The sequence below is a fragment of the Crassostrea angulata genome, chromosome 6, assembly GCF_025612915.1.
Source record: "Crassostrea angulata isolate pt1a10 chromosome 6, ASM2561291v2, whole genome shotgun sequence".
Lineage (NCBI taxonomy): Eukaryota > Metazoa > Mollusca > Bivalvia > Ostreida > Ostreidae > Magallana > Magallana angulata.
In genome coordinates, this window is record NC_069116.1 from 53,123,408 (window position 1) to 53,175,196 (window position 51,789).

At 33.3% G+C, this 51,789-nt stretch overlaps 2 protein-coding genes and 4 non-coding genes across 6 annotated transcripts; 2 read left to right on the forward strand and 4 right to left on the reverse strand.

The window, feature by feature from the left end:
• Positions 1 to 14,546: 14,546 nt before the first annotated feature.
• Positions 14,547 to 26,132, reverse strand: LOC128190140 (protein unc-93 homolog A-like). The gene is made up of 4 exons (XM_052862056.1): positions 25,582 to 26,132; positions 20,350 to 21,443; positions 16,777 to 17,047; positions 14,547 to 16,278 (listed from the first exon to the last, which is right to left on the reverse strand). The coding sequence occupies exons 2-4, from the start codon at positions 21,427 to 21,429 to the stop codon at positions 16,049 to 16,051; spliced, it is 1,581 nt and encodes a 526-aa protein (XP_052718016.1). The 5' UTR covers positions 21,430 to 21,443; positions 25,582 to 26,132; the 3' UTR covers positions 14,547 to 16,048.
• A 7,159-nt stretch (positions 26,133 to 33,291) lies between these two features.
• Positions 33,292 to 33,363, reverse strand: Trnad-guc (transfer RNA aspartic acid (anticodon GUC)). Its single transcript has one exon. It is a non-coding gene; the product is annotated as a tRNA-Asp (tRNA).
• A 105-nt stretch (positions 33,364 to 33,468) lies between these two features.
• Positions 33,469 to 33,540, forward strand: Trnaq-cug (transfer RNA glutamine (anticodon CUG)). The gene has a single exon. It is a non-coding gene; the product is annotated as a tRNA-Gln (tRNA).
• A 4,257-nt stretch (positions 33,541 to 37,797) lies between these two features.
• On the forward strand, positions 37,798 to 41,561 carry LOC128189877 (serine dehydratase-like). The gene is made up of 8 exons (XM_052861661.1): positions 37,798 to 37,885; positions 38,194 to 38,386; positions 38,546 to 38,698; positions 39,572 to 39,647; positions 39,757 to 39,796; positions 40,039 to 40,266; positions 40,796 to 40,920; positions 41,185 to 41,561. The coding sequence occupies exons 2-8, from the start codon at positions 38,207 to 38,209 to the stop codon at positions 41,370 to 41,372; spliced, it is 990 nt and encodes a 329-aa protein (XP_052717621.1). The 5' UTR covers positions 37,798 to 37,885; positions 38,194 to 38,206; the 3' UTR covers positions 41,373 to 41,561.
• A 2,706-nt stretch (positions 41,562 to 44,267) lies between these two features.
• Positions 44,268 to 44,339, reverse strand: Trnah-gug (transfer RNA histidin (anticodon GUG)). The gene has a single exon. It is a non-coding gene; the product is annotated as a tRNA-His (tRNA).
• Positions 44,340 to 50,122: 5,783 nt separating this feature from the next.
• On the reverse strand, positions 50,123 to 50,194 carry Trnah-gug (transfer RNA histidin (anticodon GUG)). The gene has a single exon. It is a non-coding gene; the product is annotated as a tRNA-His (tRNA).
• Positions 50,195 to 51,789: the final 1,595 nt, after the last annotated feature.

A 51,789-nucleotide genomic window follows, 5' to 3' on the forward strand; every position in this document is an offset into this window, starting at 1 on the left:
AACCGACATAGAGCTTAAAAAAGAATCTGAGACTTTGAATTACACCATATCTAAAGGTCATCAGAAGCAAAAGGTGGTTAAAAGAGATGTTCAATCTCGTCGATTTCCTCCTTTTTACTCGGCGAGGTTATTTCCTCTATCTGCTGTAAGCTTTACATGGGTATTTTAGTGGTAAAGAAAACACTGTTTGTTTAGGATATCTCGTTATCAAGCTTCTCCTTCACTAAAAACAAACATAAATACATATATTTTATATGATTCGTATGGAGTCGTTCACTTTTTAAGGTTGCGATATAATAAATGAAAGTTGCTACAGATTTCTCAAATTTGAGATATGAATTCTTTCAAAGATGCTTTTTAACAACGACTTTGTCTTATTAGGTGCATTGGGGCTTAATCTAAGATATACACTGTATATTGTAGGAACAAGCCAAAAATCTCGGAATTTTTTTGACTAGTAAAATATATTAAGAATTTCTACATGTAGTTTTGGCATATGATTATGTTCTTGACCTGTTCTATATAATGGTTTAAAATTGAATATAGATATCTGGATTACTTTCATAGGATTTCTGATGGAATGTCAGGAAAATGTTTTGTTTCTATGTAATCCTCAAAAGTAAATTTTGAGCTAAATCAATTGTGACGTCATTTTTGATTTGTTATATATAGGAATTCTACGATTGGACAAAACACCAAGATCCATTCTTTGTTTTTTATCATTTCATTGAAAATGACAGTTAAAAAAAAGATTTTTGTGTTTATCAAAAATTCAAGCCCCGATACACCTTATCAAACAAAGCCCTTGATAAGAAGCATCATTTAAGAATTATCTTAAATTTCATAAACCTGTAGTCATCTTTGATTTACTCAATCTTGACCTGAACAACTCTAATTTTAAAGCGTTTTCCGAAGAAGAATTAAAGCTATAGCTACAAATAAAAAATATGCTTTTCACGTGAACACTGCAAATGTTCGGAGAAAAATTATTAATACAAAAGTAGATGCCAATTTCTGTCTACTTTATTACATGGAATCACACTCTGTGAATAGAGTAATACATTTCCGGTTTGTGTTTCACTGCGGAAGAATGTGCCTCTTTTCTGATTGGTGGTTTTAGATAAAAAAAAAAAAACAAAAACGTCCACATAACCCATAACCAAGATCCTTAAATCCTGTCAAACTATAATCAATGGAATTCACAAGTTTCATGTTTTAATTCATAAACTTTTTCTTTGTAAAATGCGGATTTATTTATTCAAAACAAGTGGTAAAATTAATTAACAATGATATTTCCTGAAGGCAGAGTTTCCTGCTGAAAAGCTGATGAGTGACTAAATGTTTAAAAATCCACAGGGAGATTTGCCCTCACTGAATTAAACTCCAAACGCTGCAAAAAGTGTAAATGCGAGCAATAAAAAGGTTTTTTAATTATTCAGTAACTTTGCCGCAATTTTGAAAGCACTTTGGTTTTTTATTAACTTTGCTGTTAAACAATGTCCAATTGCCCACAAATATCGTTACACGAATTTTTTATTTGAACTATATCATGCGGTTGATCATCTTAACTCAGCTGTAAGAATTGTTTATTCTTTTTATATGTTTATGCGTTAAATAATTGGCGCGTTACATTTTTTTTGGCACAACGTTGCACTTGTTGTTATGACTATGACGTAGTTAACGTTAGTACTTGGTTATTTGTATATTGAAACGTAACTGCTGTTTACTAGTGTCTAGAGAGATCTTTTGGTAAGAAATTATGATTATTTACTGATGTTTATTGTTTGTTGAGATTATTAATCTATAGTACATAAGCAAGTTTATTGAACAACAGTTGCATCTGTGAGCCTTTATTTTTTATTTAAATACATGTACTTAAAAAGCTGTATTGTTTGTTATATTTGTTGCGTACATTTAAGAAATAAACAACGTTATTTAGTGAACATGGCGTTATGAATAGCAATTGCTCTGTTAGCATATTCAATGATGCGCGCTAGCGCATCATGGAAAATATGCCAGCAGAGCAGTTGCTATTCATAACGCCATGTTAACTAAATAATCGTTGTTTATTGCTTATATTTGCATTTACCACACGCAAGTATCCTGTATTAGCATATACTTTGACATTTAGCTATTGCATCAAATTAAACATTCAGACTGTACTGTAATGTATCTTTTTAATTCACATCGATTTGTTAACAGAATCAATGATATGTTATAACAGTAATTCCTTTAAAATTTTATGACATGTTTGAATTAAATACATCAATTTTATGGAGTTGGGGAAAAACACATAATGTATCGTATTGTGGTTTAAATCTATAACGTCATGGAAAAGTATATGACGTCACACCTTTATATTTACATTCCAAATATTTTTGCATGTAAAGTGTGAGAAAAGGTACTGCAGTTATAAGACCGTAACACACACACGGTACTCAAAGGTTAAAATGACGAGTTTTATTATGACGTCACAAACGTTGAACGCTGTAAAATGCAACGTCACAAGCGAGAATCAAAGTTCACGCTTGTGGCTGTTACAGTGGTTCTTCCATTAATTTGAACTTACCCATAGGATAAAACAGAAATTTTTACCTATAAATCACATTTGCAGACAAGGCAAGAAGTTCAAAAAATGTAAATATAAGCATTAAATCATTATTTCTACTCAACTCAATTCTACTCTACTCTACTCAATTTGTATGCACACACCGCTGCAGTTATGAGACTATATCTTTCAAAAAATAATGATTCAATGCTTAAATGATGTTATAGTATACAGACAGTATACAGACAGAGCAATTGCGATTATAGAACTGTAGACTTACAGTGGGAAAGAACAAAGAATATGCAAATAAAAAATGTATGTGTGAGTGATTTGTAAAATTGTATATGTATTTAATTCTTTCAGAGAATCGTCATGATACATCATATGAATAAAACCAAGTGAAACGACGCATACTCTTGAATTCGATCACAGACATCATATTTATTACATCAGCTGTTATCATTAAATTCAATTAGAAGATCTTGATAATGAAGACAATCTTATGTTTCATGATTTTGTATATATACTTAAAACGATATATGAGACTAAAATGGCTTTTTAATGATATAAAATGTACAGTAGTAACAATACATGTATGGAGAAGACCACGCAGTGCCACATTTAGATAATGAATCCTTGTCTGTATTACATTGAATTTTAAAAATGCAATTTAAAATACTTTGATAGGCACAAAATTGCAACGACTATAAATGTCAAATCGCCGCTTAATTATTGATAAAATATGATTTAGTGTTGCATTTGTTATTTACAGTTGACATTTCTAAACGCTTCAGGGTAATCTTTTTACCTTTATCTTAAAATAGGAAAATGCAATTTTTTTTAATAATCTCTCCTGTTTACCGAAATATTTTCAGCGTTTTTCCCCTTCCTTACCCCGTTGTTGTTATTGACGGAGAAAGCACAGGGCTCAAGAGACAAGCTACCTATCCCTGATTATATAAATATGTACCTCGTAAACACCTAGAAATTAGGGTTTTGATACGTTATTGAGTTGATTTTAGGTGTTTTGAAATTAATAATTCACTAGTTAACCTGTTTAAGTTTGTGAGACTGTTTAGTAAGGTACATGTATGCATGTTATAAATTAGCTGAAAATTCTGCAATCACGTTGGGTCAAAGCCAGTATCAAAACGATACTGCAACGCCATCCTTTTGTCATTCCTTTATTACTTGCAATCTAAACGTTTGGCAGTTCCAGGTTAATACTAGTAAGCTCAACATCAGTTAAAGATTTTAAAGGTGACGTTTTTATGTCAATATGTGCCCCATTCTCCTCTTTAGAATAAAAATATGAGTTGTGGGTACTAATAACAACCGTAAAACTTTTTTGGATGATTTTAAGGTTAAAATAAATTTTGACATTTCATTAAAATATAATATTAATTTATTTTCAGTAATATGACGAATGGAAAATTTCATATTTTACATACGAAATAATCTGTAAGTTCTGACTACTTGACAAATTCAATTGTATTGGAATTACATGTATCATTTTTAGACGGGGTCACGTGACCCCGTCTATTGGTTTTCTGTCAGCCGATGTCTCAAACCGGAAGGCACGCGTAGAACACATGAATTGAGTCTACGCGTAAGAAAATAGTGCAGAAAGTTTTCATGCAATTCAGAAAATATGTATCATAAAAACACGCATTAAATCTTTTAAAGTCCTCTGTGTATAAACAAAATTCTATTTAGAAAATAAACTTATAGTTTTATTGATCAAAATTTTCTTGCTCGGGTTCAAATGTGGAATGAGTTACGTAACTGAATGCAGAGCGCCGTTGACGATTCAGTTGGTATACGAGTTCATTAATCAATAGAAGAGGTTGATGGTGGAATCGAAATTAAAGTTCCCAAACGCAATGTGCCATTTTTGAAAAGTTGTGAATTTTATTTTGACAATCTTTCACCTTAATACTACCAAACTTCATGCGCAAGCCGAAGTTAAAATCGGGACAGGTTATACACAGATGTTTTACAAATTAAATAGGTGTTTCATTGGCTTCCAGTCTACTTGCGGTATGACTGATGTTCGTTTCGAAAGGAATTTGGTACAAAGAAAATAAAAACAAGTCTGAATTTGCCTTCTCGTTCGTTGGCTCTTTCGTTGATTAAACTGAATTTAAATTTTAACAATGCATTGTAGGCAAAATCTATAATAGATTATACATTTTGGAAGACTTATACATCATATAATATATACAATCTTATCGATTGAAGAACCAAGTTAAATGTTAATGTTCATGTTTTCCAGCTTAGTTGGAATCAGGTTTGGGGTAAATTACATTGTAAAATAATGCATTACATTACCATTACTTCATGAATTAGGGCATTAGATTATCATTACAATTACTTAAAGAGACAGTACGGCGCATCTTATCAAAAAAAACCGACTTGCAAAAATTTTCCGATCGGGTTAGGTATTATTGTACTACTCATGAATGTATAAACTTTCAGAAAGTTACAAAGTTCTACATGCAATAAATCTAATTATTTTATTAAAATTAATAATTACGTATAACCTATCACATAAATACATCGCAACGTGTTCGGGGTTCAGCCTTCTATACTATTACGCATGCGTATTTACTGTAAACAAAACACATGCAGGGCTCGCGAAGAATCTCCTGGACAGGATTGTTGATAAAAATATGTCTTTTCTACTTCTCATAGGTAATAACTGTTCAAAGTTTTTAAAATAACCACAATTATTATTTTGTAAGCATGTATTTTTCGTGTTTATCAAAGGAGTTGCTACAACCTAAATTTATTTTCATAAATGAGGCCCCTTGTGGGGTTATTTGACATAAATATGTCTATTCATTTTAAAATGAACCTGAATTGGTAAACCATTTATAAATTATCGAGTAAGAAAGGATGTGTTTCATTTAGATAATCGCTTTAACCTCGTTTTCCATGATGACCGTAGTGGGACAAAGATCTTGTGGTTTTCAGCACGTGTCAATTACTGTCAATCAAAGTCCACAAGGTACAAATAAACAATATAAGTTTATTCCGGTTTGTACGGCCCTTGAATTTCCGGAAGTTCATAATTACGTTAATAAAGTATGTGAAAGGGATTTTCAAGTATTTCAACTATTACAATAAACGTTATTTCTTATTTCCTGACTATACAATAGGTAAATCTGAAGTTATTCACACATGTGTTTTCAGCTGTACTGTCTCTTTAATTTTTTCTTGAAGTAATGCATTACATTACCACTACATGAGTAAAGTAATGCATTACCATTACTTTTTGAAAAGTCAATAAGTTTTAAAAAAGTAATTTAAAAACTAAATAAAGAGTTTTTGTACATATTTCATAAATAAAACATGCTTAAAATATTTACAGGTTCATGTTCATGTTCTCTATCAGGTTTAAATTTGACTTATACAATATTGCTGTTGCACTTGTAGTGCTCAAAGTAAGGTTGGTCCTGTAACATTTACACGCTAATGGCGGAGTTGACAATCTCTGTTATTTATGTCTCTGATTTTCGTAGTATGCTTTTTAATGAAAGGAACGGTTGTATCGTAATTCGTGTAGGTGATGCACGAGTTTACACAAAAAAGTAGTAAGTGGCGAATGGATTTATTTTTACCTATTAAATTTGCATGAATCGCAAATGAAGAAAATTGTGTTAGATAAGTCGGTCTTAAAAATCAAAATGGCGACCGTGACAAATCTTTTTATTGTAAAAGTTCTTGGAATCTTATTGTAAAAAATATGTTCTATCGTCTGGTGCCTGTGTTTGTTATCGGTTCACTTTGTTTGTTAATTCAGCAGTTTTAGAGATTTCGGGGTTTTCATAAAACTTTTATTACGAATACCGTCCGACTTGTGGATTTTCCCTTGGATCACAAAATTGAACAAATCTAATGATTAAAATTATCTACTTTGATATAGTTGTTTGATTTTCCCGGTTAGTAGTAATTTTTAAAATTTTTCCTTAGGGTCTTATTTTATATAAAATACCGTTGTGTCAATTTTCTACAATTATGAAGGCCGGGATTGAGTGATATTTAGACAAAGTATTAGACAATTGCAAAAAAGCCGAATTAACATAGATTGTAACAGCTCATTCAAACTCATAAATTTTGGAAGCATATTCGAGGAAATCCAGGACAATTACAAATTCAAACTTTCAAGACCCCGTCTTTCAGTACTCTCAGTACTTTGATTAGATGGAGTACTGCGACTTTAGGTATCCACTAGTACAAGTGTGATCGTTGACCATGATTTTTTTCTATGAAAATAATGTTTAAAGATGACTTTCCATTTGTGAAGAAATGTTTATTTGTAACAAAATGAACCTATAGAATATTTGAAGGATGGTGGTCATTTGAAAGAACTTAGATTGGTAACAATTGGTTAAAAAATTCAATGAAGCTGACAGAAAACTTGAAGACATATACCAAAACCGCGTACTTGTAGTTTTACCGTGTATGATGTGTTCATCGAGATCATCACTAACAGCAGTTGGGTTTAAATAATTTTCCCCAGTTATTTTGGCTACACTCTCGAAGGCCATTACGCAAGTTGCACTTTTTATCGCACAGCAGTCCTTTACTGTCCACAGTTTTGATGTGCAAGAGATGCATTCATCCACAAGGGACATATAAGGTTTATTTTAGTTGAATTACTTCCATTGCATTTGTTCCCAATCAGGTTACAATTACTTGTTTTACAAACAGTAACCGGCTTTATAATGCCATAATTCTATTACATGATGCATGCCTTTATCACGAGCATTTTATGTAATGTATGGATATCAAATTCGTAATTCAAAGAGCAAAGTAAAAATTGACATATCTTACGACCGATAGCACAGAATTCAAATCTTAAAGCATACTATTACACTTCTCTTTCATCATATCATATTATAGAACTGCATAGGATTGAAGTCAACAACAATATTTCATGGCGCTGAAAAATATGAAATGCCTCTACTTAGTATGACACAAGTTTTTTTACAAGTAGAGGCATCTTTATTTAGAAAAATATGAGATTGCCTGACTCCACATTTTGTTACTCGCTTTTGACCTGCGATCTTGTGTTCAGAGAAAGAACGGAAAATTTGCTGGTATAGATCAAAGCTCTGGCTATATTTTTCCAAAATATTTCAATCATATCAATTTTTCCCTGGATTTTTTTCTGTGCAATTCTGATATTTACTTTAATAAAGATAAATCAGATATTTTCAAATGACATCTTCAAAATACCATTAATAGGATCATTTTTTTAAAAAAAATCCCCGGTGGTTTAAAATATATAAAACTTATATCGTTTAAATGTAAATCCTCAGTTAAGCTTTGAAAAACTATGATTATTTCATACTTTTGCAATCTCAGCTCATAATTAGATATAAACAGAAAACAACTATAAGGTATCAGTATCCGATACTTTTAAGGTCTATTTGTTGTGATAATATCGAAGAATGATGAGGCATATATGATCTATAAACGTTAACTTTACCTTAATTTCTGTACCTTTACTACCATAGACAGTCCAATATTGTAGAATATAAGTTTAATGCTATTGTGCTCACTAATATCGGACTGCCAAGGTATATTTAAGCCTGCAAGTAGTAAAGAAATAGCATTGTTTAATACAAGTACCTGCATGAACCATGGCATACAGACTGTAAGAGGTAAGTATTTCGACCTACATGTAGTTCAAGGATAACATTTAGGCTATAAATACATAGGATGGTTTGTCTAACAACTCGGGTAAAACTTTTAACAATTAACATAAGACATGTTCGTTTCAAGCGACCGCTTTTGTTTCGGTAAATATTTATTCTTTAACCAAGGATAGGTCGATACGACTTGGAGCCCCATACTCTTTTACAAATTGCTTCTCATCTAAATATCCATAAAAAGCAAAACATCATCGTTCGGCCTTACGAGTATCAAGTTTTATTTTAATTGCACAAAAAACCTTTTCAATTGAAAAATGATAATCCGTTAATGCAGAATTAAATAAGACTGAAATAGTACACCCTAAGTGAAAATTAATTCAAAAATGCATTGTAAAGATAATTCAATTGATTGGTGAAATGTTAACAAATATGAGTTATATTATTTTGTCTGATGTTAAAAAAGAAATCAAGATTCCAATCCTTGCTTTTGATCTTTTTTCATGGAAAATATGCCAACAGAGCAGTTGCTATTCATAACGCCATGTTCACTAAATCATCGTTGTTTATTACTTATTGTTACCACTTGCAATACCCTGTATTAGCATAGATCTTGACATTTAGCTTTTTGCATAAAAAATAAACATTCAGACTGTAATGTATCTTTTTAATTCACATAGATTTGTTAACAGAATCAATGATATGTCATAACAGTAATTCCTTTAAAATGTTATTATAAGACATGTTTTAACATTTTAAAAAAAGCCTTCATATTTTATGGAGTTGGAGAGAAACATATGATGTATCGTATAGTGGTTTAAATCTATAACGTCATGGAAAAGTATATAATGTCACATGATTTGATTTGAACATATTTTTATTGTAAAAAAATACAATTGGGATTGGGCATAAGTTCCATAACTTAGACAGCCCTCCCCCAATACAAAGATATAATACAATATATGTGTACACAACATAAATAAAGGTCAGTGGATAAAATGGACGTATACATATATGCAATTGACATGTATATAATTAACAACGGTGTACTAGTAGTTATAAGATCAGTTAAGATCAGTTAAATCTTTCAGTATTTTTGATAAAATTATAAACTAATGTAAATAAATCCTTGTTTTCATTGTCACTTATTGAACTGTCACCCCAAAGTAAAACATGAGTATTGACAATGTTAAGATATACAATTTGAAAAAGTCATTAAATAGAACATTTCTAGCATCTTTATATTTATTACATGTGAAAAAATAATGGTACGTATCTTCTATCTTACCACACGAGCAGAGTGGACTGTTGATAATATTACATCGAAATAAATCATTATTCAGTGCACATCTTTATGACGTCATAGTATACAGACAGGCAGAGCAATTGCGATTATAGAAAAATAATTGCAGTTCCTCCGTATGGCCTTATAGTGGGAAAGAACAATGGATATGCAAATATATTATTTTGTCTGATGTTAAAAAAGAAATTAAGATTCCAATCCTTGCTTTTGATCTTTTTAGCGATGTATTCAAAAACATCATAATCTATCATTTGTGGAAAAATCGATTACTACTACTACTACTAGATAGATAGAAATATACAGCCTATTGTGGATTACTTTTTTTTATGTTAAGCCTCCTTTTCAAAGCGAGATAAAATGTAGTGAATCTTTTTGCCATCCTTTGCACATGTTATATCAAATCATATTTACATGCATATAATAGTGATATGTTGTGCATACACTGTTCCTAAATAGTAGTCAGAGTCATATGTGTTTGTGTACTACACTAAACCCCCCCCCCCCCCCTTCCATCCCGGGACTCTAGACCCTCGGGACTTTACTCATTTTTTCATTAATTTATCTTTTTTATCAACTAATGCATACATTCATTACACAAATTACTTAAAACAAACATTTTAAAACGATCATTGAAACAAACCACCATACCCCTTATATATTATACAACAAAGTTGCTAACTTCTTCTTTTTATGTTGATATTACTTTGTCAATATACGTCAAAGTTCTTCCTTCTTTATAACAGGACAATTTAACATGATATAATAATTTTTTAAGTACAAAAATGTACACGGTAGTTTTACCGTACCTTTAATATGCTAGTGTCAAATCTGAAAGATGGTCGATTTTAACGGAAGAATACATTAAAATATAGAAAAAATAGTTGTTTTTTTTTTTTATACATATGATTAACATGGATTGTTTTTCTCCTACTGCATATTTCCAACAAGTATATCAACTGTCCATGCAGTGTCAATATGCATTGCAAAATTAAAAATCTGGCAAATACACGGATAGCAAAACAAAGCATGTATGTATCTAAAATGTTACAGAGTTGTGAAAGCCTGGTGTGCTTTTCTTTCTCGAAAATTATCGAATTCAAATTCGATGCAAAAGTTCGCTGCAGACGCTGAACATGTTTGAACATGGCAACAAAAACAGAAACAGTACGCTCAATGGAAAAACCCAATACTTCTCAGTGAGCAGTCAGCCAAGTGTATAATACTTAAAATTTAATTTTAGTCAAAAATTTCTCGTGCAAAATTGAATGCAAGTATATCTATAAAGGTTTCCTAAACTTAAAATGATAAGTTCTTTGTTTAAACAGATGTATATTAGGTTTTCATTTTAAGCTACAGCTTTCATGGACCATCGACAGCAAATATTATAAACAGGACGAAGAGGGATAATTCTCCTTTGTTTTCAAGGCTTAAGTTCGTCAGTACCAGTGATAGTTGTAATTAGAAGACAAATATCTTCATTTTTAGTTTACTTCATATTTTAGTCATCCAAGTTCAATCCTAGATTTTAAAAAAATCATAATCAAATGGAGATCAGTGATATTCTTAGGATTGTTGTGTATGAAAGGGCATGTACTTTACGTTAATTTATTTGATTCATTCATTTTAAATCAAAGATTAAACGCACACTTTGTTGTCTTAATTGCCTTATATTGAGAAATGTATGATTGCATTTGTTTGTTTTATAAATTTAGTGATATTACTTTGTCAATATACATCAAAGTTCTTCCTTTACGGTTTCTCCACCCTTGATGTTTTGTTTACCTTTCCATGTACAACACTTTTCCTATGTACGGTTTTATCAGTTTTTCATTGAATTCAGCGATTTCAAATCATAATACTCTCTATGAATTGTTAAACGTTAGTGTTATTTCACTTTACATAGCTTAAAATGTGTAAAACATAAGTTATATCAAGAAATATTAGCAAAACCATGCATCACACAACACTAAAATATAACCGATAAGATAAAATATTCCGGAATGCTCCCAATGACATCATGCGACAATCGAAATTTGTCAAGTTCAAACAAACAAATTTTAATGGAAGAATATGTGAAAAAAAATGTTTTTTTTTTTAAACATATAACTAGCACGAATAGCTTTCCTCCTTCTGTATATTTTCAACAGGTATATCAACTGTCTATGCAGAGTGAATATGTATTGCAAAATTAAAAATTGGTCAATTACACAGACGAAATTAGAAAAGCCAGATATCATTCAATTTATGAAGGATTGAAAATATTTACTTGCAGTTAAATTTATAGTTAAACGATTCTTATGAATACATGTCAGTAAAAATGTAACTTTATCTTAAAGAGAAATTAAAAAAGGAAATGAATTAAATTTTTCGGAATTAAACTGATTTGATTTTTCAAAGTGCAGAGCAAGATACTTCTGATATGCTTAATATGTAATTCTTGAGCTGAAGAAACTAATTTGCATACTCCTTACCTCCCTTTGCCAAATGTCTACGTCCAAATCGTTCATGTTTTTCGTTTTTCTGAACTCAAGGCATATGACTGACAAAACGTTTCCTCACATTTAGACACAGATGTATGACCATAACAAACCATACATTCTGGATAACACTAGTGTGTGGTAAAGACGACGTCTTTAATGAGATTACGTACATTTTTAAAGACCTCAAAGCTTTCTTATGGAAAGCCAGCAAAATTATATAAAAGATTTTATACATGGGTACAACGTTCATCGAAATGAAAACGATTATCAAACTGAGAGTTTTTAAATATTGTCTGGATGGTCATCAATTTACCCATCCGATTACTTACGACTTTTAAATATGGTTTCTGGTGTTCTAAACATTTATATAGTAAAGGAAATAGTCATTTTTATACATCAGTTTTAAAATTGGTTTTCCTTAAATCTAAAACTTAATACATAGCTCTTCTTCAAATGGACATCTGTCTTAAATGTCCGCGACTATCCAGTCCTCTTCATATTTTTCCTAATCTATATAAATATACTATTTCAGTATCGGGTTTTAAAAATGTAAACATTTCTTGAACTGGCTTGTTTCTGCCAAAAACTGACCGTACAAGAACAGAACAATGCCTTTTTTAGTCACTTCAAATCAACTTTTTTCACAGAAAATGGTTGCAGAGAGGACACCAATGAACTCCTTTCATACTTTTTGTCTGATATTTAAATCTTCAAGACAAGTTTCGAACTGCAAAGTACTAGTGCAGTTTTAAGGCATTATTCTACACTTATGTGCGCAATTTGCATGCAAAAAACATGTATAACCTCATACCCATTGCTTTTTCATCTTTTGACAACAATTTTGGTAAGTTTTTTTTCATCTATCAGTGAATTTAAGAAATGTTTACAGTTTAGTCCACATTTGTACAAGAAGGCCATACATCCCTTGAAGGGGTAAAAGCTTGCAAAGACAATGTGTCCACTTTGTACAATAAAAAATAGATACACAGTATTTTAAAGAAAATTAATATACCGTATAATGATTATGACACTCTATTGGTATGAAGAAAAACATTTTATTTTAATTGTGCAAACTCATATTCAAGGTCCTTGAAGATTTGTTTAGTTGTTCGTATCGAGTGTGGTCTTGCATTCGATGTTTTGTTAACGCAAACTACTCAGTATATGTAGTTTTTGTAACAAATGTAAATGTATTTAAACAATTATTTATTTATAAAGTATACGTTTTGATTATTGATGTACAAAATATGCCCTGATTTAAGCTTATATCTCTATTTTTAAAAAGTCACACCTTTGGTTCACTTTTTTGAATTTTTATATGTACATGTATGTCCTCTTACGAAATTTCCAAAAAGTCATTGTAGAATGATTGATACAATAAAAACACAATAACAATATTTAAACTACATATCTATATTTACAATAATAATTTGGTCATTTTTCGATTACATATTAATCAAGATTAAATACATTATTTGGTCATTTTTTTTCCCATTCATTTGTTATGTTACTAGTAACTCTTTATGAATCGAACAAACACTACAATGAAAAGAGACGAACGCTTCAGGACTCACCGTTGAATTAAGATTAATTGTACTGGCTTCTCGGTGTATAAGTAAGTATATTTTATGGATATGTCGTCTATAAAATTCAATATTCATGTAATGCCATTATAATTACTTTTGAAAAAAACCCACATTTTTGATTGTCGGGCAGCAGTTGAAAAAAATGACTGTGAACGATAGTGTTTGCTATAAGTGATAAACAGATTTGTTTGGAACAAAGCCATTTGGCAATTGCAATTTTGAAAAACGCATTTTATTTTTTAAAATATAAGATTTAAAAAGTTGTCAAACGTTAAATGCTTGACGTTCCAGTTCACGGTTCATATTAGTAAGATATAACAATAGAAAACTAATTTATAAGGCGAAGTTTGCCTCTAAATTGACATATAAGCATTTTTGTGATTCCGTAATAAGTAATTATTTAATATAAGGTTCTCAACATCGCCCTTGATCTAAGTGTAGAAAAACAACTTGTTGGGTTACATCACCTGAGTCAGACGACCTATTACTACTTGCTTTCGTTCTTTGTGATAATTGCAGATGTTTTCAACGAAATAAATAATCCAAACAGCGTCATAAACGAAGGCTTTCAATAAACAGAATAGGCAAGCAGAAAACAACACATTATGAAACACCCTTCCCAACACAATTACAAAGTCAACTTTTGTAAGTCTTTTCTCCCCTAAAAAATGCAAAAAAGCCAAGCTTTCATTTATTTCAAATCTCTGATTGTAGACTTCATAACTGACAAATCTACTAAAATTACTTGCAATGACTTCAAGTTTTGTCGAATTCGTGATGAATACATGATAAGAGACATGATAGTAAACTCTTTTCAGTTCTCTCCATGAAAAGAGAGGCATAATCGTCGAAAATTAGCATCATATTAGAATTTCCAGATTGAATTACTACATTTTATTGCTTATAAAGAATATGAGCACATATTTGCCTCAGCTTATGCAGAATAACAAAACAATTCTTAAAACAACGCTTGTTGTCAATACTATCGTTTATTCGGAATAAAAATAAATAAATCATGCAGTAACTTGTACTCAGACTTTGAATTAATAATACAAAATAGTTGAAGAAATGAACAGTTTGACAACGATTGCAAACTTCTTAGGAACAATGGCGTTAAAACTGTACAACACGAATATATGTACAAGCATCCCTGAAAACACAGTCTGAACCTATGGCCAAAAACGTTTTTAATTAGATTCAATACATTAAATGATCATAATGGGCCATCTACAGGTAACAAAATGGTACAAAAGTTTGGTCCCCTATTTAATTTTAAGATATCAGATTGAAATCCTTTCAGATCCGCTCACTCTTGTCTAAATTAAGAAGATAAACATGTAAAAAAAAAATTATAAGAGCAATAATTGGTAGCACAGTCTGGCAATCATAGTTTGAAAGGCGTATTACACCGAAGACTTCATTGAAGACGGACATAGGAATTCCGACCTGCGAGATCCTGCTCACAGTCATGTTTTTCGGAAGAATCATGACAACACGTCTGCCGGTGTTTGATATATCGAACATTACAGTATAATGCTTTTGTGTTATTTTTTAGATACCCCAAAAAAACAGGAATTGTGATTAGAATCTACTGACAAAGAAGAAAGAATCATACTTTTAAGAAAGAGCTAGTAATTAATTATTTCTATTAATTAATAGCTATTCAAATAGAGCCACATAATTAACCAAATGCGAGATACACTTAACATACAAGTCATCGGCCTTCTCCATCAACAGACAGAGCTCCGGTATCCACTGAAGTTCATAACTATATGATAGCAATGAATTTAAAGAAATATATTCATTGAGCTATTAAATATCCCTATTTTGTTCCCATAGCTATGCTATTTAAAAGAGATTTATTTTCACAAAGCTTATATATCTCCTTTGCTCATTATTCACATGGCTATGATAGTAGAGAAATTTTATTTACAAAGCTCTAAAATCTCCTTTTTCTGCTCATAGTGACATAATGTAAGAGAAATCTATTCAAAGAGCTCTTAAATCTACTCACTCCGCCATGACATCAGAGCACTATATTCACACAACTTTCACTTCCTTTAAATCTAACTTATAGAATCATACTATTGCAGAACGTCATTTTCCGAGTTTTCGTATCCAAAAAAGCATCTCGGTGTTTATAGAGCTATGAATTTATCAGTACCTCCGACATGTAAGAAACCTACTTACAGAGCTCTGATACCCGACATCACAAAATTCAACTCATATTATACGGCCAAATAGAACTCTGGAATAACATACTACAAACATATCGCTCATAAAGCCCCGATGTTGGGAATCACTTTTCACTGACTCTTGATATATATATATATATATATATATATATATATATATATATATATATATATATATATATATATATATATATATATATATATATATATAAAACAGAGATCACATTTTAAACTGCAACATCATACACTCTAGATTACGGAATCTCTGACATCAACTTACAGAGCAACGATATCCCTGATATGTTGACTCTGCAGTTGAACCTTCATCTCTATCACACAGTACAGAAACAGAGCTAGTATCAGCACTCCGGCCAACACAATGACCTTAGTTTGAACGCACAAGAAATAGCTGTATCCAAAAGCTATTGCACATCCGGTGGCGTACAGCATCCGGTAGCAGGAAAAGGCAGCTTCCTGTTTGTCAATGAACAGAACCCCAAAGAGAGCTGCAACACAAAAGAAATATCCTCATTAGAACTGATCCGAAGGGAGATATAAAAAGTTATTGAAATATTATTGTAATGAACTAACGTACTTAGATGAGAATTGTAAAGGTATTGCTGTATCCTTTTCCTCGAGAAGTACGCACTCATACACATTCAAGGTCCGTTTTATTAATTAATAACAATGTTTTGGAAGACCTTGAAATTTTTAACACATTATTGATAAATAAGCACACTTTGAGTTTATCTGTTTCATTTAAAACAAAAAAGATACCACCATTTTAATTCAGAAAACTCTTTATTTTTTTTTTACATCTGACTTTGTTTTCTTGCACCTGCATTTACAATGAATTGTTTCTGTGTTTGCATAATATGCAAATGCAGAAACAAATACTGTACATGAGATCGGAAATAACACAATTTTGTAGCTATCTTTAAGAGATCATGTCATGATGCTTCTTAACATGTAGGACAAATAGGAGACGCGTTCTATAAACCTACTGTATGTCTGTGTTTGCCAAATGGCGTCACAGAGACCCAGACAGCCCGCCACGACGAAGAAGTTGGGGACGTCGTCCAGTGTGGGTTTCCACAGCCACAGAACAATCAGGAGACCGACGTTGAATGTGGCCCCGGCCACGATGAATGCGAAACGTTTGATATGGCGGCTGGCAACGATCCCGATCAGAATGCAGCTAATGGAACTCACGGCCCCAAAACACATCATGATTGGGCCTATCTGAGACACACCCAGGGTACAAGCTATGTAAGCCTACAAAATCAAGTAAGAATCATCATTCATTTATTTACTAGACGTTAAATCATGAAGTAGGTTATAATAAACAAAGGACATTGAACCCATGACTTGTTAGAAATGTACTTATGACTTGATGCATCTCTATGTTATAATCTACATTGTATCTCCTTGAACTCTTCATAGATTCAAACTTGCAAACAGTTTTTGAAGATAACAGCATTTGAAACCCTGATATTAAAGGCAATCCGGTGTAGTTTATTTTTTTCTCTCTCTCTCTTAAATACTTGTACATGTATCTCTCTGAAATATCTTTTACAATCATAATGGATAGCTTTTACTGCAGTGGTTAAAATACGCCTTCTCTGTGGTTAGAGATAATGCTTTTATTCACAGGAGTATGGGAGGAAACCAAAACTCTTCTTGAATACATCGCAAATATTTTCCATTTTTCACGTCGGTAAAGAAGATTTCAAACTAGTTAGCTTAATACAGGTGTCAAGAACACTTCAGCAACAAAGTCAGAATGTGTCAGGAGAATTTGGCTGTATAATTAGAAAACAGCTAGTTCCTTTATTCTGAGCTCAGTGCAAATAACACGAGGAGGAGCTGTTTTGAGAATGAACATCGATTTGCACTTGATAACTTCCGTTCGGGCCGGAAAAATCAATGCTGTCCTGATTGATTTCATTATTGCACAATCTAGGCTCTTTGACTTCATTTTCTAATCCTTCATGACCTGATATCTTTTCAGAAACTAAATTATGCTTTACATTCGTGCAGCTACGGTGTTTAGATATGCGAGAAGCACCAATTAAGACTCCTTTATGTCAAGATCTAGGGCAAAAAGAACTTGTTGAATCGATAACATGATTTTTATTGGAAACATAATCGGCATGGTTTAGCTATGGAGATTATAACTGGACCGTTTTGATTAACGCTTTATCGTCACAGGAAAAAATGCCCTTTTCAACAAGCACACCACAACAATTATATAATGCCGTATCTATAGTTCAGCGATGTTTTTCCGATTTACATGGAACCCAAAGGCGGTGTCGGATTTTATGTTCTGACGTTTTCAACCATTTTGTGTTAAGCCATAACTGGGGGAGTAGGTGTCGAATTAATCAAAGAGAGCGGTTTTTGCAATCTACTTCTAAATATACAACAGTTTTGTATGGCGTCATCATGCTTTAACAAGTAGCATGCGGTGTGCATTGACGTCCCTAAAACATAATAATTAGACCAGCAAAAAGTTCATTTGTACCTTCAGAGTATGAAGTGTCTACAGAGTGGTGTTTATGGAGTCTGCTTATTTGAAGCCAGCCGTAGATTATTGCATGCAAAAATACCATTCCCTGTCTGATAATTAGCCTCCCACAACTGATGTACACTGTACCATTTAACATGGCCCAGACACGCATGCAGACATTCCTTCCATGTAGAACATTTTAATCAAAATATTACCGGGGACTTCATAGGAAATTAATGAATAATGTACGAAGATCGGGCCATAAGTGGAAGCTGTTTTCTCTCAGGGATACCAAAGCACATTTGTTTTTATATCGCTCTGGTAGATGTTAATATGAGTAATATTTTAACATCGTTTGTAAAAATAACAAACAATACTTTAAAATTTGGGTGAAAGTAATGTATCATATTCTAATCTTACAATGATATGCTTATGCCGACCAAATATTGTAATGATGTCCTTTAAAAACTATGTAAAACACAGAATAATAAATTAATATCGATATACAATAGACATATAAATGTATATAGTTAATTTGAAATTTGCATGCCTAACCTGTCCTATAGTATGCAAAAACTCGAAACTGATCATGTTGATTTCATTTACTGCATTGCCGTAAATAACCTTTATTTCGCTGCTGTCCATCATACGCTAGTACTAAAAGGATACTTTAAAGTCACAAAGAATCTGACAGTAACGAACAGCGATAGGAAGTCGATGCCAAGTACTTCCTGTATCAGTCTTTCTTTTTTTCATCAAGATATTCCATTAAGGGTGCGTTTAGAGGTCATTTCTTTCTAAGTCATTCGCATTTATATCTCTATCAGCAATATCCATTGTACCTTTATTAATACTTTATGGTGAGTAGCACACTGCGATATCACTATAGATCACATCGTTCATTCATTTTTAATGTTAATTTGTAATCTTATATATTGTCTCACAAAACGGTTATTTTTATTTTTACATTGCTGTGTAATATTACTTATGAGGTTTGTTACTGACAGACTATTGGATTGATTAATCTCATAGACGGTGGGGCGAAGATAATCCAGGTATATTTCCATAGTCAGTCAGTAACGAACCTAATAAGTTTTTTTGTTTTCCCCGAGGACAATCAAGTGAGACATTTATTTCACAAGAAGCGATGCTCTTCAAAAATCCACGTAAAAGTGGCCTTACATCTCGTTCAATATTAAATACAGGCGTTCTCTTCAAAACTCTCCTATTCTCATCTTGCGAATTGTCTTTGAAAATCTTTGTTGCACCCTTGTTCACTTACAATGTTTTGTTGATATTTCATTTTAAACGTTTTCTCCGTTTCCTTTGCAGAAGTTTAAGTAAATTGTGATGCTGCCATTTTATTCCGCTCCAGACAAAATATTGCGAAGTTATTTCAAAGGGTAACTTCTCTAATTTAAAAGTTATTTAAAAGAGCAAGTACTCCAAATATTTAATAACTTTCGGAACTAGGTCTCTATACTAAATAATATGAAATATGGGAATGAGTAGAAGAACTGTCGGCCATATTGCTGAATATTAATTGATTTACTATCTGGCAGTCGCGTGCCATATTTAATCCGACGAAGGTGTGACAATTCAGTCCAAGGGGAAAACAATGTTTATAAACAGTTTTAATGTTTGGAAGCCAACGGTTCAAGAATCGAAACATCAAGTACACGTGTATAACGTTTGAACACTTATATAATTGATCTTAAGAAGATAAGAAAATACAAAATCAGCGACGGACACCTCACGACGTACTGTTGAATCAACATTGGTCGTAAAATTTTGCTATATGTTCGCATTTAATGGCGTTACTTACGGTTAATATTACCAGAAACTTAAATTGGCATATTGGGCTTTTATATATTACACATAAAATATTACTTTGAACGGGACGGTTGTTTACCAAATAACGTCACCACCATCGCAAACCAGTAACTTTTTACAACCCAAAAACGTCCCCCATCACCCTAACTATATAAAATGATTCCAGAGAATTTGATCAATATTGTCATTGTGATTAATGTGCTGGTATACTTATTAAATTGCTCTTATACTAAACCTGAGTAAAATCGCTGAACATGAACCCCTGTTCAAGCCCCACGAACACCACAATAAGGATCAGAAGCTGACATTTGGAATCCTTGAACATCTTTAACGTGGATAAAAATATTTCTGAAGACGTCAGTTCGTCGTCATTGTAGTGGTGGTTTTTCCGCCTTCGCTTGTGCTGGTCGAACAGAGAGATGAGTGTGACTATCCCCATCACCCCGCAGCCCATGTAGATACTGAGCAGCATCACTTTTGTGCTGTTGTCTATCGTTGTTATCAGATCCTGAGACAGGTCCTCGTTTGAGCTTTTATTTTTCAGACAATATCGCGACCCACAAGAGATGTTCGAATGGTTCAATTGATACTCTCCAGTTCCAGTGGTGTTCTTATTTATCACGAGTGTTGTGATAAGGTTTCCCCAGATGTTACTGGTTCGATACAGTCCACAGAAAATACCCATGAACTTATTTATGACATGGTCTTGGTCCGAGATGTGAGAATGTTCCGCATATGCTAAAGCTATGGTTGTTATTGATGTCGCTTGGGCGCTAAACAGAGGGCCTGCCAGCAGGCCTAACAGAGCGCCCAGTGGGATGAGCATGTAATGTTCGGGATGAAAGTTTCCGGCGAAATACCCCGTGAAAAATACAAAGGTTATCACCATCGTCCATTTTGTAGTGAAGCGTTGGATAATCCATGGGGCAAAGAAACAGGAAATGATAGTTCCTACGTAGATACTAGAGAGAGAAAACACGCCGACACCGCTTTCAATATGAAGGGAGCTTTGGAGTCCTTGCAATGAAACAAATGCCGTAAAAATAAACATAAAGGCGATCCCGAGGACTATAACGTTCTTCAGTGCTTTTCCATGACTCATTTCGCGCACTGTTCGGAGAGTTTCGGGATCATGAGGAAGGCTATGATAATTGGAGAGGGTGTAGGAATGTATAGTACTTCTTCGTCGACTTTTGTCGAAGTCGGGTAGGGAGACCAGGAGGTTGGCATTGATGTGCTGCTGGGACGGCGCCTTCAGGGACGCCATTAACAGCTTCTCCCGGCATACCTCCGTGTTGGACATCCCCGTCGCCATCTTGTCCACGAATCCTTTGAAAAATAAAACAATTAAAACATTGTTTATTCTTATTGGTATTGTAATTATTCATTATTGATAAGCTCTTTGAAAATCCAATACTTACTAATTCACAGTATTTATTTTCTAAAATGTCAAACTAACTATAACGGTAAACTCGGGTCAAAGACGAAAATCACGAATTGGAGCGATTTCTAGGCTTAGTAACTTTTCTGTTTATGTAAGGATTTTTTAGGATCGGCTACAGAAAATTCATGAGGAATTCTGTTGACTGAGATATTCATAGATGCACTGTCTGTCGCTGTACTTCACTCTTTTGTTCAATGTTTTTGTGGATGAATTGTGAATCGACATGTAACTGGCATCTCATTGACGTAACAGCCCGCCTCAAAACCACTAATATTTCCATCATAAAGCATTCTGCCTTCTTTCCCCATTTATGCTGACTTTGCCAAATGTATTTCTTTTATCCAGTAAATTTTGCAACATAAATCATAAACCGATTATCAGACCGGGTTGATTTACCTCTGATATGAAATATGATGTTTTGCTATACAGATTTATTGACTTTGCGAAACATTACATTTTTTGGTCTCTGTAACCATGAGACACCAAGCATCTGATGATATATATCAAACGGTTTCGTTTTCTTTGATGTGGCAGACTTTGCTTTTTACTTCATATTTTTGTACATTATTGTGAAAAAAGCGTATTAATCTTTTTGTCAAGATTCTATTCATTAGAGCAAAATTATACCAAATAACAGTTACTTAAGGTACCTCACTTCACCTAGACTTCTGCTTTTTAAGACACTATGCCACAAGATAGCGATGTTTTGTTAAACTGTTTGTAACAATCGATTTGGTTGTATATCGCCATAGCTCAGCGGTTAAAGTATTGGCTTGTGAACGGCAGATCATGAGTTCCATTTACCCTGGGGCTTTCGTTCATGTTTAATGAATTAAATTTTTGAAAAAATAATTTTTGATCCAAAATTGCACATTTTTTCGCCAATTTGATATATATAGAATATCACACTGTTGTTTTGATCTCGGCCCTAGTATCAGCCCGAACGGTTGGTATCGGCCCAAGCCGCTTCCAGTTGCTGTCTCGCCTAGTCCAAAACACGTGTATCAGGGCTGATACACTACTAGGTATATGATATATATGCTTATCCATCATGCTATCTACGTATTGCAAAGTGTAGTGAGCTACCTTAAAATAATTTGGAATTTGTTTTAACGATATTTCGATAGTCCAAAGATATTAGTATACATTGTGAATTCTTGACGTCATGATAAACCGAAGTTCCGAAAGAGGCTGTTTAAAAAACTTTATAATTAATCATATGCTTTAGAAATTGTTAGTATCAATGCAACTCTTGGAATAAGTTTTGAATTTTTCATTTTTTTTAAATTTTGACCTTAATCTTCTTTTGTACACACTCTGTAAAAATATGAATATTTTGTGTATTTTGATATCATGAAATGAACTCCAATTCCCTTGGAAAAGAAAAACAGACGGAAGATTTGTTTTTGTATCTTAGGCATAAGGTGCAATGAGATATTGATAAGTACATCAAAATTCTATAGTAGTTTCTTCAATCATTTGCTTTATATAGTGAAAACTGTCATATCTTTTATATCTTAAGTAAATGTAACTATTTTTTTAAATTAAATGCTCAGACAATAAGTTCTTATGAAAGACACAAGTACAACACAAACAAAACAGAGTCCTTGCGTAACTGTATCGTAGTTTAAAAAAAAATAAAAGGGCTTTATAATATTGTCATAATTTTTACACACTTAAAACACGATACCACCTCAAATAGTGAAAAATGAGGTTGATTGGTTCACAAACTGTCCATAAACAATTAGGGAGAACACAATCAAAAATAGTTTCCACGACATGTAACTGTGTTTATCTACCTTTATAGCTCAGTAGAGAAAATTCTAACCTGCAGACACAGGGACAGAGGCTAATAAAAACCGTTTTGATCTTCGTACCCAAAATTTAAATAAAATCTTTTTTCATAGATACGAAGAGCTGGGCTTAGTCCGTGTGCCTGCAATCCCCGAGTTAGGAGTTACCTTATGATAATGATTCATATATGAACGTGCAAAAACATCACACTGAAGATTAAACTCTCTCTCTCTCTCTCTCTCTCTCTCTCTCTCTCTCTCTCATATAGCGACAAAATATTTATTGTTTTGCCACGAAATATGATCTGCACTTTTATTGTTAGTGGCTTCTTCACATAGTTCGTGACAAATCAGACATGTATCATGGATTTTAATTTTCTGAAATCCCGGTATGATATTTAAGATTTAGAGATGACTTTGATAGCAACCAGCTTTCATTACTATATCGGTTGCTTCTAATCAAATTGACTCTTCTGTTAGTGCAGAGAGGTGTTTAAAGCGTGCTGGCGGTTTTGCATTTGATGCGGCGGCAGATATTTTGTTGTAAAATTTTCTATTACTGTGAAGCCTGAAAGTGCTTAATAAACACAATCTTGTACTTTTATACGAGTGTGTACGTTAGTTTTAATATATCAAAAGAGCCATGCTCATTACTTCATTTTATGACTGTCTTAATAAGATTTTTTGCTGTTCTTATTTATTAATTATTACGTAGATACACTGTACATGTACATTGTATACTTACACACTCAAAAACAAATTGGGTGCATCTTGACAGCATTTAAATCCGGTATATGAATGATTCACCTGTATTTACCCTTCCCTCTAGTCTAAATAAAATCTTCTAGAGGCAATCGGTTTTTGAAGCCGTGTTTTTACCAACATCGTCGTCTTCTACGGATACAGTATTAATTCATTTAGTACGTCTCTAAGTGATAAACGCCAAACAAGAAAAATATCACAGTTATGATGGGAGTTAAATGGACAATTTTGTAGAATTAAAATATCGGAATTCTGGGATTGGATTAGAAAAACGTCTGCTGAATATCAGCCTGTCAGATTTGTACAAATTGGAAAACTATTGGCCGTGCTTCCGGCGAATTCAGAAGTTTAATCATAAAACATGGCGTTATTGACATGCCTCGAAACTCAATATCAGAACCTCGTCCGACACGACGATCCGGGGATATCGCCTCTCGCTCCGTTCCAAGAGTTTGTCCAGACTTTCTTTGGCTTAACGTCTTTTGTATGTATCGCCGACGATTTGATTACGAATTTCCATTTAGGTTGCCAGTGTTCTTTAATGATTGAAGAAGCAGAAATCCCAAAAGCCCGTGCATCATTTCTATACTGTTAATAAAAAGCTTATTTGTCCTCAGATTGTGTGATATATATACGCTATTGCATCTGATATCAAATAAACGGCTGTGAGATTTGAAGACGATCGAAGGGAAAAGAAGATTTTCAAGAGAAAGTCATAATGTCTATGTAAATATAAATGAGTGTATTCGAAGTGTGCACGTGTAGACGCGCATGTTCAAAGAATGTAGGTGTTTTGTACAGCACATAGATGTGTTAGCAAGAAATGTGTACATGCATAGAAAACATGTAGTTGTTTACACCCAAAAATGCTGATTTCTTTAGCCCAAAAATCAAATCTCTAATTTTAAAGACATTGCAAACAAAATAAGACCGTATAATATCTATAGTATGTCACTTTCATCACATTTTCATTAACTTAAACCGCAATATCTAATATTTTTACCAGGATCCTAAGCATGCAAACAGCCAACTACCGTCATTTTGAAAACAAATATTTCTTTTCCTTGGGGGCACAAGTACACCGTGTTCGCGGAATCAATTTCAACCTTATGAATTGTGAGGCGGAACAACATGACAGGCATTCAGGAATAATGAAAAATAAAATGCTTGTTTACAATAAAGGGCTTTCTTGGAACTAACGATTTTTTCCCAATTAAACATCAATATCCATATAAAATATCTCTCTCATGCACTCTCTTACTCTCCCCTTTCTTCTCTTTCTATTGCTCTCCCCTATCTCTCTCCATCTCTCTCTCCAGGCTACCTCTCTCTCTCTCTCTCTCTCTCTCTCTCTCTCTCTCTCTCTCTCTCTCTCTCTCTCTCTCTCTCTCTCTCTCTCTCTCTCTCTCTCTCTCTCTCTCTCTCTCTCTCTCTCTCTCTCTCTCTCTCTCTGGTTTATACGACTCACCTGCTCCTCTAACTCCTCATTTTATTCACGCTGTCTTCCTGAAATCACTTGGAAACATTTATAGCTCATCCTAAATCAAAGCTCCCTGTCGGCCGACTCTTCTATTGATTGTCAGAAATTACGTTAATTGATGAACAAAACCAATTAGGGCCTGCTCAAAAGAATCCTAATACTCGTTCGGGCTTCCTAAAGAACTTCAGGTCGGATACCATTAGACTCAATCCCGTGGAATGCATCCTTAAAAACTGTTTCATTTTCCTATGTCCGCTTCCTTTTTTCTTGGTTTTATGGAACACTAGAACACCCGTTTACCTCAACAACGGAGGGAGAACTCGCGGATCCCACTAAACGAACGGTAACAACATTTTACAGCACTTCTGTTATTGGAAAATCTGGATACATCTCCGCTGCTTATATATATACTACACCGCCTTCTCCAATTGTTCAGTAATATATGCATTTCGTGCAAAGCGGCAGACGTACTATCATGAATGCAGTGTTCATAGATTCACAGCCCCTTGGCTTCTTGCGCTGTTTTAATGGGAGTAGATTAACCCAATCGCTATTTTTATAACAGTTCATGTGAATTAAGACAACAGGGGGAAATTATAGCGTTTACCTCGATATCCACGCTATTTTCTTTACATTTATAACAGCTACTCATAGAGGGGATGAAATCAATGAAATGTAAATACGTTCCCAGAATTAATCATGTTTATTAAACAAAAAGGAACATATCGATCGAATCAATGTATATGGAGTATACACCGGTTAATCTAAAGCAATTATAGAACACATCACACAGGTATTGATGATTTTTATTATTGCACATCTCAAATACATTGTATGTACATTGCAGTTGTAATTTAAAACTGTCGTACATGTATTTTAACCTTGCGTTTATGAGTTATAGGCTAAATGCATAGATAGTTTCTTTTGATTGTTTCTTTTGTACGACTCGTATAATACTTACGGACACTGCGAGATATCGTTTGCAGAGATATTCTACCGCGGTCTATCTCTGCTTGGTGACGCATAGTGACTGTCGATCCTCACCGTGCAGAGTTTAGTATCAATATTGTTCCGTATACTGCTTGTATACCAATCCTGCCTTTTGTCAGTAGCAATACTTTTAACTTGGCAAGGCACAGTGCTAGTATACTTACCCACACTTTTTCAGTGATAATACGTTTTATCTCGTTGCGCATTATACAGTTATGTTAGATCAATCCTCACTTTGTTTATTATCAATACGTTTCACTTGGTGACGCACAGGCCCTATTGCTAGTATACCAACCCTCACTGTGTTTTGAGTTACAACTTCGTTTCACTTGAAGACGCATACTACTAGTATACATGTACCAACCCCGACTTTGTTCAGAGTAACTACGTTACAATTGGTCAAGCATACAGCTAGTATACATAAACGACTTAGCTTCACTTGGTGACGCATACTGCTAGCATACATGAACCAACTTCGTTTCACTTGGTGACGCATACTGCTAACATACATGAACCAACTTCGTTTCACTTGGTGACGCATACTGCTAACATACATGAACCAACTTCGTTTCACTTGGTGACGCATACAGCTAGAATACATGAACGACTTAACTTCACTTGGGGACGCATACTTCTAGTATACATGAACCAACTTCGTTTCACTTGGTGACGCATTCTGCTAGCATACATAAACCAACTTCGTTTCGCTTAGTGACGCATACTGCTAGCATACATTAACCAACTTCGTTTCGTTTGGTTACGGATACTGCTAGCATACATGAACCAACTTCGTTTCGCTTGGTGATGCATACTGCTAACATCCATGAACCAACTTCGTTACCCTTGGTGACGCATACTGCTAGCATACATGAACCAACTTCGTTTCACTTGGTGATGCATACTGCTAACATACATAACCAACTTCGTTTCACTTGGTGATGCATACTGCAAGCATACATGAACCAACTTCGTTTCACTTGGTAATGCATACTGCTAGCATAGATGAACCAACTGCGTTTCACTTGGTGATGCATACTGCTAACATACATGAACCAACTTCGTTTCACTTGGTGATGCATACTGCAAGCATACATGAACCAACTTCGTTTCACTTGGTGATGCATACTGCTAGCATACATGAACCAACTTCGTTTCACTTGGTGACGCATACTGCTAGCATACATGAACCAACCAACAATATAGCATACGCATACTTATACTGCTAGCATACACGAACCAACTTCGTTTCACTTGGTGACGCATACTGCTAGCATACACGAACCAAGTTCATTTCGCTTGGTGACGCATACTGCTAGCATACATGAACCAGCTTCGTTTCGCTTGTTGACGCATACTTCTAGCATACATGAACCAACTTCGTTTCACTTGGTGATGCATACTGCTAGCATACATGAACCAACTTCGTTTCACTTGGTGACGCATACTGCTAGCATACATGAACCAACTTCGTTTCACTTGGTGATGCATACTGCTAGCGTACATGAACCATCTTCGTTTCACTTGGTGACGCATACTGCTAGCGTACATGAACCAACTTCGTTTCACTTGGTGATGCATACTGCTAGCGTACATGAACCAACTTCGTTTCTCTTGGTGACGCATACTGTTAGGCAGGCTTGGGGTAATGCTAAATGTAATGGTAATGCATTGCAATGCATTACATGTTTTCAAAGTAATGCTAGTAATGTGTAATGCCACAAAATTAGCATTTCAAGTAATGGTAATGTAATTCATTACTTTCCAAAATCTAGTGAACTAGCAATGCTAGCATACATGTACCAACCCCAACTTTGTTCAGAATAACTTTGTTTCACTTGGTGACGACTAATGCTAGCATACATAAACCAACGTTGTTTCACTTGCTGACACATACTGCTAGTATACAACCCTCACTTTGTTCAGTATCAATATCAATATGTTTCAACGACCCCTTGTGCAGTGACGATTACCTCTGTAACAAGGGGTTTCTATATTGTTACCTGTGTAGAGTCATATCGTTTCAAGGACCCCTCAGCTTTATATTTATTAACGTATGGCATAGTACAATTCATCGGGTTTTTTTAATATAAGTTGCATAATGATTTCTTGCAAGTTTTCGGTGATATAACAGCATATTCATTTCTCACATTTCTCTATCCTTTTCATGTGATGTCAGATATTATTCATAGTTTATTCTACTAATTTTGAAGTAACAAATAAGAAGTAATGCATATTTCTGTAAGATAGCTTGATAATTCTTACAATATGTCTTTACAATATGTCTTTCTTCTTTCACACGGTATCGACTTGCTTTTGTATCCCCCACCCATCCAATCCCACTCCACCCCACCTCCTCCCCCCCCCCCCCCACAAAAAGAAAATATTCTTCTCTATGTTAGTTCAAATCACATTTTCCCCCACGTAATAAACTTGTTTTGTTCTTTTTCCTCCGAATTTCCATTAAATTTCACCTCAATTAAAAAGTTATGACCAGTGACATTTGTGTGACATTTCATACAGAGTTACTGGTGATAATATTCGATTTTTTTTAAGTCGCCACAAAAATGTGACTACATAGTATCATTGCTTCTGAAAGAGTTTCTGACATGTAAAACCGATCACTTGCCATTTTTATTTATCATTCATGATTGAAACGATACTTGTTCTCAAAGCATGCAAGCAGAAAACAAAACTATTAAGTTCAGCTCTAGTTTTCCAAAATTCTTCAACATTGAAAGGCGACGGTCGCCAACAGCTAATTTGATGGTTGTCGTACAGTGCACATATTGTCTATTAAATCATCTACGCTGTTTTGATATTTTCTTAGAAATGCGTACTCTATTGCCAAGAAACGTTAACAGAAATTTGTCATCTAGCAGCATTCTGTAATTATGGAATCTAGCAATCTTTGTTATGATACCAGCGCAACCGTTTTCGACACTGCTATTTTGTTATTGGGTTCAGAATTTCTCCCGGAATCAATAGACAAGACACGACTTGAACAATAAAGTGCACTCGTATATACCGTTCATATAGAAAAAGAATAACAGGATGTCATTTCATTTATCAGCATACAATGCTTAGTGGTTGTATGGATCTGGATCAATTACAAATAGTTACCATTTCCCAAAGAATCGCATTCCGATAATCAAAACAAGTTTGGTAATAATATATAGTGAGGCCATTTGCGCTTATATATTAGCGGGAGTTGTCTCTTTGGCTGTTTAATGAAATATTTGAAATATCAAACCTAATCCTTCATTTAGGAGACATGACAGACTTTTTAGAATAAGAAGACTGCATGTCTTCATTAAACAGATATAGTCCCTTAAATAGCATGGATTTAATCTAAAATTTTGGAGAAATATACGAACACAAATGTCGCACACTTGTTAACGTTCATCCGTTGGGCTTTACTCTTTTCGATCTTCCCCTAGCCATTTGCATAGCCTGAATATTTTATCATTTAAAAGATATCATCAGCAACAGAGATAGCCTAATCTGATCCCTTTTTTACTGAAATCAAATACCAAGCATATAAAAAGTACATTTATGAAGACAACAGATTGAGCGTTGTTTGGAGACCCCCCCCCCTCCCCCGCCTTCCTAGCTATATCCCCCCTAGCCTGGAATAATGATCCTTCTGCGTGATCGAGGACGCTGCCTAACCCTGTGATGGATCACTTTGCCTCCGTGATGTGACTTCTCCTTGCATCCCTTGCCAAACCAAGTCCTGGTCCATCAGATTTCTGAATACAGCAGATATCTGTCTAGACAACAGTTCGATTTTTGCCTCGAATTATAATGGTGGAAGGAATTAAGATTAAGATAAACCAATTCTTCCTTTGATGACAGCTCGTAAAATACTTTCATTACTTTCCTTTAGTGAGGAAAACGAATGCTGGTTTCGTCCTTGAGCGGAGGAATCTTTGAATAAGGAATGGTGATTGGGAAATTGCTGTATTCAACTGTTTGATGGAACGTGTTTCGTCACATCCGGGCTACTGTCGCCTTTCTTTAAGACTCCCATCACGTTAATCGCCGTCCAGCGCGAAAACTGATGTCGATAAATTAGATGGGCAGCATTATTAAGCGACGAATTACTCTTCTTGTCCAGATATTGTTGTCAAATTTACTGTGAAGGACTTACAACGCGCACCAGCTATCTATAGCCGAAATGATTTGCTTCTTCAGATTTTGATTAAAAAAGAAAAGAATGTGCGCGTTGCACTTTTAAGTAAAGTTGGGATAAAGAAAATATATAGGCTTGATCTTCCGAACACGCGAAAACGTTCTTTGCAAAATAATAATGCTGTAATCATCTAGCAAACGAGCTAAAAATGCAACTACAACGAGGATTACACAACTCGCACCAGAGAGAGGATAGGGTTCCATCAAACGCTTTCATGTGAACTTTTAAAAGTTATAATTAGTAATTTTACTTCTTTTTGTTGTAACCAGAAGATGTCATTGGCGAGATGATTTTTTTTCACATTTTCAAAGACTCTATTGTAAATTAAAAAAGTATTCATCTTAGTGTTTTTAGATATTCGTGGGTATTAAAAATATTTTCTTCAGCTGTTTCTTGATGAAGAAAATAATTATAGTAACTGTATCGCAATGTTCTCAACAAGACGCACCATGAATTACAGAGGCCATTTGACAGGTATAAACTGAATTATCTGTTTAATTCATGCATATTGGTCTCAATCAATCAATCCTCTCATTATTTTTGGTCTTTTGGAAAATATATATACTGCTATGAGAGAGAGAGAGAGAGAGAGAGAGAATTATGAGAGAGAGAGAGAGAGAGAGAGAGAGGTTTAATTCAGATTGACTTTAATTATGTCTGGGATATTGTATGCACCTTTTTAGTGGTTACCAGCTTTAAATCTTTCTTATTTACTCAAAATCTTGTAGTTCACACTTGTTCACCCTCAGGCTAGGAAATGAAGTAAAATTCTGAGACAGATTTTTTTTGTTAATCCGATTCCACGCTAGATTGACTGAAGTACTTCAACAGGATTTTCTTTAAAAAACAGTTGTTTGTGTCTTTCCCCTGACTTTACATGACCAGTTTTAATTTCGAACAAATTTCTCAAGATGTCATTGAATAAAGAAAAATAAAGTGAAAACCACGTGCTCAAGTAGTCTAATCTTCCTGATGGAAGTGGGCTGATGGATGATAGCAATTTCACCTGATTTTATACCGAGGAAGGATAGAATCTCTTCTCTACAGTAATCTCACGGGAACCACATTCGGTCGCGTAAAACAGAGGATGACGTGTATGATAGCTCTGTAATCTAATCAGGGGCAAACCTGGCATTTAATTCCTTGCTAAAGTAATATGCGTACAAAACAACTTGAAAAGCGATAACAGTTTATTTATTTGCACTTTTCATTGTGCATTGTATGAAAATGTATGCATAATTTAATTCAGTTAGTCCGGGAGGGGGTATATATCGGTAATTTTCAATGAAAATTTTAAACTTTGGGTTTTCCGGGGGGGGGGGGGGGTCTAGATCCGCACATGGAGTATTCATGATATAATGAATAATGGCTGTATTGATCACAATTCACAGGGTCTCTTTTTTTTATCTGACGCGGCTAACTGATTCGATTAGCGATGCTTTTTGAGCCTTTACATAATCTTTGTACATGTACAAGTTTCTTTTATCCCGCCGTGTGAACGCCATTAGGGGCCTGTCAGCCATTAAACGAACAGTAGGATTCTGACAGAGCATGCCAAGCTGTATTACAGATAATGCAATATTTCTGATACATCACTACAAAGAATCGGAACGCAGCGAAGACAACTTAATATACTGTAACTTAGTTTATGATTTAGTGGAGAGAGAGAGAGAGAGAGAGAGAGAGAGAGAGAGAGAGAGAGAGAGAGAGCATGTCAAATCGAAGAAAAAAAATGAGTGTGATATAACTTGTAAAGTTCTTATAATTCACTGTCAAGATATTCAAATCTATAGTCTGAGGACATTTTAACTCATGTATTGAGAAAGGAAAAAGATACCAACAAAAAGAACGATATGTTTGTCAAAGATTCCAGTTATAATATATTTATGTTATTCTGTGATCCGATAAGATCGTTGTTGCACACATAAATACGGGATATCTTAAAGTGCAATATTAATAACAAGATGAGTCATACAAGGATTTAATGAGTTGTTGGTATTTTATTTTTTTATTTTTTGGTGTTTGTGCAGACTTCTGATGATGTAATAATGGTCGGAATTGGCTTTAAAGAGAAGGGTCGATTAACATTGTTGTTCTTTAAAGATCTAGAGCAACAGATACTGCATGAAAAATCAAGGGTGGAGTAGAGCAGGGGGGGTTATATTCAGAACCCAGAATTTTGCACCACCGAAAATAACATTAGTTTTGAAAAATTTAGATGTGTCACTGATGTCATTTTATTTGATGTAAAAGCTGGTAAACAGAAAAGTGCAGTTTTCTCAGGAAAAAAAAGAGTGTAATTTATTAATACCCTTTTCTTGTATAGGTCTAATTATTTTTAAAAAAATTTAAATGTTGTTGAATTAAATATTTCCACCTCAAAAATAGAAGAGTTTCATAGATTCTCTCAAATCCTCCTTTGTTAGAAGGTGAAATAACCATTGATTGGCCACTAACTTCACGTCTCACCTTCATCATTGGAATTTATGAATTAGGGTAATTAAAAAACTGATATTCTCCCCGGCGGGGAATCGAACCCCGGTCTCCCGCGTGACAGGCGGGGATACTTACCACTATACTACCGAGGAGTTACTTCATTCATTTAAATGCCGGATAACACCTGTCTTAGTTTACGAAAGTTATTCATTGATATATACAAGGAAAATGTAGGTGAGCATAATAATATATATAAAGGTTCCATGGTGTAATGGTTAGCACTCTGGACTCTGAATCCAGCGATCCGAGTTCAAATCTCGGTGGAACCTAAATTTTTACTCGGATGCGGGGGAAGGAGGGTCGAGGTTGAACCCCCCTCCCTTCTTTCCGACATCCATGCTTTTTTTCTAAACAGACATTATAATGCTAAATGTATTTAAGTCACCTATTCTCCATCAAACATATATTATGGGTTTAAGTATCTTATACATTTGTATTCTATATCATACGTAGAAGACCTAAGAAACCAACGAACCTCATTTTTTTTTTTTTTTGCAATTTTCAAACAATACGAATAATTAAACATGTAATAAAAATAATGTTGATAATAACGATAACGAACAAATATTTTAAAATTGTGAGAGAACAGTACAAGATAAATACACTTCTCTTCTTTTTTTCTGTGAAAGTTGACATGAATGAAAACAAATTTGTATCTGGGGAGAATATAATATTATGGTGGCATATATCTGCCCCTAGTGTGCAAGTTATATTTCTATTAATTATGTCGACATACAAGATAAAGATGTTGACATGCAAGATAGTTATGTCAACATGCAACATAATATAATATTTTGTCAGTTTTAGTCCATTTGAAATTGTTATCAAAAAAGCATATAAGTGTCACATTAAAGTTGTAACTGAAGTTTACAATTTAATCTGTAAAACTGTACAGAATAGAATATAGATTTAACACAATACAATGTGAATTTTATATATAAAATCCTAAGATTTACAGAAAAAAATAGAAAAATCACGGATCTAAAGAAGCTAGGTGGTCAACAAACTAACTATCAGATCTACCTAAAAAATTTTAACATATGATTTGTTTAGCGATAAACTATCATTTAGTAAAGAAAAATACATGATTTTATTATATTTTACCCTTTAAATGTTGGGTATTTTCCTGTATTTTTATACAGAGCTCTTCTTTTTAAGGAGATCATTACAGTCTAAAAATGGTCATGGCCATCGAGCCCTATTGAGTGTAAATTTTACAGATATCGATTAAAATGTAAATTTTACGTGTACGTATTTAATTTATGCCATGAGTTTAAAGAATTTGTGTGAAAAAATACATGTACCATTGATGGGTGCAAAAATCTTTACAATAAATTATCTTTTTTTTTCATTTCTGGACCAACAAAAATCTTTATGTATCTTGTTTAAAAATCTGTTTAGCCATGTTCTACCATTAGATGAAAAGAAGTTGAAGAGAAAAAACTTTTGTTTTATCCCAACCCTCTTTTTCCATACTGCTGGACCGCCATTGTGCATGCACGCTTTTTTTTTAATTTATATATTATTAACTGCAACCAGTCAGTGAGTGATGATGATCACATGTGTTTATAGATGATAACATTACTATTATAATAGCTGCATGCCGGGTTGTGTGAAGGATTGCTATTATACATGTGCATGTACATGGTGGTTAAATATAAAGAAATTCGCTCGAGCTCGATCATACAAATAATTAAAGGTCACGTAAAAAGAACTAATTCTGAAAGTCAAATTTGTTCATTTTTTTTATAGATGAAATCATTATTTAGTTTTCCTTTTATCATCTAAACAATTAATCCCGTCCGCCAGAAATTTCACTTGAAATGCGATCAACGCATTAAAAATAGTCAGTGTCGACAGTAAAAAGCATGCGCGGATGAAAAGGGGGAGAGGTTAGGTGTCTCAGCACCCCCTGGAAAATTCAAACTTTTCACATAGCAAAATTACCGAAAATAGGCCTCGGGTCCCCCGGCAAACAAAATTACCCCTAGAACCCCCCCCCCCCCCCCCCCCCCCCCTGAAAATCTTTCCAGATCCTCGTATGGAAACCGATCTATTATAGCCAAATGATGTTGTCTGCATAAGATTTTATTTCTGACAAGAATCATTAAATTGAATGTTTTTTCTTTCCTTTTATTTAAACAATACAGTAAGTCAGTCTTTGTTATTCTTGTAAATCAATCCTCCGACAACAACAACAATAAAAAACTTTGTCGGAAAGGCCCGATATGTCTCGAATGTCAGATAACTGTACATCTATTTATCGAACGCGCCTCGGTATACGTGTATACTATGGTATACTGCCGCGTATTCGTTATAAAACATGTACGAGGGTTGTCCGTAAAGTTCGTGGGCAACCTAGATAAAAACTGACAAAGCATCAGATCGGAAATTTAATTGTGTCGAGTAAAACGATGACTACGTTGAGAAAAGTTGATTCTATGTAGTGTTTGACTTTGGGTAATGTCATAAATTTTCGATCTGATGCTCCGGGTATAATTCAGTATCATTTCGCATTTTATGAAATTATCCCTATTTATGTGTTGATTATGATATCTAAAAAATCGCACATTAATCAAATAAAACATGAATCTAACGATAATGTGATTTTATACATTTTATTTAATATGTTTGTCAGTTTTTATCAAGAGTGGCCACGAACTTTATGGACAACCCTCGTATGGATGATATCCACAGCATGTGCATGATGAACAAAATATTGGCGACTGAACAATTTTATTTCCTGTAACTGACTTCATTATTTGTTGTAAGAGCATATATGATATTAATACTCTTTGATACTTGGATTACTCGTTGCTTCATTATAATATCTTTAACTTCATTTCTATATAATCCCATCATCAGATATTACAAATATGACACACATTTTATATGTCCATGGGAGTCAAATGGTTCGTATACAAAAAACACTTAATTAAAGACAAAATAATCTTAAAAGATCGTATACAAATAAAAAAAATTAAAGACAAAATTAGATTAAGAAGGAGTTTCTCCAATTGTCCTTGTCAAAAATGTACGCACGCCTTGGTGCGAAAGTAAGGCATCGAAATTCCCCGCACAATCTCCACGGCAATTGTGTTTCTGGGGCAACATTGGAAACGATTCCCAATCTAATTTTCTGCAAATGTTTGGTACAAATTGTAAATGGCCAAATGAATAATTTATTTGGTGTCATTTGATAGTAAGGCCATAATACTAAATTCAAGGCTCCCGTCACGATCCCCGTGTACATCGACCGAGATTGTCTCAATCTAGACACTTGAAATTTGGTACGTTTTATTTTGGCAAAAGACGTCGGTCCCAATTGCACGGAGCTATTATACATCACCGTTTTTCCTCCTTGGAGCGGCCGGACGGACATCAAACATCAATTACCCGGCTGATTGTGTTCTTCGTAACGTATGAAGTTGCTCCAATGAACACTAATATAGCCTAGGACCAGTAGATCTGGATTCCGTTTTGATAGTTAATATGTAAGCTCCTGCAGGCAAATTACAGACAGAGTCACAAAAGCGTAAAATGATAAATTGGCAATAGATATCGAACTTTTTAAACGACATATAATATTAATAATATATAATAAATAAGATAAATATAAAATAAAATTGCAGGTCTTTCTAGCTTAAATCTCTTCTTTGTACATGTATTAAGAAAATACATGAGTATTACAACATATCAAACCTAGAATTCCATATAACCCCGTTCTTTTCTATTATGTTTCAATTTATTTTAATGGAATTTTATAGGGGTGTAGGACAAAACAATAAGTGAAATCTTGTGTATAGTCTGTCCCAAGATATTTATGCTGCACATTTTTTATTTTGTTCTATATTTATAAATACGTTTGGGTTCGGACGATGTTCATTCAATAGCATAAAAATTTCCCAAGATTTCCCCCTTGAAACACCCCCTCTAGCTTGTCAGATTTCAATACATACAAGTCTACGGGGAATTCAATTTCCATTGCAAAGGAGTTGAAGGTACCCGGATAATAATGTTAAAAAATTGTGCGATGTATTCAGAGTGACCTCCGAATGCAGAAAAGATGTAAACATGTTCCCAATTATAAATCTTCGAAAGAAATCAGTTTTTGCTTCTGTGAATTTTTTTTTAGTGAAAAACGATAATTTGTCAATGAAGATACCCTGAAAGTTTTCCCTTTCATCGATTTCAATTGCACTTCTTTCACAGGTATGTGTATTTTTTTTTATATTAAAAATCGTCCAAATGTGCAGCATTAATTTCTTGGGACAGACTATAAATATGTTTATCTTAATATTCATAAAAATGATCAGGTTCAATAGTCATCAACATTTCTGTTTAATCATAGTCTTTTCAAAAGAGAGAATATATGGTCGAAACGTGAGTAGTATTTAAATACATGCACTTGCTTATAATTACTTTTGCTGTCGAATCTCTTTTTTCCCCTTGTTGTCTTTTTTTTTTCTTTTCAAACAGCATTTATTTTTAAACGTATGTATAGTTTGAATGGACTTTGTTGTCGGGATCGGGTCTCATAAAAATCTTACCTATAAAAAGCGAAAGTAGACACTCCTCCAACGTCAACAACTTTTATTTTCATAATATCAAATAGTAAGTTTGTTTTGTTATGTAAATATGTGTTAAATTTTTTTTTTTTAAATTAGAGGGTTAAAACTTAAATAAACATGTAAATATGGCGTTAAAAAGTAGGTTACCAACACGATTTCCCCTTAAATTAGAAAAATACAGCAACCTAGATACAATCGCATAATGTCCTACGGACCCGCTGCTGAGGGCTTCTCTAACTTATAGTGACCAGACCTGCAGCAATGATTCTACCCACCTCCATGAACATTGTATACATCACTGTTTATTGTGAAGAAGTGTTATTTTTTCATAAGAAATTCTCTTTGTATTAGATACGGCATTTAGATGGATGCTCAAGCCCCTGATCAAAATGGCTCACATCAAAAGCCTCTTCACATAAAAACTCCAGCTATCTTGAGCACACCTCTGTCCAAATGCGCTGGATTACAAGTTTACCTCAAACTAGAAAATCTGCAAGTTCCAGGGAGCTTCAAGATTAGGGGAATCGGAAACTTATGTCAAAAGGCAAGTTCTTTCATAAGTACATGAACAGTATTCAATGTCACCTTTTTTTGGAGATCAAATGGCAAACACCTTCATACATAAATTTTGTATCTTGTCACAATTAGAGATCGATATCATTATGTTGGTCTGATTTATTTTTGTTGTTGATAATGACACCAGGCTGTATCCAAAGGCTGTAAGAGGGTGGTATGTGCCTCAGGTGGAAACGGAGGTTTAGCAGCTGCCTATGCTGCTCGACTTCTCAATCTCCCAGCAACCATTGTTCTCCCAACAACTACACCAGATTTTGTGGCAGAAAAACTGAGAGACCAGGTACATTTAATTGTTCTTTCAGTTGTGTTCCATATTTTAACAGACACATTGTAGATCTTTTGTAATTTCAGTGGTAGAAATATTATTTTGTAAACTCTAAGAATTTGAGGGATATTTGGTGTGTGCTTGTAGTTTTGGCAAAGGACTATATATGATATGGCCCTAAAATGGCCCCCTAAAATGAACATCATCATTTTACTGTAATTCTTTGTTTTCTTTGTACAGATATATATGTGATGTTTTTACAAAATGTTCATTTTGATTCAACTGCCCACAATTTAGAAAAATGACATCATAAAGACAACCTTTTATCACCATTTTTAGCACAAAACAACTTGTTTTCAGGCAGCTTTTCTTTTAGAAAACATAGAGTGCATGCTTGAACAAACAAAATAGTTTAATCCGAGATGTATCAAGCTAAGGCTAGTGAGTGACAAAAAAATTTTCCTTGTTCAAGCAAGCGCTCTATATTTTCCATTCATAAAAAGATAAGAGAAATGTCAATTGTTTGACTAATTTTGATTGAATTATAGAAATAGCTTCACTTCTGACATCATATACTGCCAGTGAGTGCAAATAAATCAAATAAATAGGTGAAAAATATATTTTACAGCAACTCTTCTAAAATATAACATATAAACATTTTATTGTACCCGAAACACTTCAAAAATGGCGAATTATGGGGGCCAAATTTAACTCATATCATATATAGTTCTTTAATTTTTTTTATACTCCAGAAGTACATGTAAGCTGATATTGGTGACTTGTGGTAAAATACTAGTAGATTGTTTGCAGAGTTCCATATGAGGATGAACATTTTTACATGTAGGATTAGGTCTTTTTTGTACTGCAAGAGTTATCTTTCTTCTCAAGGAAGCAACCGTGGAAGTCCATGGCAGTGTTTGGGATGAATCAAATCAATATGCTATGACTCTTGCCAAAGATCCAGGTAAAATCATCTCCTTTATAATTCAAAATTTCAAACCAAGCAATAATATAAAAATGTACTTGAAGTTTTTTTAGATAAAAATAAATATATTCTGCTATCTGTCTTGTAGACTGTCTGTATGTTCATCCTTTTGATCATCCAGATGTATGGTAAGATCTCCATTTTCTAATGCATTATAAATCTAGAGAGCTGACAGACAAAGAATGCAAAAATATTAAAAACTGAGTGCAGATTTACTAATTGTTTTTTCCATCTACTAGAAAATCTTTTGATTTCTTATGTACTAGTAAATAACAATGTGCTCCTAATAATGAACCCTTTGTAATCCTGTAGATTCAACATGATACAATATAGTAATATTTTAAATCTAGTTGAATGTTTTGATTTGTAGGGAGGGACATGAATCCTTGATAGTGGAGGTCAAGCAGCAGCTGCCCTGCCCACCTGATGTTGTGGTGGCTTCAGTAGGTGGTGGGGGACTTTTGTGTGGGGTCATACAAGGGATGCAGAGAGTTGGATGGGGCCACATCCCCGTGGTGGCAATGGAGACTGAAGGAGCAGACTGTCTGAATGTGTCACTGAGAGAAAACAAGGTGGCAACCATTCCAGCAATTACAAGGTTTGTCAGTTGAAAAAAAATATTACATTGCTAAATTTCTATAGAAATGTTGTTATTGGAATTTTTTTTCAGAAAAAGCAAAATATGTGATTTTAGTTGCAACTCTTATTCTTATTATGCTTCATACAAAGTTAATCTTACAATTGTTATATGGTCTCATATCAATTAAATTTGCAGATTGTTAGGTGGGAGGGAGGTTCAGAGGGGCCTGTACCGTTTTGGAAAGTTAAAACTTTTTAAATTCACATAGTATTTAAGTTACCATAAAATAAGAATCTGGAACCCAGCTTGATAACAAATTGAAAATGAAATAAGTTGCAAGATGATATAGTGATTTTTTAAGGGATAACAAAGTGAGGTAATTCTATAAATTACTGGGTTTTTTTTAAATGTTTATAAAACGTTTATCATAAATGATTCATGTTACTTATTATGATGATAAAAATTCAAGTTTTTATACATTGATGTAGAGTTGTACTATTATTAATTAAATAAGAAAAGCTAACATATGAATTGTTTTTGTTTGCAGTTCTGCAAAAAGCCTTGGTGCTCTTACTCCATGCACACAAGTGTTTGAATTATGCAAGAAGTATAAAGTTATATCAAAGCTTTGTACAGACAAACAAGCAGTTGATGCTTGTCTGAAATATGCAGGTAAACTCATTTTAATAATTTGCATTTACAACTCAATGAATAAATTCTGAATCTTTTTGCATGACATAAAAGCTCAAAGTTGGAGTCCTTCTCTTGAGAACATGAATTCTATCCGTTTGTATTTTTAATGACAAAACCAAGACAACTTACACATTTCTTTATTCTTATGATTGAAAACTTAACATTTGACTGGAAGATACTAAACTTTATCTTACAATTAAGTGTGTGTCTTCAAATTCTCAGTGTTTGTGGTTAATGTTATAGATGACCATCGACAGTTGGTTGAACCCGCATGTGGTGCCAGTTTGGCTGCTGTCTATAGTGGCATCCTCAATGACCTTCAAGCTCAAGGTCAACTTTGTGAAATAAAGTCTGCACTAATTGTCGTCTGTGGGGGTAGTTCAGTGACTCTGGATGCTCTCAGTAAATGGAAGAAAGATTTTGAATTATAACATGATTTTAGTGGCTTTTAAATGAACAGGTGTTGGATTTAGTGATATCCTAGATATAGTAGTGGTATCTATACATAATTTGGGTTTTTATTCTGTGATATTTCACCCAGGAGCAGCTACAGTTTATTTTGAGTTTTATTTGTGAATCAGAGTGGGATATTTGTTTTGAATAAATATCTTAAAATGGAATCTTTGTTTTAATAAAGGTTTTGCCATCTACTTTGTACTGACATGAAAGAGATGTAGGATCTCACTTTCACATACATTATTGAGATGTGAAAAACAATGCTAGTATTTACTCTTTTCATTTTAGAAAGTAATTAGTCTAGCATTAATGTCAAATTCAAACTTCTTTATGCCATATGAATAAGTGGCTGTTGGATATTGAAGATGTACTATATATCATTTAATAACATTAAAGGGACATGGTCACGATTTTGGTCAAAAATTATTTTCCGATTTTAACATTTACAATGCTTCAAAAGGCATTTTAAATAAGCAACTGATATTTGAGTCTCATTTGTTGAGTTATAAGCGAGTTACATAGCTTGAAATTCTTCGCTATGTAAACAAAACGTTTGTTTACATTTTGAACGTTGAAGTAAAATATTCAGTTTTATACCTAAAACGAATGTGTTAAACGTTAGGAATTGTATATCTATGCCTTAAATTAATAAAAAAAAAAGACAAATAAGCTGAAAAAAGATTTTTTACTGGTATATGGAAACTATGTAAACAAAAACAGGGCACGAGCCTTGTTTACATGACAAAGAATTGTGAGCTCTGTATCTTGCTTATAACTTTTCAAATGACTCTCAAATTTAATTCGATCATTAGAAATGCATTTCTAAAGTATTGTAAGTAATAAAAACATAAAAATAAAATTTGACCAAAATCGTGACCATGCCCCTTTAACGCCTATATTTAATGAAACGTTAAATAAACTTTAAGAATAAATTGATGAACTCTTTAATCAATTTATTTTTTGGCAGAATTTTAAAATTTTTGTTAAACATTAACACTGTGCCGGATAAATTTGCGAGTGTGTAGGTGGCTTTTTTGCACTCGTCTTAGGTGCATGTATTGTAAAATGTAAATATGTCATAATTTTTGTAAATCATGACATTAAGAGTTTATAACTACTTTTGTTATTGATGTCTCACTTATCAGTTAGGTATTTTATGCCTTTAAAAATTAAATTCCGCTAGGAAATTCTTGTTTTCCATAGTATAAAAGAACTTCCTATAGGAATTCAAATTCGGTAGAATTTGAACAAAATTTTAGAAATCTATGGGAAATTTAAAGAAATGAAATTCTAATCTCCTAAAGAAAAACATCTACCTGTCTGAATTTGATTCCTGTGGGAAATGTTGTTATTATAGGAAGTATTATTTCTGAAGGATTTTTTGAAATTCCTATAGGATTTTGAATATTTCCTATCGGAAAATTATTTCCCTTATGGGAATTATTTTCCAATGGGATATTAGTTTTTAAAGGTAAATATCTTACCTGTCAGGTGAGACACACTAAAAACAAAAGTGGTTATACTTAAAATCATGTGCGTGATGGGTTTTCATACGTACTCAAATGGGTTTCGGGTCACGTGATCAGGTAATAGTGGGACCATGCGGTGGCGTGGCACTCTACGCACGCTAGTAGCGATTGAAGTAAAAATGGCTGCAGATGATATGGAAAATGTTGATTTTTGGCTGACAGATGGTTGTTTAATATGTGTTTTTGTGTAAATAAAATAACGCTGGCGAGCAGCGTACCTATGTAGTACTTGTTGATTTTATTCCTTTAGCACTTTATTGTTTTACATTCGGACGAACGTAGTGAGGGAGAATATAATGTCTATAAATGGTATATTGGTCATTTGGTGTCTATGGAATTTTACTTGCTCATTAAACCTATATTAGTTTAGCAATGTAAAAATAAAAAGTTGAAAATTATCAGTTCAAATAACCATACGTAAATTGCATCACGTTTGGAAACCACGATTATATTCTGTTAAAATAGCTCTGGTCTGTAGAAACTGATTGTGTTATTATAGAAACTGATCAGCTTTAATTTTGTGAACCTTATACACATACAGTAATACACCTAAATCCAAATGCAATGATAGACAAGTCAAAGGCTGATGGCTAGTTTACAGCGTAGTCCATTTATAAAACATTTTCACAGACAGATGAATGTTTTTATTTACATAGGTTCAGTATACCAGTAAAAAATCTTTTTCAAGCTGATTTGTCTATCTTTTTATTCATTTTAAGCATAAAAAAAATTCATTACGTTTAACACATTCATTAGGTCAAAAATTGGAATTTTCACTTCAACAGTCAAAATGTAAACAAAAGCTTTGTTTACATAGCAAAGAATTGCAAGCTCTGTAACTTGCTTATATCTCAACTAATGACACTCAAATTTTGGTTGCCTATTAAAATGCCTTACTGAAGCATTGTGAACATTAACATTGACTAAAATCGTGACCATGCCCCTTTAATATACATAACATATATCTAGTATTAAGTTCCTTTTTTGAGTTTTACTTTGCATATGGATATCCTTTATAACAAATTGTAAATTTTAAACTATATACTATAGATTTATTTCTAAAGACAAAAGCGTTTAAAGTAGAATGCTGCACCAACCTTTTATTTTATGGATCGTTAGAGTATCATTTCTGAAACATGACTCCGTTGTTCAAAGAAGGATATATACTCTTAGTTATTTTGTACAAAAAATTCTTATAAAATAATAAAGAGCATACATCTTTCTTTGATCAACGGAATCATGTAATAAAAATGATACTCAAATGATGCATAAAATAAAACTTTGGTGTAGCATTCCACCATAAAAATGACTGCCATGCCGTAACAGCGACTGCACAGCCACTGCCGTGACCAGGATTCGAACCTGGGTTGTCGCGGCCACAACGCGAAGTACTAACCACTATACGATCACGGCTATTTTGGCAGGTACTGTCATGTATCACTTGAATGAAAGTGTTTCAGATTAACAATATCGCATATACTCTTTCACAAGAGTCTTTAGGAACTTGCTTCCTTTGTTCACTAACTTTTTGATAACATCAATAAGAGGTCTCTATCGCGTTTCAAAAAAAAAATTAAGTGTATGCTTTTGTATACATCTCTCTAGTGTTTATGTTTTAAAAATTGATGGTTAACGAAAGTTATTAAGTTATCATTCAATTGATATAGATTACTTTATAAATTCATGTATATTTTGTCAAATCAACAATGGTTTTCTCATAGATTTATTGTTAGTATATCGTATAAATAAATTTATGACTCCTTATTGTTCATGTAATGAGTACGTATTCATTTATACATACGTGCACGTATACCGAATTCCAGATAACTAAAGTAAGAAGCAATGTTGAGTTACTTGACGAAAGACGTACTAGTGAACATTTCATATATAACGTTTTTACCTTGAGTTGTATGGGAAAAAATCGGTTATTGTCTATCCCTTACCTTGAAACTTTCAACTATTAACAATTTAGGGTTTCATCTATTATCTACAAAGGCAGTTCAATGAAACTCTTTCTATGAAGTTTAAAACAAAGAATAACAGACCAGTGTTCAATGAAGAAGGACATTAAAGGGACATGGTCACGATTTTGGTCAAATTCTATTTTTATGTTTTTATTATTAACAATGCTTTAGAAAAGCATTTTAAATGATCAAATAAAATTTGAGAGTCATTCGTAGAGTTATAAGCAAGATACAGGGCTAACAATTCTTTGTCAGGTAAACAAGGCTCGTGCCCTTTTTTTGTTTACATAGGTTCAATATACCAATAAAAAAAATTTTCTAGCTTATTTGTCTATCTTTTTATTTATTTTAAGCATAGATAAACTTTTTTTTTAATGTTTAACACATTCTTTTTAGGTTTAAAACTGAAATTTTTACTTCAACGTTCAAAATGTTAACAAACGCTTTGTTTACATAGCGAAGAATTTAAAGCTCTGTAACTCGCTTATAACTCAACAAAGACACTTAGATTTCGGTTGCCTATTTAAAATGCCTTTCTAAAGCCTTATAAATATTAAAATCGAAAAATTTTTTTTTGATCAAAATCGTGACCATGCCCCTTTAAATATCCCCAAGCTTAGATTTTATCAAGTTGTTTTTGATAATATATTTTGCGGTGTTCTTATGTTGATGTATTCAAAAGAAAAGTAGAGAAATAAGTTTTTAGTAGTTTAAAATTAAGTTCACAGAATCTTGCCATAGAAAAAGGTAGACACTTACCTATTCCAACGCACGAAAGACTTTGTAATTATTTTAAAGCTGGAGCAGTTGAAGATGAATTCCAATTTTTATTCAGCTGTTCTTAATATATTCATTTGAGGTTTTTGGAAGAAATATACATGTTTTCATACTAAAAATGATTTTTCAAAAATGTCAGATATCCTAGTGACTAAGTTCTGTTTCAATAATAAATCTTCAATAGTGTTGAAAATGAAAATAACTCTCTCATTTATACATAAAATTAATGTACATAATACAGAAACAATGCATTAACTTAATTGTCAGAACTGTTTTCCTCCCATGTGAATGTGAAATATAATGATATCTAATGATATGTAATGATAATCTTTTATACTAGTATGTAATAAAACAATACCTATTTATGCGTATATTTGGCCTTTGACAATAAGTGTAGTTGTGTTTGTGCCAATAAAATATTTGTATATTTGTATTAAGGAACAAGTTAGAAGTAAGAAATAGTCGAAATAAAATTTTGAAAATAGCTACTAAGTAAGGTATACTTATCATACTTCCTCAATTTATACAAAATTTTGACAAAAAATCCTATAAGCTTGAGTAGCTGAAAAAAGCGAGCTCGCCTCGTCTCGAGATGAGAAGATTTTGATTTTGTAACAAAATTTGTAATAAAAAATAGTTTAATTGAAGAACCTCACTTCAGGAGGTATCAATGACAATTCTATCACAACTATTGTCGTCTATTTCTGTTTTCCAAATTTTTAGTTAATTAAGCTAGAGATCTGCGAGTTTAAATGTGCAGCTAGATAATTTCAAAGTAAATCATAAGCTAAGTTTAAAAACTAATTTTCGAAAATAAAATTTTCATCTTTTTTAAAATTAGTTATATATACGTCTGCTGGCTTCTTTTATCCAAAGTTTGTTAAAACATGCATAAATGGATAACGTCCTTCAAATTATTTTCGTTCGAACAAAAAGATTGTGCTACATTAATCTTTGCATTTGGTTTTCACAGGGCGAAAAACCATCTTTAAGCAAGTCCTTAAAGGTGGCTTAAAGGTGACTTAAAGGAGCTTAAAGGCTTTACAACCTTTAAGCCGCCTTTAAGTCACCTTTAAGCAAGTGCTTATAGGTCCTTAATGTCCAAACTTCTTTAAGCTACCTTTAAGCCACCTTTAAGCATCTTTAAGTGGCATTTACGCTCTCTTTACACTGCCTTTACACTGTCTTTAAGTGGCCTTTAAGTCAATATTGATCAAGCTGAACAATAAAAACATATATTAAATGCAAAAGCTCTTTTATAGAGATGGAAGGGGGTCATCCGAGTGATAATATAATTTCCAAGGAAGGGGGGGGGGGGTGTTCCAGGCGGTTTTAATCGTCGCTCCATTAAACACAGATCGCTATCATCAGCACCGCTCTGATGGACACAGATTGCCGTTATAAAATTCTTTATAATTTTTGGGGGTTTCAAAATTATTGTAGGTATGAGCGCAGTCTCTGTATCTTAATATGTGCATAAAACTAATTAAAGAATGTTTGTTTCCTATTATAAATTAATCGGTGAAAAAATCTCTCTCTCTCTCTCTCTCTCTCTCTCTCTCTCTCTCTCTCTCAGTTCATCCGGTTATTAAACAAAATAAAGATAATGAACCAAAAATGCATGATTTAATTTGTTAATCGGTTTAAGGTTTGTATTTTTTTTTTCAATTTTCATTATTTCTAACTCTAGATCTGCTAGATACATGTTAAAGATGAAAAGACTCTCAACTGCCTTTGTTATATCGGGCAGGATATTACTGCTTTGTTTGTCTAGACAAAGTTTTGTTCGTTTGTGTATATCTAATTAGAGTCTATTGTTTGTCCAACTTAAGAAAACCCCTGGAACTAACACAGAATATACAAGATATACACAGCAGTTGTGTCGTGTGCCCAGGTGCATGTTTGTGTATATCTAATTAAAGTCTATTGTTTTTCCAACTTAAGAAAACCCCTGGAACTAACACAGAATATACAAGATATACACAACAGGTGTGTCGTGTGCCCAGGTGCACGTCAGGGTTTCTAAAGGCGTTGAATCTTAGTATGTACGAGTATACGATAAGTCTAGTGAATAAAAGTTAATTTACATTTGTAATTCTAGCTGCAATAATGTAGCCCTCTCCCGATTTTTTTTTTGATTTTTTTTTTTTTGGGAGAGGGCTACAACTCCATAGGATCTCCGTAATGGTGCAAGTGCGGGAGTGATTCACTCCCGCAACGATTTCGTCTCAAATCGCATATAAATGACAATAACATCTGCAATTCTTACCTGAACTCAAACATTGTAGATGTCTATGGCATAAATTAATCCAAAAATATCAGATATAGTCCATATATCGGTTATTTTCGTGTATGTCAACAACGCAAGTTGAATTTGTCCGCCATGTTTACTGACCTTGACCGGTTTTATTTTGGGACAACCAATGAGAATTTAGGAGCGGATCTTGAACTGAATGTAGGAATTCCCCTAATTTAAACATAATTAACGCGGTAAATATGAATTTTCCATTAAATACCATTTCCTTAAATGATGTTTTAGTGATAGAACGAGGTAAGATCGATTATTTATACTGACATTCACGTTATCAAGCCCATCAAAACTCCAAGCGTAAATCCCATAAAATCACGCGAGAACTGTCATGGCTGCTGAAAAAGACGACTGGTAAACATGCTGATGTGTTTTATCTGGTTTTGATTTATATACGGTTAGTTTGTTCAATCTGAATTAAAAAATCATTTTATCCAAAGAAAGTCAAATATAAAATCGATCTTTTCAGACCGAAGTCAGCCGCATTAAAAAATTAATTTTGCACCATTACGGAGATCCTATGGAATTGTAGCCCTCTCCAGTAAACATCAGATATAAAAAAATCGGAGAGGGCTACATTATTGCAGCTATTGTAATTCATTTTCAAAGTATTATTTCCTAGCTCTCGGTTTCAAAGATGTTACGTCTACAAATTAACGATACATGTATGTAAGAGTAAAATCTTGAGGCTAATTAATTAATGTACCGGTGATCATAAATAGGGGTTGATTATTTAAATATATGTATAAGGGTAAATATGTCAAATATACCCGGCCTGGCACATCATTCAATTGTATGTACAAGTCATTTGCAATTGTCACATGCAGTAAATACGTCACCGGTAATTGGTAATTTTGTTTGTTATAGAATTGATAGTTTAAAAATCATGTACATGTACATACAATTACATGTAAATATTTAAACATATTGGAACGGCGCCGCGATCATGAAAACCGGGAAATTGCGGGAAATTGAACAAATACCCTAATAGTATTAATGCATTTAATAAAAGAAATGATTTCATTTTCTTTCTTACATTTTTATAGTTACAAATTAGATGAACGTATATCTACTCGGTTTAAATTTATTAACTAAGAAAGCCTACTATAGTGAACCTAACGGTTTCCATTTAGGTATAATATATTTTTGTTCACTGAAGACCACGTTCCGTATTTCATTCTAAATACATGCATGCATGTAATTTATAAAATAGATATAATTGATTGTTACAAACTGAATGGTTTGTCGAAATCTTTTTAAAGTAAACACATTCAATACAGTGATTCAATATCCACTGATATATAGGATATAAAAACGCTCATTTATATGTAAGTTGCCGTGGCGCAGAGGATGTGTGGAGATGCTAGTAAACTAAGGGTCCCGGGTTCAATTCTCGCCGTGGCCGGGTTTTTTTTGTGTGTTTTTTTTTTCATTTTTCTTTCTAGAACAAAAACCGTTTTAATACCTTTTCTTTCATAAGGTTAATACATTTTGTTGGAAATTAAGCACAATATTGAATTAAATTTTTTTAATGGCTTAAAGGTGGCTTAAAGGTGGCTTAAAGGTAGCTTAAAGGTGGCTTAAAGGTGGCTTAAAGAAGTTTGGACATTAAGGACCTATAAGTTGTCCTTAAAGGTGGCTTAAAGATAGTCTTTAAGCTGCCTTTAAGCCATCTTTACGCTTTCTTTAAGCCACCTTTAAGCAATACTTATAGCTTAAAGGTAGCTTAAAGGTGGTTTAAAGATCGTCTTTAAGCTACCTTCAAACACCTTTAAGCTATCTTTAAGGAGGACTTAAAGATGGTCATTCATCCTGTGTTTTGTGTATATAAATTTTGTAGACAAACCTAATGATATCAGGCGTTTTGGTTATACAGTAGTGTAACATTAACGAGTTTTAAACTGTTGAAGTAAATCGGAGTGATACCGATATAGTTGAACATGTAAATGTCGTTTACCGTAATGTTTAAAACCTTCTTTCGTACAGAACTGTTTTCACCATATATCCATTACATTTGCAGGAAGATAAATTGTCGCTATTGTTTTTTCAAGGCATTCTAAATCTATTTTGGGGGGGGGGGGGGGAGGGGATACTTTGGTTGGTCATCAAAAATGACTGCCATGCCGTAACAGCGACTGCACAGCCACTGCCGTGACCAGGATTCGAACCTGGGTTGTCGCGGCCACAACGCGAAGTACTAACCACTATACGATCACGGCTATATTGGCAGATACTGTCAAATACCACTTGAATGAAAGTTTTTTAGTCTAACAATATCGCAAATACTCTTTCACAAGGGTCTTTAAGAACTTGCTTCCTTAGTTTACTAGCTGAATGATAACATTTTCAATAAGAGGTCACTATCGCGTTTCAAAAACAAAAACAAAACACAAGTATATGCTTTTGTATACATCTCTATAGCTTCAAACGTTCTTGAAGTTTTAGCTTATGGTTTTGCAATCTGATGGTTAAAAAAAGTTATTTGGTTATTATTCAATTAATATGAATTACTTTATAAATTCATGTACATTATCTAAAATTAGAAATGGTTTAATCTTTGTTTTTATCATCACTGCTGCAAGTTTCTCATTGATTTTTTGCTTTTATATCTTATAAATAAATTTATTTAAGAAATAAGGAATCATTCTTTGAGAATTATGAAATGATAATTTTAGTCGGTGCGTGATCAAATCCAATAAACCCCGATGGACCTATATCATACATTTGATTAAGCCCCGACCGAAATCATCACCTCATAATATTCAAAGAATGGTTCCTTATTACTTATATTTATATAATTTTCAGCCATTGTACGATTATAATATATTGTAATATAAATAAGCAAACCCCTCTTGCACCCCAATTACACGTCATTTGATTTTATTGGACTATGTAGTACAAAATCGATACAAAGTGTTATCACAGGCAAAGACACTGAAACATGTTAATATTATTCTATTTGTTCATTAAATGAGGACGTATTCATTTGTACGTACGTAAACCGAATTCCAGATTACTAAAACAAGAAACAATTTTGAGTAACTTGACGAAAGACGTACTAATGTACATTTCATATATAATATTTTTACCTTGAGTTGTAAGGGAAAATCGGTTATTGTCTACTCTTCACCTTAAAATCCATGTGCAGTTAACACATACAGATACATGTATGATTTGATTTGAACATATTTTTATTGTACAAAATACAATTGGGATTGGGCACAAGTTCTATAACTTAGACCGCCCTCTCCCAATACAAAGATATAATACAAAATATGTGTACACAACATAAATAAAGGTCAGTGAATAGAATGGACGTATACATACAGTGTATATGCAATTGACATGTATATAGTAAACAACGGTGTACTAGTAGTTATAAGATCAGTTAAATCTTTCAGTATTTTTGATAAAATTATAAACTAATGTAAATAAATGCTTGTTTTCATTGTCACTTATTGAACTGTCACCCCAAAGTAAAACATGAGTATTGACAATGTTAAGATTTACAATTTGAAAAACGTCATTAAATAGAATATTTCTAGCATCTTTATATTTATTACATGTGAAAAAATAATGGTAAGTATCTTCGAGCTTACCACACGAACAGAGTGGACTGTTGATAATATTACATCGAAATAAATCATTATTTAGTGCACAATTGTGACGAAGTTTAGTGTGAATGATATTCAAAAATTCAAAGATACATGTATCTTGCTCAATTAGGCAACAAGTTAAAAGTAAGAAATATTCTAAAGAAACTTTTGAAACTTACTTTTAAGTAAGGTGTACTAATCATACCTCTTTAATTTAT

What these genes read in the sequence shown, in the direction of transcription:
- LOC128190140 (XM_052862056.1), bottom strand. Translation starts at nt 21,429, where the DNA reads ATGGCGACGGGGATGTCCAACACGGAGGTATGCCGGGAGAAGCTGTTA. An exon ending in TGTTCAGCGATTTTACTCAG is followed by an intron (nt 17,048 to 20,349) that starts GTTTAGTATAAG and finishes TTGATTTTGTAG; the next exon opens with GCTTACATAGCTTGTACCCT. An exon ending in TTGGCAAACACAGACATACA is followed by an intron (nt 16,279 to 16,776) that starts GTAGGTTTATAG and finishes TTTGTGTTGCAG; the next exon opens with CTCTCTTTGGGGTTCTGTTC.
- LOC128189877 (XM_052861661.1), top strand. Translation starts at nt 38,207, where the DNA reads ATGGATGCTCAAGCCCCTGATCAAAATGGCTCACATCAAAAGCCTCTT. An exon ending in GACTCTTGCCAAAGATCCAG is followed by an intron (nt 39,648 to 39,756) that starts GTAAAATCATCT and finishes TCTGTCTTGTAG; the next exon opens with ACTGTCTGTATGTTCATCCT. An exon ending in TTTGATCATCCAGATGTATG is followed by an intron (nt 39,797 to 40,038) that starts GTAAGATCTCCA and finishes TTTGATTTGTAG; the next exon opens with GGAGGGACATGAATCCTTGA.